This window comes from Cucurbita pepo, chromosome LG04 (assembly GCF_002806865.2).
Source record: "Cucurbita pepo subsp. pepo cultivar mu-cu-16 chromosome LG04, ASM280686v2, whole genome shotgun sequence".
Classification (NCBI taxonomy): Eukaryota; Viridiplantae; Streptophyta; class Magnoliopsida; order Cucurbitales; family Cucurbitaceae; genus Cucurbita; species Cucurbita pepo.
Window position 1 is genome coordinate 2,754,905 of NC_036641.1, and position 55,012 is coordinate 2,809,916.

Genomic DNA, 55,012 nt, shown 5'->3' on the forward strand with positions numbered 1-55,012 from the left:
AAAAATAAAAATAAAATTTACCCACCTCTCTCTAGTAACCTCTCATCCCAACAGCATCCTCCTTCCTCAACCCCACAATATCACTGTTGGTCCAAAAAAAAAAAAAAAAAAAAAAAAGTCAGATAGGATGAAGATTTACTAGAGAGATTTTGGTATATTATTACCCTAAAATCCATTTCCTTTTTTCTTTGTAGTTATGGTTATAAGAAATTAATTTATGATCAAATCTTCTTCCATATTTTACCAGTGATAATTAGATCCCATATTCAATTATTTAGATTTTTTTTGTTAAGCATTGGAAGGTATAGGAAATAAGGTTAGAATCAGTAAAATTTTAGTTGGCAGATTTAAATTTAGCTAAACAATCGATTAAAATTGGCCAATAATATATGTTTACATGAAAATAAATATAGGGTTAGAGATCTTGTTTACATAATTGATAATGGGTACAAAATTGAAAATCTATTTACATAATAAAAATAATTACAAAGAGAGAGGAGGGAAGATTGAGGAAAGATTTGTAGAACGGAGTTAAGAGGCAACACATAAAAAAAAATTAAGGAATTAAAAACAACAAGAGGAAGGTAAATAAAGAGAGTAGTAAAGCCCAAAATAACTTAAATAGTTAATCTATAATTATAGACCTATAATATTTCAAGACTTTTAACCATGGCTATAATTATAGCTATAATTATAGACCTATAGTATTTCAAGACTTTTAACAATGGACCCATGTAAATTAGAGAAATAATTTTGTAGATTCAAACTTGAAACTGATGTCATGGGCTCACATAAGTTGACTCACGGTCTAATTGAGCCGGCCTGCAACCCAAAAAAAAAACTTTCGGCCCAGCCCAATCAGCCGAGACCCAACTGTAGTTTTGGCCCAGTAGCCTCCGCAGCCCGCGACTCGGACCACGACCCGAACCAGACTACGACCCGCGCTTCGACCCGACGCTACCACGCGATGTGGCTCGCTCTGTTGCTGCCACATGTCACATAGCGGCGCAGGCGGTCCCTTAGCTCGGCTCCGCGCAAACGGCTCGGGCTCCCTCCGGCGGCTCCTCCAGCAGCTTCCAGCGGCTGTTCGGCTCGGCTCACCTATTTTCAGCCCGGTTTGCACTGTTTCGACCCTCCTGGATCTGTTTTCGGCCCCGATTAAGGTATCCAAGGCCGTTTTAGAGCCGTATTTCACATTTATTGAATTATAGGTAACTTAATTGTGAAATACTAACGGGAAGTGGTTAATGGTGTGATAGGAAACAAACCCCGGCGACGTAGGAAACAGCTCTCATGGAACGGGAGCTTAAGTTTAGCTATTTAGGAAGTACTCCGGCCAAGGCCAACCATGTAAGTGGCCTTACTATAGGATAGGCTAAATAAATTGTATGAGTTATGATGATGTGTGGATTATGATTCTTGATGATATGTGCAATATATACATAATTTGTTGAATGACGCTTGATATGTTTGATGCACGTTGTGGCATTATGATGAGCATGATGATTGCATGATTTTTACCTTATATGATGGTGTTTTCCATATTGAGCATGCTAGATGATGATGAGTGCCATATTGCATCATGTCGTTAGATCCACATAGGACACAACCCTAAGAGCATGAAAATGATATTAATATAAATATCCACGAGTATGCGTTACCTAGAGTAACAAAGAGATGAGACTAGAGGGTTGTGTCAGAAGAGACATTACGATGGATTTAGAGGGACCTCATGCATTTTGTATGTTCATAAGCATAGGGCTACTTCCCCTAGAGATGATGAGTGCGGACGCGCACCTTATGATGAGCGCGAATGCGCACAGGTGCGAAAGCACACAGATGAGGGTGTTCATGAGGCGCATGACACTATGGGGTTCCGCTGACCTCCGGACGTCGCTACAGATTAGCTTGACCAGAGGGTCCAGGGGGTGTGCGAGCGCCCTGGGGACTCACACTCGCACGTGTGAGTCGTGTGTAGGGAAGTACTACACATCCAATTTGTCCGAGACTGGAGGCCACCCCTAAGATGATTAGAGATAGGTCCCTATTCATGATTGCATGTGTTTGCATTTGCATGGCCCCTATAGTGGGGCCACTTACTGAGTATTCTTTGAAATACTCAGGCCGTGTGCCACATCATTTTTCAGGTAAAGGCAAGGCGCACTTGTACGGAGGACGGCGGCATCGCGAGCAGAGACTGTGGCACGTGCATAGGGTAGACTCATATTTAAATTTCTAGTCTTAAGTTAGAATAGGTTGTTTTGCATTTCATTGTTTTAAATTATTTTGTATTTGTTTTTATTTTCTCTAAATTTCAGTATTTCATATTTAAACACATAAGATCATGGCTGTGTTTTCCAGAGAAGAAGTTGTTTTAAACGTTTTTTTGAAGTTTACGTTATCAATTATGTTCATGTAAGAGTTATATTTCCGCATTATAGATGAGCATGAGACGTTAGTAGCGACTCTGAGTATGTGGAAATTTAGGGTCGTTACATTTTGGGACCTCATGCATTATGTGTGCTCATGCATTTGGGGGATACCCTTATCCCATCACTAGGGTACGGATGCGTATATCCAATGGCAGGACAACGATCGTTATGCTTTGCACAACGTTGTCGTGACGGTTACTAGTTCTAGCGGGTGTTTGGCCTAAGGGGCTCCTAGAGTATGTCCACTGGATAAGGAAAGTGGTCCAGCGGTGTGCGAACTAGCTGGTGAGCCCATAGTCCACGTATGGGCTGTGTGTAGAGTATATGGTACACGTCCAAAATTACCTGTTAGTTCAGCACCATAGGGAAAACGGAATGAAAGATAGGTCCCATCATCTCATTGCATGTGATTGTTGCATTTAACCCCAATAGTGGGGTCACGTACTGAGTATTTAAGTATTTCTTTAAATACTCAAGTCGTGTGCTATTACATTTTTTCAGGTTAAGGCAAGGCATTCATGTACTGCTGACGACAGCATCGCAACTCGAGACCATGGCACATGCATAGGGTAGTGGTATTTATTTTCTTAGACTTAGGCTAGAATAGGATGTTTTTAACTTAAACTCTTATTCATTTTATTTGTCTTTTCTTGTGTCGTTTTAAAGATGTTTTCGAAACACGTAAGTCCATGGCTGTGTTTTAAGATAAAGGTTATGTTTTATGGAATTTAAATGAAGTCTTCTCCATTCAATGTTTATGGTACGTATACAGTAGCGACCTTAAATTAAGTAGAAAATTTTGGGTCGTTACATTCGCTCAATTGCCTTATTCGTTTTGGGGATATACAGTGGAGACTGTTGCATACATTTTGAACATGATTCCTTCTAAGAGTGTTTCATTATGAGTTATGGAGATGGCGTAAAGGTAGTTTACGTCACTTCAGGATTTGGGGATGCCCAACACATGTGTTGGTACAAAACCCCAAGAAATTAGAACATCGTTCAAAATTATGCCTATTTGTAGGATGCCCAAAGAGACGAAAGGTGGTGTGGTTTATGACCCTCAAGAAAACAGAGTATTTGTATCAACAAATGCTACATTCTTAGAGGAAGATCATGTAAGAAATTATCAACCTCGCAGCAAACTAGTATTGAGTGAGATTTCTAAAGAAGCTACTGATAAAACAATAAGAGTTGTTGATCAGGCTGGTTCTTCAACAAGAGTTGTTGATGGAGCTGACACTTCTGGTCAATCCTTCTCAAGATCACACATCTAGAAAAAAAATGCTAATAGCACCTTACGCAGAAGAGATGTTGAAGCACTTTGGGATGATAAGATACCTAAAGAAAAATGGGATACGTTCATGATGTTGTTCTCAAAGAAGAATAATACGAGGTTACAACTTTTAGAGAACGAGCTGTTATCAATCTCACAACGTGATATGACGATTGCTAAATAATTCTACAAGGTCAAGTCGATTTGTTGGGAGATTACTGAACTAGATCTAAAGTGCGTCATCGAAGAAACTCGAATGAAGAGAATCACCATCAACGAATTGCAACTAGAATATAGAAATTTCGTTATTCCTGTACAAGGATGACCCACTCAACCATCACTTGTAAAAGTTGAAAGCTTGCTAGCCAGCCAAGAAGTCATGACTAAACAAATGGGAGACATCATGTTGAAGAGTGAAGAAGAAGCGCTCTACACAAGTAAACGTTAAAGAAAAAATAAGTCGCCCACCAAAGGTAGATACAAAAATGCTGACAAAGAAAGAAGCCACTGAGGAACCGCACAACCTTGGAGAGCTCAAAAGAACACCAATAAGAGTTCTCAAGAAAAGAGATTTGAAGACATTTGCTACAATTGTGGAAAGAAGAGCTACATGTCTGAAGATTGTTGTTCAAGGAAAAATTATGTTAAAAGTAATGTTGTAACCTCCAAAAACGAGATGGAGGATGAATGGGATGCAAAGGTACTAGGTACCTTAGAAGAAGACGAGCTAGCGCTCATGGCAATGATGAGAGATTATATTGATTATGAGAATGACTGGATCATTAATTCAAGATGCTCAAACCACATAACTAACGTCAAAGGAAACTGCATGACAAGAAAGTGTACAAAAAAAGTTGTGGTAGGCACAACTAACAACTCACAATTGCCCATGGCTCAGATTGGTAACACCATGATTATTCTTGAAGATGTGAAAGTTTATGAAGATGTTAAGATATTGGGAAAGCCAACGATGGAAGGGCGAAAAGTGGAGTTTGTTTACCTGCTATCTACAAAGTCTGCTTATGTAGACAAGATGCAGAAGAATGACACAGTGAATCTATGGCACACGGGGTTGGGACATGTTGACTACTACAAGTTGAATGTGATTATGGAGAAATTCATGCTCAAAGGTCAATATCAACTTGAAGTCAAAACAGATAATGTTTGCACTGGATGTAAGTATGGTAAAGCTCATCAATTACCATATAAAGGGTAAAAAAATTTAGAGCAAGAAAGCCACTAGAGTTAATTCACTCTGATGTGTTTAGTCCATTCAAGCAAACATCAATTAGTCGGATACGATAAATGGTGATTTTCATTGACGACTACTAAAGATATGTGTGGATGTTTTTCATGAAAGAAAAGTCCGACACATTCTCCAAATTTCAAGAGTTCAAGACGACGATCAAAGGAGAAGTAGGAATGAAGATTTGTTGCCTACGATCAGACAATGAAGATTTAGATACATCTGAAGATCTAAAGTGACACAGATACTCGTGACTCAACTAAGCGAACCCAATGAAAAGAAAATGACAATTCAACAACTTAGACGACCATAAAGAATTTGAAAGTCAAATCATAAATATACCAGTGCAACTATTATAGAAGACGGATGACTAATATGATACAACGAATGAAGGCTAGTGTTGAGGAGGAATGTTAAAAGAATCGTGGTGGGTGGGTGATTAGGATCTTTATATAATTGTTTAGTATGAAAACGACAGGTGTTTAGTGTAACCATGTGAGAGGAATCCCATTAGATATGATAGTACACAAAGATGACAGTGTTTCTTCCATTACACACCATCTTCATCCTCTTGTTCACATTCAATCTAAGAAATGGTTTACGTGTCAATTTCATACCAATGATATGCAAACAAGAGACATATTACTATATTCTGAATATTCATTGGCCCATGTTAGGGGGCAGTGGAACACAAACCATTCATATAATTATTTAGGTTTAAATTCTTTATCATATGAAATTATTAATGCATTGATTGTGGATAACCTTGAACATATTTTCTTTTCTTTTTTTTTCTTTTTTTTTTTTTGTTTTGAAGGGTTTAAATTAAGATTCGTTATTTTATGAAAGTTCAATCACTAAATTATACTACCAAAAAGGACTATGCAGTATGGCCACTGCAACTTGTAGCTCCACTAAGTCCGGAGGAAGGGATTAGTGGAAATTCCTCATATAGTTCTCTTATGAGAGCTACCGTCGAAGAGAGAACCTGACATCTTATTTTGCAAAATGGTACATGCACTCATTCTCATCTAAAAAAATGGTACATACCCTAATTCTTACACGTCCGTAAATTTATTTAAAAAAATCTAGACCATCTTCCATTATCACAACGCACATGTAAAGTTTTGTAAACAAAATTTTATAAAAATGAGTATTCAAATCGATAGAATTGTAGTTGGGAAAGTAAAGGGTGAATAAAGTATGAACGCACAAAATGGTGTGAAAGAGGTAGTAGGTGGGGAGCTGTCGGCGAGGAGGAGGCAAAGGAGAGGCAACAAACTCCCAAACTTGTATGTCTTCTCGTATATTTAATTCTTCCATCTCTCTCCATGTTCATCATGTTCATGTTCAAATCCAATTTTTCGTATTCATAATTTTAAATTCATTCAATCAATTTTTTTAAAAAATTAAATCCATATAATTTTAAAACTAATGTTTTAGTTTTTATAATCATTAAGATTTATTTTTAAATTTGCATAGACGAAAATATTTCCTTAAATACTCAAAATATGATTTAAGGATGAATTGAGCATGAAAATGGATTAATTAAGCCTCAAATTATGAATTAACTATGGTTTAGCTTGGCTGCATGTTTTTTTAACTTATGTTATGCAAAAGTTGATTCGGATTGATTTTAAATACTTCATTAGGACTGTGGCACAATGTGATTTACCGTACCTTGCTCAATAGGCTTGTATGATGTGAGAAAATGTATGATTTATGACCTTAGAAGCATGTGAAGAGGTTGAAATTTCTATGCATGCCCGATTTACATATGGACTAGATGTATTGCGCCTTAGAGGATACGTATGTCCAATCCGCGAGCTTTAGCATCTCTCTTATCTTTCTTTGATTCTTGAGCCACATTTTGTTGGGAATGAATGCTTCGCTCTTGAAGCATAAGCGTTAGAATCAGGTTTAGTTTTATTTAGAATCAAACAAAACTAAATGTTAGGCAAATTTACATGAAAGAAATATGGAGAAAGTTCTAATGAATACTTAATCTACTTGCTTTAGCTTCTACAACGGTTGAGTCTCTTCTATAAAGTCTTCCTCACTATGACTCGAGCACAAAGTCGATATAACGACCCCCTTTTGACCTATTGAATCACAAACCATAACGCTGACATAAATAAAAATACAGTAAATTTTGTGAATTTAAAACAAGAGATATAAAGACAGTAAATACATTCAAACAAAACAAGTCAAACATATGTGCACACGTACAATTTTAAATATAAAGTTCATTTACAAAAGATGAGGCTTACAAAAGTCATGTACAATAAAAATAAGATACAAGCCGATGAGCCTCTTCGACAGTCGCACAAGCCAACATGTTCCCACAATGATAAGTGCTCTATTTGCCACTTGAAAAATGAAGTGGAGCTAAAATGAGTACTAAAATACTCACTAAGCTACCTACTTGTAGGCTCTAGTCGTACTTGTTTCTTATAATATATTATTAAACTATGTGCTCAGCTATATACTCCTTAGCGAGTATTGTGGCTCTAGTTTGTGCTAGTTTTTTCAGGCTTATACGTAAATAAACCCTATACATTCCTCTTAGCTCTATGTTTTGCGTTTACCTAGGTCCATCATCAACCTTGTACCTTGAGTCACCATGGCCCATGGAAAGAGCTCTAGGGTAAATTCATAAATATGGAGGAGCCCTTTGCTCTTAAATCGGTGACTGTACTCTACACATGTCTGCCTACTGAATTATAACCAAAAGGTCCTCCCTAATAGTATCGAACAAACTCCACAACAATCTATTACTTCTCAATACAATCACGAATAAAGTGGAAGTGAGTGTTGATGTGTTTGTTGTTGTGAAATATTGAGTTATTCATCAACATAACCGTAGATTTGTTGTTGACATATAGAATTACAGGCTTTAGCTCACTTTCAATCATTTCACTCAACAAGTTTTTCAACCACAATCGCTTGGCATGATGCCACAGTTGCTGCAATGAACTTGGCCCCATAGGAAAATAGTATCACAATTCACTGCTTCAGAGATTGTCAAGTAAATAAATTTATGTAGATATAAAATGTCAATCCTCTGGTGCTTTTTCTATCGTTAATGTCTCCAGCTAAATCACTATTGGTAAAATTGACTGGTTCTTCATGTTCTCGCCCTCTTTGATACTTTAGCTTGTACCTTATGGTTCTCTTCACAGAGCAGAGAATGTGCATGACTGCTTGATGATATATCACTTACTCATCATTTCAATAAAATATGAAAGATTAGTACAATTGTAAGTCTAGTACCTTAGACTTTCGATGATATGCCTATACTCGATGAGATTTATCAAGCTTCCTTCATTGTCTTTCCCAAGCTGTAACCTCACTTCTATGAAATACTTGGCCGAGTTGCATTTTCTATCTTAAATTGTTGCAGCACCTTTTTAGCATAGGTCTATTGCTTTAGCATGATGCAATTTTTCTTCTGGTACACCTCAATATCGAGGTAGAAGTGAATAACCCAAGATCGGTTCATCTCAAGTTCCTTCATCATTTTCTATTTGAACTCTTTGATGTCTTTCACACTTTTATAGATGACAATCAAATCGTCAACGTACAAGCTAATAATGAGTACTTTAGCTCGCTGATTTCTTGTATCCACTACTTTCTCTTGCAAGCACTTCATGAAATTGAGATTCTTCAAGCTCTCGTCCAATTGTATGTTCCACGCCCTCCGTACTTGTCGTAAACTGTAGAGGGTCTTTGACAACTTGTACACTTTGGGCTCTATGATTTTGATGGTGAAACCTTCAAGTTGGACAACATATACTTCTTTTTGGAGTCCACCATTTAAGAACGCTGATTTGACATTTTTTTAAGTCATGAACCTCCCATCGTGTTGAGCTACGAGGGCAAGAAGGCCTCCTCAAAATCAACTCCTTGTTGGTGCATGTATCCCTTCACCATGAGTCTTGCCTTGTGCTTAGTGACGTTCTCTTCACTATTCTTTTGCAACTTAAACATCCACTTCAAATTGAGGGCCTTTTGACTGGACAGTAAGTCAGTGGGATCCACATCTGTGCATGGCCTCTTGCCACTCCGTCTCAGTTATTGCCTCACGATAGGTTGTCAGCTCCTCAACAGTGATCAAAACTAGCGTATCTGGATCTAACTCTTTTTCAAGTGTATCTGCATAAATTCCAGTGAGAGAACGAAACTTCTTTGGTCCACCATTTATTGTGGATTCTTTTGTGCTCTTCATTGAGCTTCCTTGCTCTGGAGAACTCGTCACGCCTTTTGATGTCAGCAGTGATGACATGTATAGATTTGTTGGTGTTGGTGTTGGTGTCAGTGTCGATGCATTTTCTAGGTCTGCTACATCGTACTCATCTTCTAGAGTTGTGCACTCCACAATAGTCTTTTTGTTGTCACTAATGCTAAACCAATCTCACTTCTTCTCTTCTTCAAATACAACATCTCCACTAACATGAATTTTTTTATCTTAAGGATCTTAAAGCTTGTGTGCCTTAGTCCCATCCTTTATGTTAAAGTACACCATCTTTTGACTTCTATCATCAAGCTTCTTTATACGTGGTTTTGTAGTCTTGATATATGTTGTACCACCGAAAACTATAAGATGTTCAAAGTGAGGTTTCTTATCAAACTAATCTTCATACGGGTGCAAGTGCCCAATGCCCTTGACGAAAAAAAAGTTTAGAAGACAAACCACATATTGTATTGTCTCGCCACTTTTGAATAAAATTCTTACTATATTCATTACAGTGTGGTTTCTTTGATCAACCACACCGTTTTGTTGTGGGGTATATGTCGCGGTGAGTAGATGCTCGATGCCTTCCTCTTTGCAACACATTAGGAAGTTTTGGGATAATAACATGCTTGTAACGCCCCTAGTTTTCTTGCCTACATCAAAGACGTCATTACATGCATGTCTTTAATAACATGTGTAAAAATCTAAATAAAACATTTCAAATGAAGTCATAGACACATAAGTTTAATATAAAACCATAAATAAAAATAATAACATCATAAAAGTTAAAACCTTAACATAATTTTTTAAGTACGAAAATGAAAAACCACCTATGAAACTACTAATTGAAAACAATGCATACTATTGTCCTATCTTAGCTTCCACGGGCGTTCCAGTCTTAGCTTCCATGGGCGTTCCAGCATTCACCGTCATCCGTTCAAGGGAACTTTACCTTTACCTGAAAAATAAAGGTAGCACGTAGCTTGAGTATTTTAGGAAATACTCAATAAGTTACCCCACCGTTGGGGATGGGTAATGCGAATGCACAAATACATGATGGGATCTATACTTTAAAACAACAAAGCATGACCTTGAGCTCTTTCCCGTCCAGGCAGGGATGTGTTGTACTTCTCCACACACGGTCCGCGCACGTACCCATTGGCCCACCGGGAGGGCTTGGGACATGGGCCATGCACGACAATGCGTTTCTGGGCTATTAGATCCTACACCGATATGTGTTTCTGGTATGTTATGAAAGTGTGTTACATGTGATACATTACATTATGAAATGACATAAAATGATTGTTACATATGAAATGGACGAAGATATATATTTCATCATAAATACATGCTATGGTTTTAAACTATGGAGACCTCATGCGTATTATATGTTCACGTGCATCGGGATACTTCCCTGTTATGACTAGTACGGACGAACACACTATGATGCTACGATACATATTATGCATATCATGATACTATGTGTGCTCCCTTCTCTATGTGGTATACTGGCAGCATGAGTGTACGCTAGTCAAAGGCCAGGTCCAAGGAGTACAAATACGAGCTCACCTAGGGTTCCTGTGTGCGCGCTTGGACCCTTGTAGAGAAGTACTGCACATCCAATTCTATCTAGAATGAAAGTTGAGACCAAAGCCATGAAATGATGGTTTTTGAAATAATAGGTTTCAAACATGATTGTATGTGATTTTTTTCCTGACCCCAATAGTGGAGTCGCTTACTGAATATTTTTTAAATACTCAAACCACGTGATACTCTTACTTTTCACATAAAGCAAAGCATCTTTTTACGAATAACGACATCGTGGTGACGATCATGGGACTGAATGTAGGGTAGATGTATATTCATGTTGTTTGTAGCCCTCAGATTAAATCATAGCATTTTTTATTTCGTATATTGTTTTTATTTAAATTTCACGTGATTTGTTTCAATTGTAATTGTTCAACGATTTTATTATGAACATATAGGTTCATAGCATCATTTTAAAATATTTTTAAAGATCTGTCATGCATGTAGTAGCAACAATAGTAAAAACACGTTACATTCGACTTATCAAGATGGTCTCTTCCAACGATGACTTCATTTCGTGACTAGATCCACATAATATTGATGAAAGATTCTACGTTTATTTATATTTTCATAATTTTTTAATTCCGGGTTTTGAAATTTTAGATTTATTTTGTATTTTCCACCNAAAAAAAAAAAAAAAAAAAAAAAAAAAAAAAAAAAAAACCTTAATTATTGTGTGTTTGGTTGAACTAATCCATCTGATTTGCGACCATGTCTTAGTTCTTAAGTAATCACTTCATTCATCCCTTAATCCACTGAATTACATAATTAATTAAAATAAATATTTTTTAAAAAATTATGAAGAAATAATAATATAAAAATAATAAATAAATTGATGTGATTGAGAAGAGGCCGCGTGGTTGCTTCTGCTTGCTCTTATAATTACCCTCTCGCGGTCCCCCCCTCGCTCTCTCTCTCTCTCTCTCTCAAGCTTCCTCCATTACCACCGCTTCGGAAGCTCTAACCAAATCTCATTTTCACCTCTCTACGACTGTTTTTTTGGTTGATTTGATTTGCAGATTGTTTAATCTCGGATCGTCTGTGTGCTTATTCTCGTATATTTCTGTGATTGAGTTCTTAAGATGGATGTGATTGTCTCTAAACTGGAAGAGCTGAGGAATTCCGATTCCATGGAGCAGCGACCGTGTAAACGCCGAAAAATCGAATCGGAGGATCGAATGGCGGATATTCATGGCGCCGAATCCACGGATTTGAGAACACGGTGGAGAACAGAGTCGGAGAAGTATATTTACTCTTCAAAACTAGTTCAAGCTCTCCATCGAATAAGCCAGAAATCCGCATCACCGCTGGCGAGATCTTCGATTAACGGTCGGAAAGTACGCGATACGGCGGATCGAGTTCTCGCCGTTGCCGCTAAAGGCAAGACGCGGTGGAGCAGAGCGATCTTGTCAAATCGACTGGATCTCAAACTCAAGAAGCAAAAGAAGGTGAAACCGGCCGGAAACGGCAGGTGGACTAAGAAATTGGAAGTATCGAAGACGAGGAAATTACCGGCGGTACAGCGAAAAGTTCGAACTCTCGGCCGCCTAGTTCCCGGCTGCCGGAATATCTCATTCCCGAACCTCCTTGAAGAAGCTACAGATTACATCGCCGCTCTTCAGATGCAGGTCCGCGCCATGACAGCCGTTGCCGAGATTCTCGCCGGTGCTCCGGCCGATCGTCAAAGCTTCAGAACGAATTCGTAGAAGCCAGGTCCAAGGCTTGGANCTCCGATATCTCTTAGTTTTTTCTGTTTTCCAGTTTGGTTTGAATTTGTTGATTGAAAAGTGGTACCTTATTTTGATTCTCTTAATATAATAAGAGAAGAAAAATGAGCACCATGAAATTAGTGAATTAGAGTTGTTTTTATTTCTTTTCTGTTTCTATTCAAAATTGTTCATACTTCATAGTGAAAAAGTGAAACAACAATTTGAAAGTGCTTTTAGGTTATGTTAAGATTTAATCTTGATAAGATCAAGATGAAGCATGAATTTCGAGTATTAAATACAGGGAACGTAAGGAATATGATAATATCAATGGATATTCCTTCTCTCTCACTCTTTTATGCCTTTATGCCTAACTTACTCTCATGGTTACGAGGCATACTCTCATGGTTACTCCCGTTCGTGATTCAACCAGAGGGAATAAGTATGGATTTATAAAAAGTCTAAATGATCATAGTTTATAAACAAAGAAGATTCTCCCCATTAATACGAGGCTTTTTGATAAGTTCATAGCAAAGTCATGCGAGCTTATACAAGTTAAGTCCATAGCAAATTACTAAATTATTCTATAAATATTATTTATTTTTCTATAAATATTATTCATTTTCCTTTTGATTCAATTCAAGTTTAGGCTTAAATTTTATTTATATTTTCTATTTTAAATTGATTAAATCAACTTTATAAATATTTTCTAATTTTATTTATATTTTCTATTTTAAATTAATTAATTCAACTCTAATTAGAAAATATGAATTATCAGAAAATCATTTATGGATGAGCTCTTATTTATTTATTTATTGTTTTTTTTTTTTAAATTAAATTCTCACACACGTGCGCAAATATACTTTCCTTTCATTTTTCACTTTCAACTTTTATGTTATAGCTCTGGGGTTCTTCAAATTTTATTTTTTAATAACTTAATTTAATTTCTCCACTTTTAAAATCTAGAGGTGTCATTAGCGTTGCTTGAAAATGAATCGAGGGTCGTCACTTTAGGTGGGAATCGGATCGACGTGAAGCACCGTCGTGGGTTGTCTCAAAACATCATCTTCAATCACAAATTAGGCTATCTCAAATCTAGCCTTGGATTCTAGATTTTTAGGGGTAGTTTTGGTTATTGTGTTCATTTGAAACTTCTTTAAAGGTAATTGACATGTATAGTTTTAGTATGTAAATTAATGCCTTAGATGATTATTAGAGCCACACTTGGCTGAGTTATTGATGTGAGATGGATCCAAAAAAAAAAAGGTTTAAGTTATAATCCATAAATGATTCATGTATGTACTCCCCACCGAATCGTACCATATAGAGTACACATAGTCTTTGTTGACGAAAAGTACTCCCCACCAAATCGTACCCTATAGAGTACATGAATTCAAAGTAAGCGATAAGGTAGCGAGAAGACATGTCTTATTTGCAAAATGGAAGACCCGTTGATATGATTTTTTATTCATTAGGAGTCACCTCATGAATGAATATAGGACAGATATTTGAGTGCTCATTCGGGTTAGAGGGGAGTTTGCTAGATGCATTATCTTTTCTGAATTATATGAAGTCAATAAGCAAACAGCGAGTCCATAAGTATTTGAACCCGAGTACCCGAAAAAAAGCAGAATATTTGATAGAAGAACGGGAAATCCTTTTGAACAACCTGTTATAATAGGAAAGCCTTATATCTTGAAATTAAGTTCACCATCGCAACTTGATCACCATCAAATCGTATGCATATACATATGTAACCCCAACAAAGAGTTGCTGATTAAATATTAGCAAGGAAGGACAAGGAATAGAGCACATATTATATTAGCATAGAAAGAATTAAAAAAGCAGTAACATGAAGAATCATTCAATTCAATTCAATTCAAACTGAGGTCCAGGGATCAGCCAAATCATTCAATTCACCTCATGAACCCATTGTTAAAACCATCAGGCCTTCACCAAATCAGCTCGGGGCCTCCATAGTCCAAGCCTGTACTTATGTGTGTACTTCAATATCAGCTTCCTCTGCCACATACCACAAGAATGGAAGCATTTTGATAATTGCATACAAAGCCTATGGCTATCATTTGAGCTGTTTTGGCGGTGCAACATGTCTATGTCTTGCTAATCCATATCATTCAAATAATAAGAATAATGTTGAGTTGAGGAAATACTTACATGTTTGCATGGAATTCCAAGTTTTTTTAGCTCAAGTGTGCGAGTAACAAGCAGCTTCTGGAAATCGCCAATCTCTGATTCAAGTTTAGGCACATGTGACTCAACCCCATGTCCAACACCGTTTAAAAACTCTGGTATTCCCACCTTTACTACAACGCAAATGACAACAAATCAAGCACATCTACATCTTATTGATCACACACTCACAAGGAAATAATAATAGCAAACCAATGATGGATGACATACGAAGATATGAACACTTCCTTTACTACACAATCATGCTCTGCCTCTTTGGGTATCAAATTCATTCAATAAAGAGATAACAAATAAGGTATAAGGCTCAATTCCTGGGTCAGATGAGAATTAGTTTTTAAAGAAAATAAGAGTGAAGGAAACACTTACCGACATATGGGGTAGATTTAGAAAAGAATCTAGCAAATAAAGGAGCTGAGTATGGTTGCAGTGTAATCTGCCTCCATGCCATTCTTCTTGCTGTGGACAACAAACCCATCTGATTTGCAACAAACCCATCAGTTTCAAATCAGATGCAATTTTTCTAGGGAGGAAGGTCTTAAGTTTTTAAGTTTAAGTCATGCATGTTTAAGTATGAACTCATTCAAATTGTGAAACTGCAAATGGCTCATTAAATTTGTAACGACCCAAGTCCATCGCTAGCAGATATTATCTTCCTTTGGGCTTTCCCTTTCGGGCTTTCCCTCAAGGCTTTAAAACGCGTCTGCTAGGTGAAGGTTTCCACACCCTTATAAAGGGTGTTTTGTTCTCCTCCCCAACCAATGTGGGACATCACAATCCACCCCCTTTGGGGCCCAACATCCTCGCTGGCACTCTTTCCTTTCTCCAATCGATGTGGGACCCCCGCCAAATCCACCCCCTTTGGGGCCCAGCGTCCCTACTAGCACACCGTCTTGCCATCTCATGTCTACCCCCTTTGGAGAACAACCTCCTCACTGGCACATAGTCTGGTGTCTGGCTCTGATACCATTTGTAACGACCCAGATCCACCGCTAGCAGATATTATCCTCTTTGGGCTTTCCCTCAATGCTTTAAAACGCGTCTGCTAGAGGAAGGTTTCCACACCCTTATAAAGGGTGCTTTGTTCTCCTTCCCAACCAATGTGGGACATCACAAAATCAATTATATGGTATTTGCTACTCGGATAACCATAGTAATTCTAGAGCTAATACGTGAAACAAACCCCGACTTTTGGAAGGGATGCTTTTATTAGATAAAAGGTCGATGCGGGCTTTGCTCTGATGATCCATGATGTCATAAGGAATTACCAAAAAAGAACGTAGACAGCGAATACCATCTAAAAGCTTTACATTTCATGACCTTAAAATGATCCGACCAAGCTGAAGATTTGACTTCAAAGATCCTTTGATATCTTCTTTCCATACAAATATTCAATAGAATGGGCATGGAAGCATTGAATTGATCCATTGCATTCATGGAAATAACAAGATCACCCAAGGACTTTTAAAACTTCCAATATTTTGAATGGAAATCTAGTTCGAACTGATAAGGATTCCAATTAATTCTATACTTCAAAAAATAAAAACTCCACCAAATCTCTTTTAATAAAACAAAATACTCTTCCTACCCTGCCAACACCTAATTCACTTTAAATTCAAACTAATACCACAAAACACAGAACTGTTCAAGCCCTACGGAATATCAGAAGTTCTCCCGGAAGCCAATCTTTCATTTTCTGTTTGGACTCCTAGATTTGGGAGGAACGAGAAATCATCTACCTCCAGTATGATTTAAAAATTGTTTCGAACCAAAAATAAAAATTAAAAATCAGTCCAGGATATGAACAGGTCAAATTTTGGAGGATTACAAACTCACAATCGAAGTCTTTACAAATGTAGGCTATTTGGAAATCGATTGAATCAGAAAAAAGAGAGAAACAAGAAAGAAAAGAAAGAAAAGAAAGAAAAGACCTCAACGGCGAGCGTAGAAGAGTTGAAGGCACTGCGGACGACGACGGAGGTTGGCGTGGCGGCGTGAGATTGCAGCAGAAGACGGTGGACTGGGTTCCGTCGATCGGCGAAGATACGAGAGGTAGAGAGAGAAAAAAGAAAAAGAAAGACGGANTTTTTTTTTTTTTTTTTTTTTTTTTTTTTTTTTTTTTTATTTTATTGTAACGATTTACTCTCGATATTAAATTTAAAATAACAAAAATAATTTTTAAAACCATTTGATATTCTAATAAAATAGTCTCTTAACTTTTCACACCAACCCCAATTCGCTCTTAAATTCTCGTACGGACTCAACCTCAACTTCGAAACTAGACCAATGACGGGTAGGATCAAACGAATATAGAAAAGAGAGGAAACAGGTCTAGAATTAACTTCAGATCGAACATGATATGAATCCAGCCACTAATCTATTATAGGTGCCCGAATCAACAATTAGAAGAAGCAAGAAAAATAAACTAAGAAATCTTTACATTACCTTCTCAAAGGCTAGTCATTTTTTAACCCAAATATCTTTATAATATTAGTATATTAAATAAAAAAGAGAATGATATGAATCAAAAAAAAAAAAAATGCTAGGAGTTACGAGGTGGAGTAGGTAGTGGCAATAAACATCACTCGACTTCGGAGAGGGCTTAGAAAGACTTTTTGTTAATAAATTGAACTACACTGTTACGTTCTTAGTAGTTGAACTATTGATGTTTTATTTTCTTCGATTTTTATTTAATAACTTTTAATTTAAAGTGGTTGGTACTCCAACTACCAAAATATTCCGTTTAATTATCATTTTGAATACAAAACTTTGTGTTTTATGAAACCTTATATGTTATCTTTATGTAATGCAATTTAACCTAAGATCGCTACCTTAACATCTAATGGGAACTAACTTTCTTGAATCCTTATCATAACTTCAATATTAAATTTTGTATGCTTCATTTATTACCTTGGAATAAAATCAATACAAATAAAAAAATCAATAGAAAGAAAATAAACAAAGGAAAATAATGCCGGATGAAACATCCAATACTAACCTATATACTATTTAAATGGAAATACAATTCAACTTATATTAACTTATACTACTAATGGAATCCAGATTTGACCTATCGGGCTTCGTCTTCTTCCACCGAAGTTCTACAATTTTCTTCGGTGACTTTCTCTCTCTTTTGTAACGTCGTTTCGGCATTTATTTTCCCCTGTTTTCTTTTGGTTTCGCGCCATCTCTACCCTCACTTCCCCTTTCTCGTGTTTGTTTGGCTCATAAAGGTCTAAACACTTAGATCTAAGAAGGTCCCAAAAACCCGAAACCATATCTTCTTCTTCCAATGATGTACGACGTGAATGGGGCGCCGAAACTTGCCTCTTGTGTGTGTACAGACCTCGGTGGTTCTTTTCGAGGCAAAAACTTGGAGGTTTCGACGTTGGTTCTTCTTCGTTCACGCTCGCCGACAAAAGTTACGTAACTTTCTTTTCCTCTCTCTCTCTCTCGCTCTCTCTCTCTCGTTCTCTCATTGTGCAGGTGTTCTGAGGCATGGCTGAAGACTGAGATGGGGAATGGAGATCCGTGGGCATCGGCGAGGCGCGTCGCGGGGTGTTGAAACGAAAACTCTAGCACTGGCCGGAGTTTTAGGTCTCGCCGAAGACCTCAGTAATTTCTGATTTTTTTTTTCCATACATTACACTTTCTTTTTTAAATCTTGCTTAACTAATTAGTCTGATCAAACTAATTCTAGAGTGAGTCATCTTGGGATCTAAGAGTGAACATCATAAATTCAAAGTTCGATTTAAGAGTTATTCATCCTTCTAACTAACTCTGGTTGGAATCATTTGTTAAAAGTCAGTTTTATTTGTGGAAGTTTTCAATGATCCTAAAGGAACTCTAGCTTTGCAAATCCAGCATTGTTAGTGCTTTTCATTCTTGACGAACCTCTACTTCAAACCGAAACTACTAACTGAACCTCAACTTAGGAAACCAAAACTCGACAAGCAGAATCAAACGAACATAACTCAAAAAATTTACTGACTTCAGCTTATGCCAACAAAGTAGGTGGATTTATTGTTAAAACGCTTTCGATCTTGATTGAATGACTTGAGTATGAATGACACTTATCCTATGGCCTATGGCATATCGATACAATTGATCTATCGCTAAACTTCAGGTTTCCAATGAGCTTCTCATCAAGCTTTTTAAACGTTGTTCGATCTTCGATCATGTGTTGCTTGCTCCATTGTCTAGGTACCACATGCTGTTTCCACTCGGTCTTCTCCTTTTGTGAGAAGGTTTGCCATAATCATCTCTTCATTGAGAATCAACAAATTAGCCATCTTCTCGCCCAACATCATTGTAGAATCTTGATCATGTGTGAATGTGAGGTTTGTCTCCTCATCCGCTTCTTCTTGTGGCAGTCATGTCTACTCGTACCTGAAAAAGGAAGAATCAGTCGCATCTTCCCTTTTCGTCTGTGCGAGCCACTCCTTATGTGTCAGTAAGAGATGTTTCTCCTCCTCTCTATCGTCGTAGTTATGAAGTCTCTCCTATAGACCTTGAGACGACCAACGATCTCCTCAACTGACATGTTATTAAGGTCGACGAACTACTCAATGGAGGTAACATATGCATGAATCTCAAGAGGGACAACTCGAAGAAACTTCATGACGATAAACATCTCCTCTACCTAGCCGCCTAATGAACGAATGTTGTGACGATCATCGTCAACTTCACGGCAAAGTCGTTTATTGACTCACCGTCCTTCTTGTGGATAGCCACGAACTCACTCTTCAAGGTATGCACCTTTGCTTCCTTGATACGTAACCCACATGCACTGTTAGTAGCATCTTCCATGCTGCCTTTGCTTAGTCCTTCTCTGCCAACATGAGAAGTACGTCTTCTAGGACTTCTTAGTAGATGGCAGCAAGAGTCATCCTATCTTTACCCTCCTCAACGTCACCATGCTCAATGGCGTCCCACTTGCCTTGTGCGTGTAAGTTAACGCGCATATTCATTAACCATGTTGCCTAATTACTCTTCATGAATACCGAGTGCTAAAGTGTTACACTCCCCTTCTTTCTGCTATTTATCGTCGTCATATCTCCCTCAGTGACTTTGTGTATTGACGACACTTGTTTCGACATCCTAGTTCTTATACCAAATATTCGACGTGCTCCATGATCATAATATGCCCAAACAAACCAAATGAATCACAAAAAACAACTTGAAGAGAGAGTTCCTTGGAACAAAAAAATTTCAATACTTTTAATATGGAAAGAACTAAACTTATTCAATCTTTATCTTCCTAAGTAGGAACTAAACTTGGTCCTCAAGTTTATTGGCTCAAGTTTAGTCCTCAAGTTTATTGGCTCACAAACAACATCTACACCACCAACGTTTCTCTAATACATTTCTCGAAAGATTATGTTAATAGATCGAATCTCCAAATTAAAATACATTTAAACATGATTCAAACCATCGAGATTTAAGGGCGTCTCGGGTAAATAATCATTTGATTTTAAGTAGTTTTATTTTTTCAAGTTTGTAAACAACACGTGGCTTTATACTTTTATACTATTGAAATGCCTTAGTCCCAGATTGGAAAAGATCCAACCCAAATTGGAAAAGATGCCTGTTGGATGGAGACGATGAAAGTCCCACATTGGCTAATTTACGGAATGATCATGGGTTTATAATCAAGGAATACTCTCTCCATTGAAATGAGTCATTTTGGGAAAGCCCGAAGCAAAGTCACAAGACCTTATGCTCAAAGTGAACAATATCATACCATTGTGGAGAGTCGTGTTCGTCTAACATGGTATCATGCCCTAAACTTAGTCGTGCCAATAGATTGGTATATCCCCAAATGTCGAACAAAAAACTCCAAAAGAAAAGGAGACGAGCCTCAATTAAGGAGAAGCAATACTTTGTTCGAGGAGAGGTATTGGATCGATTAAGGAGAGCTAAGTGACAATATCATACCATTGTGGAGAGTCGTGTTCGTCTATCAATGTCAATGCCAATGTGTTATGAATGAAATTAGAATGTTGTATTTATGAAAGTATAAAGGTTAAATGCGAGTAATCTATGATTGAAAGCTTGAAAACAATACCTGTGGTGGTTCTTCAAGATCAACGTATATTTACAGACATAGAACTAAAGAACAGAAGGATACTACAACTACACAAAATATGATCTTGAATTTCCTAATAATAATCTCCCTTCTTGATTTTCCTAGAACTATCCTTTTGAAAACAAACCCAATTCCTACTATTTTGGGTTTCTTCCATCTCATTAATTTAGAGATTCATCCAAAAGAAAGTGACAAACAAGCACAGGAAATGAGGTGCTGCTGTTGTTGGTGTAATTAGTATTTGTTAGAACTCTTCTACTTCTATACCTTCTTCCTCCTCCTCTTCCTCAGGCGAACACAGAACCACAAGACAGCGCCATTAACAGCACCGCCGCCTGCTCCTCCTCCCCAAGCTTCCCCTGTTTCTGAACCGATGACACATTCTGCACCACCACCACCTCCTCCCTGAATGGCATCATCACCCTCATCCTCAATGACCTACATTCCCCCAAATCCTCCTCCCCATCTCCACTACCGCCACCGCTGGTGGTGGTGGTGGTGGTATTGATGGCCGTTGTGCCAGTGGAAGAAGAAGAAGTGGTGGCTGACACTGCGGCCATCGCGGTGGAGCTATGAGGTCTCTCCTTCTTCCTCACATATCCTCTGTTTGTGGATATTCTCCTCTTTCTAAACCTGATCCCACATGCGTTACACAGTGACTGCAAAAATCCCATATAGGGGGGAACAGCGGGTTTTCTTTTAGAGTTTTTCATTCTTTAGAAGCTAAATACGAGGGATAAGTAGAAAAAAACTAGAGAGAACTATGAATGTATTGATGAGAAAATAGATGAACATTAAGAACAGTTGTGGAAATGGGTAGATAGGTTTGATAGATAGTGGAGAAACCCAATACAAATAGAACCAAAAAGGAACATGAATCCATATCAGAAGCTAAAAATAAAAATAAAAAAACAAAAAACAAACCATGAATCTGAAACAGAGCAGAAATGCTGGAAGAAGAACAGGTACATGAACAGAGTAGAAACCCAGTTTCAAGAATTAAGAAGAACATAACCAGAAACAGAACAGAAAGCTAAAACGATATTGGATACGAAAAAAACCCAGAAGAAATGAATAATCAGAAAGAAACCATGAATCTGACATACTAAGAAGAAGCTGAAGATGAAACAGAAGATGAAAACAGAGGGAAAAAGAAGAAAAATGCGATGAGAGAAACCTTAGGACCAGCAGGGCCTCCACGCCACAAAGGAGTCTTGGTAGTGTTGCAATCAACACAGCATTTGTTGGTCTGGTCCTGGAGTTGGGTCCTCGGCAACAGCCCCTGAAGAACAGAAGTGGAATTAATGTAATGATTCCTCCATCAGTTGGGGAAAACAAAGAAGAGGGGATTAGATTAGTATGAAGCGGTGTGAAACCGACCTTTTGTGTGACATCCATCATACCCATTTGGAGGTTTTGTGAAGAAAAGTGAAGATGATCATTAGTGAGTGGAAAAAGAGAAGAGGAAGAGGGAGAGGAACCGACAGAGGAAGAGAGGGAGAGAGAAGGGATAAGAAAAGGGATAAGAAAAGGGAGGAAAAACCCTAGACGGCATTGCCAAAACCCTAAACCCAGAAATAAACGCCCAAACAAATGGGGTTTAAGGAACAGCAGGAGCTGAACCCTTTTCCTTTGCTGACACGATACCTCCCTCTCTATTTTTCACTCTCTCCACGTCTCTCTCTCTCTCGTACGTATCTTCTAGATTAGCCCTGCATGCTCACACTTCTCAAAACAAAAGAAGATATACGTATGAAGTCTCATGGTTCAATGAGATGAGATGATACACATAATACTTCAATGAGATGAGATGATACACATAATACTTCTTTACACATGGACGTACATATTCGTGGTATTTCATTCATTCATGCTTATCATACATGACATTATAAAGGTTACCCTAGGTTATCATACATCTCTACCTATCTAGGTTACTCTACCTAGGACAAAGTTGTATTCTATAAAGTGTTTTGTAATCTCTTCTCGATTGGTGTTAATAAAGAGTGGAAGTAAGTATTTTCCACGCAGAATTGTGTTCAACAATTATAAACATGCCACAAATTACACATTATTCTACGACCTAACATAGTAGAAAAAATGCGAATGAAAGATGTAAAATTCGACATCGATTGAAGAGGAGAACGAAACACTCTTTAAAGGGGCGTGAAAACTTCTTCGTAACACAAGCTTTTAAGTGCAAGAGTGCACACAAGCTTAAGTGTATAAGAAGCTAGCTTTTAGGTGAGTATGTTAGATGAGAAGTGCATGGAGAAATAGAAATAAAGGGAACTCATCTTGTAAGATAATCTTTTATACTAAAGATAAACAACAGCTCAATCAATCAAACAAATTTAAGAGAAGAATACAATAATTTCATCCATTCATTCATAAGGACCAAACCAAACTGTGGATCGAACATCAAAAAGAGCCACAGCCACATTTCATAACAACCTATTCATCATCATCATCTTCTTCTTCTTCCCTTCTCAACTTTTTCTTCTTTTTCTTCTTACCATCTTCTACATGATCCACCACCACCGCCTTTTCCTCCTTGCTCTTCTTTTTCTTCTTCTTCTTCCCTGCTTCTTCCTCTCCCTTTACTCCATTTATGTCTTCTGAACCCTCCTCCTCTGTTTTCCTATCCAACTTTCGCTTCTCCTTCTTTTTCTTCTTTTCCGATTTCACATCCTCCCCAACATCACCGTTCTCACCCGCTACCTCACCGTTCGCATTGCCTTTCGATTTCTTTTTCTTGTTCTTTTTCCCTGACGCTTCACTTGGCACTTCTTCTATATCCATATCAGTTGCTGCCACAATATTTTTCATCAGTGTCAAGTGCTCAAAACATCAACCATACCCAAAACATACAAACATAGGTACCATCAACTGTTAGTCACATCGTTAGCACATAAAAAATAACGAAGGATCCATTTTAAAAACAAGTGGAATTCACCAATGTTAATGAATTAGTATAAAAGAAAAGGTTATAGTGTGAACAAGGTAGTACTAAGCATGAAAAACTATGGTTGCAGAGCCACACTATCTCAAACAAATATTGACCATTCTTAAGGTGAACAGTCACAATCATAGCATTATATATACCTTTGTTATCTGCACTTTCAATTGCATCCTTCATAACATCTATGTTTTTACGAGGTGCGATTCCCTTGTCATAAAAGTCCAGGCGCTCTTCAACTTGCTCACGAAGTTTTTCCCCAAAGGTTGTGGTACTCTTCTCTAAATGGCAATACAAGATTATAAATCAGACCCAGCAACTGGTAGCCATAACTTATTATAGAAAATAGTCCATTGTATTATGCAGAAAACTACACAACAAAGGTTGGCTACACAATAATTACCTGCAAAGCAATCAATCCGTGATGCAATTGAACATTTGTTAGCAAGATAACGAGCCATTCGGCCTTTGTTCCGTGCAGACGCTCGACCAATGAAAGAAGAATGGAAGATCAGACCATATTTAGGGGTGTTTCCCTTTGTTTTCAAAGCCCTGAATAGAAAAAAATGAATTTATTGGACCAGCATTTTATTAAACAAATCTCAACTAGTAATAATACTTTACTTTCATGGCATGAATATACTTAAACATTAAGTGGCTACATTTCTATAGTTTTACGAATAAGATATTTCAAAATTAGAACCCATGGCATTATGATCTCAAAGAGGAAATGATGCTTACTATTTCAAAACAGAGGAAGACACAGACCTGAAGAGTGCTTTCTCTGCACCAAGAATCTGAAGGGTGGAAGAAGGGCACTTGGCCAAATTCGTGAGACTACCGGCATGTGAAATCAAACGGGCCCCAACAACTTCACCAATCAAAGAGGCCAAATTGGGAGCAATATCATTCATTTTAGAAACTAGGTAATCAAATAGCTTCTTCCTATATTCAGATAGATCCATCACCCTCTGTGCAAATTGCTGAACATTGATCAAGTCAATTGGAGACAAATCTTGGCCTGCAGTATATAGACGATTACCAAATCAAGTATCGGAAAAATAACAAAAATTGAAGGAAAATGAAATTAAGCCAGAGATATACCCATGGAGGCTTTGGCTGCTTCAACAATCTCCTTTGCTTTATCTTCATCACCAATAATGTCAATCAAACCAGGGATTTTATCTTCTGCCAACTTCGATTTGTCCTCAATAAATTTAGAAACTTTGGCATAAAGATAATTGTCGCTCACAATCTTCACCAACTCAGGGAAATGCCATGAATACCACTCTCTGCACCATAAAAGTAAACATTTAGTAATTGATGACGAAGACTCGTGATGTCCCAGAGAAACAAAGATCGTTAAAATAGCATCCAAAATCACCATCTTGAAAGAGAGAAACAAAAGTAAGCTTTTCTCCAGATTTTAAAGCTTCCTCAAAAACTGATGCTGCTAGTTTATTAAAATACCTGACTCTCATGGAGAAGGAATTAATGTCCTTGTCTAGAGTGTCAAGAAGGAAGATTGCTTGAATCACCATGTTATCAACACGGTTAACATTGAACTTGACCTTTGCTCGACTGTAACTGTGTCCGAGACCAAGCTGGGCCTTCTCCAAATCTGCTGACTGTAGATACAAATAAACGGTTAGAGGAAAAAAAAGTAATTCGACTGTAGATACCAATCAATACTGCAAGAAGTGAAAGTGAAATAGTAGGAGCAACCGAGCAGGCAAACCTTGAGGTCCTTTATGAATTTGTCGAAGTGTAGACGCACACCCCGAAGCAGCTCCAAAACAAACTCATTACTTTGACACGGGATTTTAGTTTCTTCAAAGATGTTCGACCCAATTTTGGGTTCAGCTAGTCCCAAAACGAACTTGGCCTTCTTAGCTTCCTTAACTTTCGGAAGATTAATTTCCAGAAAACTCCTCAACTCATCAGTCATAAGCCCTGCCATTTATCAATACATTATTTGCAACAGAAACTGAAAAGATTCAACGTGGTATACGAAACAATTGATTCGAGGAAACGATTAAAACCGAAAGTCAAACGACTGCATGGTAGATTGAGTCGATGAGGGAGTTAGTTACCTTCGGAGACCGAGTTGCATTGCTTGAGCGCATCGAGGGCGGACTCGAAGGGGTGGAATGCGGCAAGTTTGACGACCTTGCCGAAGCGGTTGAGGTCGGAGACGGAGCTCCGAACAGCTTCAGTGTTCTGGCCAATTTCGTCGAGGCCATGGGCATGAAAGAGAGCATAACCAGAAGCAGATTCATATAGAAGATACGTGGACGCCATGGGAAGAAAACCAGAGGTACACTAAAGAAGTTGTCTGAAGGCGTTAGCTGCCGGAGTTGAGATGAGATGAGATGAGAGAAAGCGAAGGTGTAGGGTTTAGGGTTTAGGGTTTGGGGTTTAGGGTTTAGGGTTTGTGGGATGGGGATGAAAGCTTTTTACTGAATTCTAATCGGAGTTCATTTTGTTGGGCTGGGCTTCGAGACCAAATGGGCCTGCGAATGGGCCTGAATTAGGGTTTAGGGTTTGTGCTTGACCTTGACATTGGCTGCTCTACGTGTGTGGGCGAATTGAGTCTTGGAGTTCAAGGCGTGCATTGTGGGCTGACATGTGTGTGTTAAGGCTTGGGCCTAAGCTCACATGGGCTGCTCCAACTTCTGGGTTTGGGATTTGGATGGGATGTGAATTGGATTCAACCCAAAACCATCACTTATGTTGTGACCTTCACATAGCGACAAGCAAAACGACGTCCCTCAAGTGACATCCATCGGCCACATAATCGTCAAGATAGAAGAGTGTCATGATGTGACCGACGAGAATGGTATATCATCTAACATACCAAATGGATGTGCATCGAAGTCAAGCGAGACATGGAGGCATTGATATCGACATGAGGGATAAAAATAGACTTGATAAAGGGTCGCGTAAGGTCTAAGCCTTATCCTTGAAATTCAAAGTTTAGAAAGGAATTTGGGCATGCACTCTAGAGTTAAGTCTGTCTATATAAAAGATGGAAGCTCACCAAAATTGGGTGGAGGCTCCACCACAATGTATGATCATTCGCCAAAATGATGTTTACACCTGCCAGATTGGAAATGTCTCATAATATACCTTAGAGAGCCTCATGACGATAAATGTGTCACAATCCCATGGTGTCACATGCCTCTCCCCCTGATTGTGAGCGGTGATCAAATATATAGACTTGTGTGCACCCAAAGAGTGGATTAATTCAAGGAGTAGGTCCTAGACATCCTGGAAACAAGAGACAAGTTTTAAATCACCTAGAGGATTAAGAACCTAGTAGACTCTACGTCATACAAGAAAGACAAAGGTTGCCTATATGTTGCTAAGAGTATGTACGGACGGTATCATCAGGGTCTCCACCACCATATCCACTCTAGTACCAGTACTGTAATGGCCCAAGCCCATCGTTAACAGATATTTATTCGCTTCGGCCCGTTAGTCTCACGATTTTAAAACACGTTTACGAGGGAGAGGCTTCCACATCCTTATAAATAATGTTTCGTTCCCCTCTCCGACTGATGTAGGATCTCACAATTCACCCCCCTTCGAGGCTCAGCATCCTAGCTAGCACTCGTTCTCCTCTCCAATCGATGTGGGATCTCACAATCCACCCCCTTTCGGGACTCAGCATCCTCGTTGGACTCGTTCCCTCTCTCCAATCGATGTGGGATCTCACAATACACCTCCCTTCGGGGCTCATCATCCTCGCTGGCATATCGCTTGGTAACTAGCTCTGATACCATTTGTAATGGTCCAAGCCCACCGCTAGCAGATACTGTCTGCTTCAGCTCGTTAGCCTCACAATTTTAAAATGTGTTTGTTAGGGCTCGTTAACCTCATAGTTTTAAAATGCGTCTATTAGGGAGAAGTTTTGACACTCTTATAAAGAATGCTTCATTCTCCTCTCCAACTGATGTGGGATCTCATAAGTATTGTGCAGATAGGTATAGGCGTGTTAGGGAAGTGCGTCAAAGGGACTAGGCAACTAATTTTGTGGAAGAACAGCAACCGTAAATCCACCATGATACGGAGGATTGGGGCTACACAAGTTTGAGTGTCTATATGGTCCTGTGGGAAGGGTTCTCTAGCTAACCTTCTATAGAAGACGAGCAGACTAGCACACACCATACTATCCCCACTAGAGAGACAGAGTTCTATGAGGTAGCACCTTGACCTAGGACATTGGGTTCACATTGCATAGACAAAGCAAGCTACCTAAGTCTAAGAACAGAAAAGTAAGTTGACCATAGAGATTAGATTTGTCACCTAGAAGACCTGTGTGCCAGAAATTAGTGAACCACCTCCTTCATGCCCAAAGTGGATCCATGAGCAGCCAAAGTATCCACAAGCCAACCTGAGTTCTTTTAGCATGCTTTGTTCTCACTCACATACATCTTAGAAAAATTCCTAAGAGGTCACCCAACATAGCATTGCTCCAAGTAAAACACACTTAGTCATGAAGTACATATGCTTGAGTCACCGAAAAGGAAGGTGCACCCTGTTGGTATAAATATTATCCACTTTCGTTAAACATTTCTTAATTATCCTATATAGGTGTGTTTAGACTACACTACTCATTGGAACGATGGATTTCAAATTCAAGATCAACTCGACTCGATTTTAAACCCGCAAATCTCTTCTTCTTTACTCAATCCATTGCAACTTTTATAATCATCTCTCTCCAAATTTTCATCTTGCTCCTTCTCCTTCTTCGAGGTGGTCACACACCACTCGCTCTAGTACACCCCCGCTCAAACCACTCGTGGGGTCTAGATGGTGAGATCCCTACACACAACAATGACCATGAGATCGAAACAATAAAATACTCGTACTCTCTTCCTTGAAAATTCCAATCGACAACACACCGAAGGATAAAAGGGGCAAAGACATGGCTTACCTACTCGTGAAAAAAAAAAAAACACTCGTGAAATAATATATAAAATGTAAAAATATTTCAACCATTTCAATTACAAAAACTTTGAAATAGTTTAAAAATGAGCTCAAATATTGTTTTAAAAGTGATATATAATTTAATTTTAAAATAAAATAATATTTTTAGATATTGAATTTAATCTCAAATATTGTTGTAAATTCTTAGGAACAAATCAAAACCAAATGATTCCATACTGAGAAGTTGTTTTTTTAATATTTATTTTTTAATTTTTTTGGTTTTTTGATAACAAAAATGAAATTAAAAATATTAAAAAAAAAAAAAAAGAAAAGTAAATTGAATTATTATTTCAGTAATAAAAAAAGAGAATTAAAAGAGCATCATATAAATATAGAGTTGCATTTAATTTCTTAGTTTCTCTTTCTTCCATTTTGGTTGGTGAAATTCAGCTTCGACAAAACCAATTTTTGATTTTCAGTTTGCAGTTTTCTCTCTCTCTCTCTCTCTCTCTCTCTCTCTCTCTCTCTCTCTCTCTCTCCTCAAAACCCTTCAATCTTCTTCGCTTTTCTTCCCCCCCTTAATTCTCCCTCTCCAATTTCTCTTTCTAGGGTTTCTCCCCCTTTCTCTTCTTCTCTCCGGGATCGCAACCTTCTTCAACTTGCTTCAATCCTCCCTCCACCCATGGATGCTGATCCCTGGACTTCTCGCCTTTCTTCTGCTTCTAAGCGCTACCAATCTTCTCTTCTATCACGATCTGGTATACTTCCCGCTCCTTCATTTCCATTTCTCATTTTCACTGCCTTTCCACTCATTTCCAACTCACTGCCTTTCTAATTGCTTTTCTGTCCATTACCTTTTTTCTTTTTTTCATACACTGTTGTGTTTTTTGTTACCTTGATTTTATTTGATTTTCCTTGATAATGTTGCCGTCTGTGGATACATCGAAGAACTGATGACAATAAATCGAAACTACTGTGACTATTGTAATTCTGCTTTTGTTTGATATTGTTTATTCCAGTGTGGTGAAGATGATGGAATAATGTTCGATTGTGCTTTGTTTTTATGAATTTCGATTGTGCTTTCTGATTTTTTTTTTTTTTTTTTTTTTTTTAATTTTTAATTTTTAACCATGGATTATCGGTAGGATGCTTATGTGTGCTTGCTTAGACGAGAAATTGAGAATATAGTAGATGCATTAGTCCAAGAAGTACTTTGTAGTGTCTGTATTGTGTGTCTTGAAAAATAAGGCCATAGTATGTGAAAAATAAAAAGGATCACCTTATGAACTAATAAGCAAGCATGCTAATCTAGATTCTTGGGGATTCTTGGGCTGACTTCTGAAAATGGCGATTAAGAAGATTACAACATGTGTCACTTAATGTTTTGTTATTAAGACGAAGTGCATCTACCTTTCTGCTGTCACTCATGATATTGCCTTCTGCTTCAATTTGTTTTAGATCATCATTTATACGGGTCAATGCTTTTATGTGTCCCTCTACTCTTTTTTTATTTTATTTTTTTTATTGTCTATATCCTTTTGCCTTTACCTTCAGTTTTAGACTTATTCTGTAGTACCTCAATATGCAGGTATGTTCATGGGGTTTGAAGAACTTGAAGGGGATGATGATATAAGAGAAGAGTTTCCCTGCCCGTTTTGCGCAGAATATTTTGACATAGTTGGATTGTGCTGTCACATTGATGAAGAACATCCTATCGAGGCAAAGACTGGGGTATGAATCCCTGCAAAACAATTTATTTGAATTGCGTATTTCCGTTCGAAAAGTAGTTAATTTTGATTGAGCTTTTGATTTATGATCATTGTCTGGCTTAAATACATATCTAATAATGTTTTTGAAAAAAAAAAAAAAAATCCTGATATCTGTCTTTTTCACTTTGTTTTAACTTAGAAGACGGCCCCTATATGTATATATATATTTTTTTTTTCATATAGTCTCATTTTCTGTAGCGTATGGTGATGACTTTGTCTATCTGGAAATGTTTAGAGCCCTCCGAGGAGAAGTAAAGAAAAATATTTACCTAATGAAAGCCTTAATTTCCCCAACTACCATCGAGATATGAAGATTTGGGGTGTACAAATTGAGGAACTGTACATGTAAATCGGTATTCATGGCACCATTACAGGAAACACAATTTGTCTAAAAATCTCATCAAAGTTTTATGGACGGAGAAAATAGGGAATTGTTTGAGGAGAGTCAAGTTTTTTCTTTTTTTCCTCTTCCATGGATTGCAGCTTTGGGATGTGTTATCGCATGTGATGGAATTCATAAGCAAACCCCCTTTGTTCTACAAATTAGCATTTTCAATTTAAACAAACTACAGAAGATGTAGATCACCTACTCATGCATTGTCTATTTATTCCCTTGCTGGCGGCTCCTCTTCAAGTATTTGGAATCTCTTGAGGAATAAAGCAAGAGTATTACAGGGGAATGCACCTTAAGCTATTCTTTGGAAGTTGGTTGGGAAATTTTCTAGGGGATTGAGAAAGAATGGGACAAAGTGTATCTTGTAGCTTCCACTTGAGAGTTATATATCAAGCATATTCCGACTACTCTACTTGTACTTTTGTAATCTCCAGAGCTGATGATAAATGGGAAGAGCTCTTGTCCTACCTCCTCACACTTATACTATTGCAAGCTCTGTTTTTTAACAAAATAAATGAAGCCTCAAATTCAATGTATCTCAGGTTGAATCATTGCAAGATACTATTCATTCATCTCAATATCATTTTTTTCTTTTGGATAGCTAAGAGTGTCGTTCTCATCATACAGTGCCAACCAGTTGTTGCTGTACAATTTTCTAATTCTTGTGGATTCTTATTCTTTAAATTTGCTAATGTCCCTTTTTACAAAATAAATTCTAATTTTGTTTTCTACATTTGATATAGAAAACATATGTATTAACAGAATCTATGTCAATATCTAGGATATTTCTTGGCTCAATCACATAAATACATTTTTTCAACTCGGGATGCTAGTAATCACAAGTGCAATAAAGCGGGATATTTAATTTGATATCAGTGATGTTACTTCTCCTTGTTCATTACACCATTTTAGTCCATTATGAATTCTTTGTGTTCAAAGTGCAGTGCATAATGGCTATTCATAGTTTAAAAAAGGATAGCTTCATTAATTAAAGAGCTAAACATTATTATTAATCTGCAGGTTTGTCCAGTCTGTGATACGAGGGTGGGAGTTGACATGGTTGCGCATATAACCCTGCAGCATGCAAATATTTTCAAGATATCCTTTTATTTATCATGTTAAAATTAGTTCTATCATTTCTGTTTTCCACTATCTTATTTGCCTCGTCGAGAATGCTTCACATTCACGATTTTGGTGTAGCTGTATTCTATAAAAATCAGCTCAGTGTCCGCCTAGCAGTATTCTCAATGATCTCTTTTGCATCTATCAGATCTCTCTCATGTTCCTGGGAGGAGTAAGGAATGTGACCCTTTCTTCTATTATGCTCCCATTTGCCTCTAAGCTACTGGAACCTTTTACCAGAATAGAATATCTATAAGACCTTGATATAAATTGGCATCGAAAATTATGCATTTGACTTTTTCTCAGAAGGGAGGGAAAAGGAAAGTTAAGGTTTTGTCCGTTTCTATTCTTTTACTTTTCTTATTGGATCACATCATTTGAAATTTGACCTGCTACTGTTTTCTGCTCGAACTCTATATGAAATTTAAACTGGAAGATTAATCCCATGCTTAGTTCCTTAACCAGTGGTTACATGCAGCGTAAGAGGAAATCTCGTAAAGGTGGTTCACACTCAACTCTCTCTTTGTTGAGGAAAGAGCTTCAAGAAGGAAATTTGCAATCTCTTTTTGGGGGTTCTTCGTATTTAGTTACCTCCAATTCAGTGCCTGATCCACTGCTCTCATCGTTTATTCTACCTTTGTCTGATGACTATGGCAATGTTCAACCTCGCTTGTCGGCTGAATCAAGCTCTGTGAAGAGTAATTCACAAGTCAAACTATCAGAACGGTAAGTTCTATATATTCCTAAGTTCCGTTGGGTGGAGTTACAAAGTGTTCTAGGAATGACTCTAAAGTATGTGTAGGCTGCATCGCGAATAGATGTTTTCTCTTTGGCTATCTTGTCTTTTGAGTTCAGTTGATATTATTGTCGTCAAGGATGTTTTAACTAGGATAGAATATGAGGGTCTGAGTATGTATGTTGAAATGAACGCATGCTGCGAGCTAGTGCAAGGACCAGTTTCGGTAGAAGATATGGGGAAACAGAATATTTTAAGTACATGTACCAAAATCTTGGCAATCGTTATAGATACTTTTCTCTTAATGTCTATATTATCACATTGATTTTGAATTCCTGGATCTAAAATCTTGGTTTCATGTGACAGAAGCGTCCCGTCGTCGTCGCCTCTGTCCATGCAGGACAAGGAAGAGAAAGCGAAACGAAGCGGGTTTGTGCAAGGGCTGTTAATGTCGACCATCCTTGGTGATAATTTATGAAGAGACAGTTGTGTTGTTGCACAAATCAAAGTTGGCTGCTGCAATAGGCCCTCCTTGGTTTTCAAGCTCTCAAATTACTAGTATTATGCTTCAATGAGTGTCAAAATAAGGTGTAGTGTAATTTATTTTGCTTGTAAAACACCAATTCTTAGGCCTGACAACACTTTTATTTTCTGTTTAAATTTATGTTCNTGGGAAAAAAAAAAAAAAAAAAAAGAAAGAAAATGAAAAAAGCTTAAATTTGACAAAAGTAACTTCTTTAATAGCTTCATTTCTTCAATAATGAGAAATCACATGTGGCTGTGTAGCAATAAAACTATGATTTAAATGTCCTATGGACAAGCCAACAACCTAAAGGGTGGTAAAATGCAGCCTGCTTTTGCAAACAATCCCCCTATAGCGTAAGATCTAACCACGATGCATCGTCCGTAAACTTCTTCACTACATCCCGAACATACGAGTCGAAGCAAGCCGAGCAGAGGCCCTTTATAAGGCTTCTTTGCTCCTCTCCCAATGACAATTCAATGTGAGAGCATTGGGATGGTGGTGTTGCTCTACAAGCTTCGTTTATTGAGTTTTTGAACCCACATGCTGCTAAGATCGTACCAGCTGCTTTCGTCGCGATCTCGTTTGCTGTGCTCTGACCTGCTGTAACCAGAAGAACATCAAATAAATTATGAGTTAGCAACAAAAACTAAAAGCTGCTAAGAGAGTAAAAAAGGAATCAATGTTAAGAACATACCTAGATCAACATCTATGGATAAATAATTCTTCAAATGACTTTCAATCATGGGTTGTAGATGCTCTCTTGCTGCGCAATAATCTTTCTCGTCTCCGACCCGAGTGGGGCGTGAACTGCTATCAGAGCCTGTATTCAATATATTGCTGTATTCATGAATCGTCTCGCAGTTCGATAGCAAATTCACTCCTGCAAACTCATGCCACAATGTCCCATTCAAATTTCGATCAACAGTCGTCGAATTTTCACCTTGGAATCCTCCTCTCAAAGTGTTGAAAATTGTTCCATTGCTGCTGGTTGTTCTATCTATAGACATCATGCTAAGGTGAGGATCTTGTATTACTTGCATAGACATACTTGTTGTTTCGGAGTGAAGAAAAACTCCATGTTGCATCAATGGAGATGGATTGTCATGTAATAAGCTCTCCCCAAACAAACTTTGACTTGCCATTGTCGTTTCTTGACCCATTATGGTAGCTCCACCACAAGAACTAGCAGCAGCAGCAGCAGAAACACCCTCAGTCCTGTTGTTTACTAACCCCATTTGATTTGAAGAGCGCATGTGATTGATGTGTAGTCGAAGAATTCGTCTTCGTACAAGAGTCGGCGCAACTGCTTGAGACATGGGAGAGGTTGATTGCACCTCCACAGGTATTCTAGGAGATGGGATGCTTCCAAATCCTTGAGTCATTGGCGTACGAGGTGAAGATAGAGAATTCAAGTCTAAACCATCCCGATTCGCAACAGGGAAACTTCGGTTAAACAAATTGTTGGTTGTTCTTCGATCAGACAGTCGGTTTTGAGGAGGCTGTGGACTTGATAATCCCTGAGCAAGGATTGTACAATCAACACAGTACCAATTCCCTTCTGGTACTTCTCTACCAAGACCGACGCAATACGTGTGCGCTGGTGAGTCACATAGATCACACAGTAACATTAGATTATCATCGCCACCTTCGTGACACTCCGTACAGATTACGTTCTCATATGGATCCAGATAACTCCTCAATTCTTCCTCGGATGGTTGATAGACCTGAAGNCATCTATAATGCGGAAATATAACTCTTACATGAACATAGTTGATAACGTAAACTTAAAAAAAAAAACTATATAGAAGGACCAAAAAGGAAAACAAGAACAACGTACAAACTACGAGCATACCTGATCACGCTCGGGAACCTGTATGACGACTTCTCTTAGGTCAATTCCAGCAGCAGATCTTGCAGGCTTACTAATTGTCTGAAACCTCTGCTTGCACAAGGGGCATCGTGATTCAACCTTTGCCCACTCCATAATACAAGAGAAACAAAAAAAGTGAGAACAACAGTTAAGCGTTCCCCGAACTCTCCTCTTATCCTCTTCCGATAGGCATATCCCGCATACTTGCTTTATCACCTCAGCCTTGACTTCCTCCATTTTCTCTTTCCCTTTCCTAACAGGAGGTCGAGGTTTTCTCGGTTGGCGTGGTTCAGATTCCTCAATCCTTGAGGGTGAAGGTACCGTCCTTGCTCGATTTCTCAAATTACCACACAACTTCTCCGCTTCTCTCACCTGCTCTCTCTCTTCTTCAGAGATGGTATATTCATAATCCGATGACCCGGAAACGAAAGTATCTAAATCTGATTGACCAACATGATTCTTCCGCTTTGAAACACTCCTTTTCTTTCTCGTATTCTTTACTACAGCGTTGTTCTCCGAAAAATCATCATCATCATCATCTGAGCTTCTAACCGTTTCACTCTTCTTTCTTCGTTTGTTCCTTGCAGGCTTCTTTGCAGCCTTTGGTTTCCTCTTTTTGCAAACCTTGCCAACTGTATTTTTCCGCACCCCTTGTCGACCCCGTTTCCTATTGGTTGCTTTCTTTCTAACGAGCGGTTCTTCCTCATCGGAAAAATCCTCTTCTTCCATCATAAACTCCTCATCCTCATCTTCAATCCCAACCTCAACTTCTTCTTCCTCTTCTTCTTCTTCTTCTTCTTCTTCTTCCTCCTCCTCCTCCTCCTCATAATCGTTATCGTTATCTATACTATAATCCTCATCGTCCTCGTCCCCGTCATCTTCTTCTTCTTCTTGATAACTAAATCTTCGCCTCTTTCGTCCGTTTTTCTTCCTTCCTTTACCTGAACCCAAAGCGTTTGCGACCTTTGGTTTGACTCCTTTCCTCGCCTTATTCAGTTGTTGCTCCTCCACCTCCACCTCCTCCTCCTCCTCCACAACAAAGTTATCCTCTCCCGACGCATTAGCGTCTAAATAGGAGCAATTATCTTCATCAGAAAACTCAGAAACTCCATTTTCATCATTGGAAACAACATAATCCTCGTCAGAATCATCGGAACCCTTATCTTTCGGTCGAAATTTCTTCTTGAAATTCTTCCTACTACCAACCTTCCCTCCCCTTACCATCTGTTCCTCGCACATAAAAACAAATTCGCCAAAAAAACGGAATCACACAAATTCAGTCCACAAAAACACGATCAGAATTCCTCAACCAAACCAACTCCTATTCGTCAAATCTAATCAAATCGAAGAGACAAACATAAATTGAAAATTTCTGGATAATTCCAACATAAATGTCCATACAACCAATTTTGCATACGAAATTTTAAAAAACCCCACTAACTACAAACGATTCCCCATTCTCGATCTGCTTCATTCCTGAAAAACAACATTGAAACCAAAACAAAACAAAACAACAAGATTCATTCTCACTGTGAACTGCAATAAACAGCCTTAACATCAAACACCTATTTCTCCCAAAAATCAACTACAGGGTATGATTCCATTGACATATTTACAACAGAAAAAAGCACACAGAAATACCAAAATTGAATAGAAATTCAAGGATTAAAAACGCCCAGGAACATCCTAAACATACCCAGAAACGAGTTAAGATTTGAATTCATACCTAGAGAGAGAAAAATCGGGAGAGAGAGAGAGAGAGAGAGATAGAGAGAAAGGGAGAGGGTACCTGAGAGGAGGAATAAAGCACCAGGAAACACCACGGACAATTGGAAAACGTCTTCCGATTTCCCAAAAATATTTTCTTTCCTTTCCTTTTCCCTTTTCCTTTCGGGAAAAATATATATTTATTTTTTTTTTTAATTTATTAAATCATACACTCAGAGTAGGCGTTGGGGGCTCTTCTTATTATGCGATGCGATGTAGGAAATTACCAAATTACCCTCCCATTCTCTTTCCTCCTCCTTTTCACAAATTGCCATTTTTGGAATTAATTTACTTCACCCCAATAAAAATAAAAATAATAATCTTAATTATTTCAAATTTTGTAATATTACCTCTTTACCCTTTATTAACCTTTCAAATTCATCCTTCAACATATAAATCTCCAATAGAAAATAGACGTGAAAGTAGCTTAGAACGACATTGTACTCACTAATACGCTCATTCGGATTAAGTTATTTCTTCGACTTCCGTGCAACAACACTGTAACAATTTTCTACTTCAACAATATCCGCGAAACGTTTCTAAAAAGATAAAGGTAATTTGCAATTTTGGAAAGAGTTTGCGTTTTTTTTAAGCACGAAATTATTTATAATTTTCGGGAAAACGACGGAGAAGAATTAACAAAGTTGCTTATTTTTTACTCATTTAGAACTGAATTTGGTACTTACCAAAATATGTACTTAAAATAATATTACCAATAGTCGGTTTTTTTCTCATTTTGCGGGGGGAATAATGTCGATTTTGGTAAGTGAATTTGTCGTGTTCGTATATTGAAGCATCAAATTAAGTGTAAAGACAAAGAGGTTGAAGGAAATGCTGAAATTGTTGCAACCGTTTGTTCTTTTTCGAATTTTGTGTATTTCATGTCTCATCCGTAGTAATTTAATTTAAGCTTGTTTAATCGTAGTTTATACGTATTCGGTGAAGATTAGTGAATATGATATTGGGATTTGGTCCCTGATTACCCTTGCATGTCTTGTGACTCGACCACGCCATTGTTATTTAGTGTCACGAGTTTCTCTCGAGTTTTCTTTTTCAGGGTGTCACGAGTTTCTCTCGAGTTTTCTTTTTCAGGGTGTCACGAGTTTCTCTCGAGATTTCTTTTTCTGGATTGAACGTTAGAGAATATGATATTGGGATTTGGTACCTTTATTACCCTTGCATGTCTTGTGACTCGAACACGCCATTGTTATTTAGTGTCACGAGTTTCTCTCGAGATTTCTTTTTCAGGGTGTCACGAGTTTCTCTCGAGATTTCTTTTTTCTGGATTGAACGTTATCCCTTAAAATAATAGAATTCGTTTCAATATGCTTTATGCTTTTAATATATTTTGGAAAGTTGTTCGAGTAAAAATATTATTTTAAGTCATCAATTTTTGTAGTGAATATTTGTCGTAAAAGGAAAATACATCTATTGTTTATAATTAACCTTTAACATGTTGAACTCTAGAGGTGTATAAGAGTAGAGTTGGGTTGAGTTGAAGGAATTTTTTGGACCAACCCAAAAGTTCGGGTTGGTTGGATTGATAACCCAACTCAACCTGAAATAGTGTAAGATCCCATATCGGTTGGGGGAGGAGAACGAAACACCCTTTGTAAGCGTGTGAAAACCTTTCTTTACAAGACTGTATTTTAAAAACTTTGAGGTGAAGTCCAAAAAGAAAACCTCAAAGAGGATAATATCTGTTAACGGTGGGCCTCGGTAATTACAAATTGTTTCCCAACCCAACCCTCTATTTTGAGGGAAAGCTCGAAAGGAAATCTAAAGAGAACCATATAGGCTAGCGGTGGGTCTGGGTAATTACAAATTGTTTCACAACCCAACCCTCTATTTTTGGACAACCCAACCCAACCCAACCCAACCCAACCCAACCCAACCCAACCGTCTATTTTTGGGTGGATTTCGGTTGAAATAAAGTTAATTTTTTATAAAAAAATATACATTAATATTAGAAGTTCACAAACAAACCCAAATCAATTAACAAGTGAAGGGGGTTCTGTTCTCCTCCCATACCAATGTGGGACATCAAATAATCATTCAAACAAACAAATTCTTCATCAATATAGTCACAACAAGCGAAAATTGTAACATTATAACATAGTTAAATATTGACACTGAACTAAAAATAAATAAATACCGGCACAATTTTTTATTTAAAGTAAAAAAAAAATATAATAATCCATTTTAAAATTGAAAAACAATAATTAAACACTAAAAACTACTCTAAAAATATTTTATTAATAATAATATTATTTGTTAATATTAGAATTATGCTTAGGTAGAGTAGTTTAGCTGTAGCTTTGATTCTAGCTTTATCAAAATAAATGCCTACCCATCTTGAAAACGGTGCAACCTTTTAAACATGAATCTCAGCCGTCCAAAATCACAAATCATATTAGAAGTCAATCTCAAAAACACGTGGACGGTGGTGGAATGAACTCAGGCAAGGCGCGTGAAAGCATGTGGCGACCACCCAAAACCATGGGCCGGGTTAAACGTTGAACCCGGTTTTGGGCATGGAAGGCAATTGAAACAATGCCATAACTCGTCCAACGCTTTGCATAACAACGTATTGGTTGGTTCAATTTTTATGACATTTAAATGTATTTAATATATTTTAATCCAAGAAATTTCAGAAAAGGAAGGAGTAGGAAGAGAAAAAAATAATAATAATAATAATTAATTAGAGAATCAATACCGGTAAAAGTTAATAAAAAAACGATGTGCGTCTCCTGTAATAATAAACGATTGAAGACGTGATCATCCGCAATATACGAATGGTAACTTCACACCATATTTTAAAAACAATGAATTCAGTGTAATCACATGGAACCCATACTTTTAAATTTTTATCCAATGAATGATTAGGATTTGACTCATTTAGTCAATCCCTCGAACGGTTAGCCGAAAAGCCTATTTGGTTAAACCTTTAAAGGGCCGGTTAAGAAACGTATTTAGCCAATCTCTCAAGGAGTTGTCTTGGTTTGTTCGTTCACGCCCATAAGGTTGACTAAGGCTTTAATCAATTCCTCCGAAGTTAATTTGGAGACTCTTGAAAAACCTTAGAACTAGACCGACCTTACAGATGAGAGAAAAGGTTAAGGGTTAGCTAGTAGTAAGCACATCCTTGACACTCGTAACTGTTTATAATTTTAGAGTCTCATTAACCCAACAAAAATTCTATAGAAATTTGGGATACTCGAATATACTTTATATGTGTATATAAATTATGAATTATGACAAGATTTCAAGTTAAACAATCAATACTTACTTTCTACGGTCTAAGCTTTCTTATAAACCCGATTCTTAGTTTTAACTTGAGCGATTTTAATATCACACCCATGATCTTATAATCCAAATTTTAATATCAACAATTAACGTCATCCGTGAAGACGAGTCTTTGTCCTTTACCAAAGAACTGAACAACATGAGCCACAACATCTAAGTGATGGAAGAGAATGAATCAGACAATGATTGAAATAGACAATGATTGAAATAGGAGATGGGTGTCCACTCGAGGACATGGTGTTTGGAATGTGGAGATCAATCAACAAGGGTGTAACGATCGTGTTTTCCTACTGAAATAGAGCTGCTATCATATGCATGGTGTGACCGTTTTCTGCAAAAACATTCATTTTAAACAGTTCATTATCGATACCATGGACTTACACATTAAAAATAAAATGCTTAAATCAACCCAAATATATATAAGAAACGAGAATAGACAATATGTCCAAAAACTAATAAAATATATGAAATGCAACTATTCTAACACCAGTTCCATAGTCTTCAGAGGTGTCTTGCCTTTACCTTGAATGTAAGAGTAGCATATAACTTAGAGTATTTTAAGAAATACTCAATAAGTGACACAACTTTTGGGGTCGTGAAATGCAAATACACAACATGGTGGTACCCATCATTCAAAACTCATTTCATTCTCTTAAGTGACTTTCCAGTTTGGGCTAAATTAGATGGGTAGTACTTCTATACACACGACACACGTGCGAATGTTGATCCACCAGGCGGGCTCACACACCCCTTGGGCCTGCTAGTCAGACTAGTAATTGCTGACTGACTATTGCTAGACATTTGAAGGGAATAAAGACCATTGTATCATCATGGTGAACATGATGTTCATAACTAGTCTCATAGTGTACGCATCCATACTCATCATAATGAGGAAGTATCTTGATGCACGTGAACACACAATTATGTATGAGGTCCCCTTACTTTCCATCATGACATAATAGATGCGGGACAATCTCCATTCTTTCATAGCATATTAAATCGGGTAATTATGCGTACATAATTCTTATACATCATTTCATACATAACATAGCTTCCAAGACATGACATACGAAGGTTATTCATCATAGATTTCCTTATTTCAAAACATATCATGACATGTTATAGTATATCATAGTATATCATAGTATAACATAGCATATCATAGCATATCATGACATGTCATAACATAACATAGCTTATCGTTACATAACATGTCATTTCATTTATACCATAATATTATTTGGCATATCTTATAACGTAATATAATACAACATCACATATCAAAGTATATCACACATATGAGACACATGTAGGGGCCATTGGACACGTGTCATCATACATAAACAATTCTTCCAACCAATCTGACAGTGGAGCACTTACTTCATTGGCCTAGGCTGAAGTTACTATTTATTTTTTGTACTAGCCTAAATATATTTCTCGAGATCCAAATCAACTTCAGATCCATCTTCTTCATGATATCAATTAAAACAAAATGATGGCAAATATCAGCCACTTTGTAGTCCAATTATTAAGGATAAAGAAATTCTCGACATATGTACCCTATATCATTTTTTTTCTTCCAAATTAAATCTTTTGTTGTTGAAAAAGATTTAGTTGTGTGTTATCCGTTTAAGGGAGAGAATGTTGAAAAAGATTTAATTGTTATTTTTATGTCTTAGTCACTCAATATCATATCAGTTATATGATCTTATGCGGGTTCATAGATATGATCTTATAACAGATTCTTTATTTTGGCCTGATATTCTGTTTCGATTAGGATTTTATTTTTATCTTCTATTAAAGCATTGCACTGGCTATAAATATAGTCATTTTTCACCTAGTGATTTTTCTTCCTTCTGCTTATCTTTATTAAATTTATCATTTGGTATCAAAGCCTTGTCTCTGTCAGCCACAGCTAAAAATGACTACCAGTTTTGTTCAACCAGCCATACCAAAATTTGTTGGTCACTATGATCATTGGAGCATGTTAATGGAGAACTTCGCTCCAGAGAATATTGACAAGTAGTTGAGTGAGATTTGTTAAAATAAAACTCACTAATTTATGAAGTAATCTCACACACACTAACGATAGAACGCTTCGATACTGCTTTATGAAAATACTACTCGCATATTTGTGAAGAAGATGTCGAGAGGAGAGACAAGGAGATAAATAACACTAATTCTACCAAAAACCTTTTCTATTGCTCTTGTATTTCTTTGCTCTCTCTTTTTTGCTTTGACTTTACCGAAAAAAGATCACATATTTATACCTTTTCAGGGTGAGAGAAACTCTCATAAACCCTACCATTATTCTCTAAAAAGGCTCTCGCCTTTTCTTCCACCAACTTTTCCAAATTAACTTTCTTAACAAATTTATAAAGTTAACATTAAGTTTATTTTAACAAAACTAACCTTTAGCATTTTAAGTTTATTCCAACAAAACTCCCCCATAAACTTCAATGCTATATTCAACGATTTCACTTGAGCCGTTTTTGTTTTTTCGAGTTCAGTTGTGGTTTCTTCAATTTCCTCTCCTTGTCCTCGAGCAACAAACTTGATGGTGTTAATATAACACATGCGGAAGCAATTTGGATCTTAGGCACTCTAAGTACATCAATTATAGTAAATTAGCTAGCATGTTCAAAAGTATTAAAACTCAATGAGTTTGAATACTAACCTTTTGTCGCTCAAGTTTCTTTTTCCTCACGAACCGGTTTCGAACCACCACTAGTGTCTTCTCCACTATTCTCTGGCCTTAGAACGGGATTGTGGAATTCGGTGAGTGACTAAACTTGGGAGGGATTTAGTATATATGAACGAGAGATTTTGTGAGAGGTTTTTCTCAAGTTTTTTTCCAAAAAAAAGGAAGACCTTCCATGTACCATGATCACTCTATTTATAGAGTCATGTTTGCATGTTCATGCAAATTTGAGATCACCAAATGTTGACACTCAAAATTCCACTCAAATTTGTGGGGTTTATTGGGTAAGCATGCAAGTTTGGTCAAACCAAAATTTGACACCTCAAAATTTCACTAATATGAATTTTTCAATTAAAGGAAGTCAACATTTTGACTTTCTTCATTTTAATTCAACAATTAATTTGAATAATTAATTTCAAATTAAAGTAATATTAAATAATTAATTAAACTATTTAATTAATATTTAATATTAATCAAATGCCAATCCCAATCAATTCCGACACATATTTGAATAAAATATTTAAATATTATTTAAATATCTCAGATTATCTCTTTTTGTTTAATTTGTAAATAAAACAAAAATGCGGTTAAATATATCGTATATATGTAACGCATATTCCCTAATTTGAATTCGAACACTTCGAACTCACTCGTCACACTGTTCTATGGTTTAGTCCGATATGAGCTAGCAGAGGGACCTAATGGACCTATAGATCATGGGCTCCAACGATTCAAGATTAACCGATTAAACTCATTAACCTGGTTAACCAACATTCGTTAACTACTAGGACACTCCACTATAGCCTAGTAGTTGCACTCCCCTCACTATAGATATATTTCTGTCCATCTGATATAACCATGATTAGTAAGTCGATCCTTCACAGGTTGTTCGTAACTAGAGCTGGGTCAATTTACCGTTTTACCCCTGAAGTTACTTCTTGTTCCTTATGTCTCACTGATCCTCTAATAAACAATTGGTTTGTGGTCCAACCAGTAAACCGAATCCCTCTCAGGCCAATGAGAGGGTGGGGCCCCTTGTTCAAGACCTGGAGTCAGTGCTTAAGGGAACTACCTTTCTTCTATCCCTAAAAGTGGGTAGGAGTGAATTCCGTCTTGCACCCCACGTCCCCAGCCATTCACCCAGTCTTACCCCTGAAATGGGAGGCCTGTTGAGTCGGCGAACTAGAGCCACTCTCACCCATGCAAATCTAAGGATAATTCCGAATAAACAGGAGTTCATGGTTAGCTCAGGATTAAAACCGAGTTACCTAGGTTATCGAATGAAAAGAAAATCAGTCTCAACAGTAAACGACTTTATAAAGTGAGAGTGGTTTTCTTCATGGTCCGATCTTATGCAATACTCATTGCATAGGACGCCCCCACTCACATGTCTCCACATGCACAATTTAGTGATCGCATTGTTTATATCATATACAAAAGTGGGCCGCATCCATAGTGTCCCCAGAATAAGGTACTCAGCCTTATCCTTATACTATAGATCATTTTGACTATATACTTGAACTTGATCCACTCTTATGTCTCTACATATAGTTCAAGTAGTCATACTATAGCCAGAGTGTTCTTAGTTTATTGGATTTAGATTAATGATCGTAAAGTTCACTTTATTCAATAACAATTTTTTCTGAATAAACAACAATAATAACTTTATTGAAAATAGAATATATCTTTGTTTACAAACTATGAGTTTTAGGACATAAAACCCAACAACTCCCACTTGGATTAAAACTCTAGTAGGGTTGTATAACTGTTGAGTAGAGAGAAATACAATAAACTAGGGCATCACATACTCATGCCTTTTCTCCCACTTGCCCTAGATTACATAACTCGTAGTCCTAGACTCACTAGGTGCCCTTCAAACACTTTAGCCGTGAGGGGCTTTGTAAATGGATCAGCAATGTTGTGTTCTGAAGCTATCTGTGTGACGATCACATCTCCTCGTTGCACAATCTCCCTTATGAAATGATATTTGGGCTCAATATGTTTTTCTCGCTTATGGCTTCTTGGTTCTTTTGAATTTGCAACTGCTCCACTGTTATCACAATAAAGAGTGACGGGAAGATGCATATTTGGAACGACTTCCAAATCAGTTAAGAACTTCCTAAGCCATACAGATTCTTTCGCTGCTTCACAAGCAGCAACATACTCAGCCTCCATGGTGGAATCAGCAATGCAACCTTGCTTTATGCTTCTCCATATTATTGCTCCTCCGTCCAGAGTGAAGACAGATCCTGATGTTGATTTCCTCGAATCTACATCGATCTGAAAATCTGAGTCAGTGTACCCTGTAAGGATCAGATCCTTAGCACCGTACATTAGCATATAGTCCCTCGTTCTCCTAAGATACTTGAGGATATTCTTAACGGCAGTCCAATGAGCACGTCCCGGATTGGACTGATATTTGCTGACAATTCCCACAGCATATCATATGTCGGGTCGGGTACATAGCATGGCATACATCAGACTACCGACTGCTGATGCATAGGAATGTGTCTCATATCCTCAACTTCTTGAGGTGTCTTAGGACTTTGTTCCTTGGACAAATGAACTTCATGCCTGAAAAGTAACAATCCTTTCTTGGAGTCCTGCATCTTATATCGAATCAACATTTTGTCAATGTACGATGCTTGAGACAATGCTAGTGTTTTGTTCTTGCGATTCCGAACAATTTGGATTCCAAGAACAAACTGAGCCTCTCCCAAATCTTTCATTTGGAATTGTGTCGCTAGCCAATGCTTAATGTCAGTCAGAAATCCCACATCATTTCCAATGAGTAGGATATTGTCAACGTACAACACCAGGAAAGCTACTGTAGAGTTGACTATCCTTTTATAAACACAAGGTTCGTCAACATTCTATTTAAAGCCATAAGATTTGATCGCAGTATCAAACTTTATGTTCCAGGATCGAGATGCTTGCTTCAACCCATAAATGGATCTTTTAAGCTTGCAAACCCTTTGCTCGTGATCCTGTTCAATGAACCCCTCTGGTTGAGCCATATAGATACTCTCTTCAAGATTGCCGTTTAGAAAGGCTGTCTTAACATCCATTTGCCAAATTTCATAATCATAAAATGTGACAATAGACAAGAGTATTCTAATTGATTTAAGCATAGCAACAGGAGAGAAGGTTTCTTCATAGTCCACCCCCTCTCTTTGGGTATAACCCTTTGCTACAAGTCGAGCTTTAAAGGTCTGTACCTTACCAGTTTGGTCTCGTTTCCTCTTATAGATCCATTGCAACCAATAGGTTTTACCCCATTTGGTTGATCTAAAAGTTCCCAGACTGAATTGAAGTACATTGACTCCATTTCAAGATTCATGGCTTTGATCCATTGATCTCTATCTTCATAATTTATTGCATGTTTATAGGTCAATGGATCCTCAACGCCATCATCAGGTATGATGACTTGAGTTTCTGCCAAACCCAAGTAACGATTAGGTTGAGTTATAACCCTCTCACTACGTCGAGGCATTCTCAACTCTTGAGAAGGATGTGATTGACCAGAAGTGTCAGGTTCATCAACAACTCTTGTTGAAGGACCAGCTTGATCAACAACTCTTGTTGTTTTATCAGTAGCTTCTTTAGAAATCTCACTTAATACTAGTTTGCTGTGAGGTTGATGATTTCTTACGTGGTCTTCCTCTAAGAATGTAGCGTTTGTTGATACAAACACTCTATTTTCTTGAGGGTCATAAAACAAACCACCTTTCGTCTCTTTGGGGTATCCTACGAATAGACATAATTATGAACGACGTTCTAATTTCTTGGGTTTTGCAACAACACATGTGCTGGACATCCCCAAATTCTGAAGTGACGTAAACTACCTTTACGCCCTTTCCATAACTCATAAGGTGTTTCTGAAACACTCTTAGTAGGAACCATGTTCAAAATGTATGTAGCAGTCTCCACTGCATATCCCCAAAACGGATCGGGTAATTGAGCGAAACTCATCATGGACCGAACCATGTCCAATAGAGTTCTATTTCTCCTTTCTGATACACCATTTTGTTGAGGCACACCAGGGGCTGAGAGTTGAGACCTTATTCCATGTTCTATCATATAGTCCTGAAATCTTAAATCCATGTACTCTCCTCCTCGATCTGATCGAAGTGTTTTAATAGTTTTACCTAATAGATTCTCAACCTCAGTCTTATACTCTCTGAATTTTTCAAGAGCTTCCGACTTGTGATGCATTAGGTAAAGATAGCCATACCTTGAATAATCATCAATAAAACTGATGAAATATTCATACCCTCCTCGTGCTTTGACATTCATTGGACCACAGAGATCTGTATGCACGAGTTCTAAGGTTTCTTTGGCTCTATAGCCTTTTTCGCAAAATGATCGTTTAGTCATTTTACCCTCAAGACAAGACTCACATGGAGGTAAAGAATTGTCTTCTAACTTATTTAGAAGTCCTCTTTTAACCAATCTCTCAATCCTATTGAGATTAATGTGGCCTAGTCTTAAGTGCCAAAGATAGGTATTAGGAGAAATCTTTTGTCGCTTATTTTGAGTTTCAGCTGTTTTAAACATCTCAATATTTAAAATAGCTTTTGTTTTGCTCGGTTTTAACATATATAAGTTGTTTTCTAGTTTTGCAGAACAAATATGAATACCTCTTTTGCAAATGAACACTTCATTGATTTCAAAAGATACTTTATACAATTGTTCTAATAAACAAGAGATAGATATTAGATTTCTTTTCATTCCAGGAACAAAAAGTACATTATCTAATATAATGAATCTATCTCCAAAAAACAACTTTATATTTCCTACTGATCTTGCTAAGACAACCTCTCCTGTTCCAACCCTGAGTGTTATCTCGCCGTCCGCAAGCATTCTTCAGGAGCTAGTTTCCTGGTAAAAAGAACAAATATGATTAGTGGCCCCTGAATCTACTATCCAAGTTGAGTTATCATACTCTACTAAACATATTTCTACAACGAGTAAATCATATTTACCTTGTTGTGTCTTTTAGGCTTTCTTCTCTACAAGGTATTTTGGACAGTTTCTCTTCCAGTGCCCGTTTTCGTTGCAATGGAAACATTTTCCTTTATCTGCTTTTTGAACCTTGTGTTGCGGTTAGTAGGAATCTTATATTTCCCTTTACCCTTCTTCTTCATCAAAACACTTTTAGAAGTTGAAAATTCAGACTTATTTTTAGAGGACGATCCTCGTAGTAATTTCTTGGAGATAGCAACATTTGCTTCTCCTGTTTGTCCCTTGTTCGTTAAGAGGGTCTGATAAGTTTGTAGCTCATTGAGAAGAGCAGTCAAGTTATATTTTATTTTGTTCATTATCACATTTGTGCAGAACTGGAAGAAGCTCTTCGGAAGAGACTCCATGATAAAACTAACTTGACTCTTCTCATAAATGACAACTTCATTTTCTTCTGCCACATTGAAATGGACCATCAATGCTAGGACATGTTCTCTAACTGAGGTCCCTTCTTTCATACGACAGTTGTAAATGTATTTTATGGCATCATGTCTAAGGGAGAAGGACGGTTGTCCAAATATCCCTTTCAGAGATTCCATAATCTCTTTACCAGTACCCATAACATCGTGTTTCTTAGCCAAAACATCAGATATGCTCGCTAGAATGTACACTCGGACTTTGTCATTTTCCTTTATCCATCTATCATACGCATCCCGAACTGTTCGATTTGCATTTGAGCTGAGGTTTGGAGGACATTCCTCAGTTAAAACAAACCTTAAATCATCAATTACAAGTATTGTGTTTAGGTTTGATTTCCAAGTTGCGTAATTGTCGTCGTTTAATTTCTCAGAATAACTCTTGTTCCTATAGTGTTTTTAGTTATCGCTATTTTGGTCAAGAATATACTAACTCTTAGTAATTCTTCGTAAGTGTGACCCACCAATTTCAGACCTCAGAGATCGGTCCCAACAACGCTATCGAATGAAAAATCCAAAGTTGGGAACGGACCTAAGAAATCCTATCCATTTCAGGAGTTTGCATTGTTTTGACTCCCATGTTACGACCCTCCGAATGGGTAGCAAGCCAACCACGATATTACGACCCTCCGAATGGGTGGCACATAACGCTACACCCCGCGGGGTGTGGCTAGCAAGCCAACCACGATATTACTCTTCGCAACACCAACTACTATGGAAGCAGAGTTTAGACGGCTTGTTGTTGACTTGCTGGGAAACAAATGTGCTTCAGACAGATATGAAAACTCATGCACACTATCTACGGGTATCCCCCTTCGGGCCTATTTCTATTGTTCGCCCATCTTGGACTCGGCCACCGAGACTTGCAATGTAGACATGACTATTCAGTGTTTGTCGTAGCTGTGGGTGAGGCTGATTCTCTTTGCAGACACTTACCAGACAACTATGGACTTCTAAGGGCACTCTTGCCCCATTCGTGGCCAACTTGGCCTCAATGTGTGTATCCTCTCATTCACACAAACTGGTACACCTCTCGAGGTGGGGCTTGCAAACCCAGCCACGACTCGTTCTCGTTGCGACCACTTCTTCTATTGAGCAAAGTCAAAACTTTTGACACAGTCTCTTCAGTTGTTGGTGCTACCTTTTGGCCAACTCCTTGTATTTTGCCACCTTCATGTGGCTATTGCTGCATTGACACTGCTCTTGGTCTTCTCACAGCTTCACTTCTCTATGTCCCCTTCTAGCTTGATGCTTAGTTCTCGAGCGGATACCGGTCTTGACAATTCTTGTGGAGTCATCCACCTTAGGCACAAGGTGATGGCTCAAGGAATACACGTGTGCTCGCATGTTGGAGCACCTTTTATGGGGTGAGAGACCTATTGATTCGGGCTCTCCCCCACTCGAACTCGGCTGCCTCTTTGTAGCAAGGTCGTCCTCCCATAAGGACTTGCATTGTACTAAACTTTGGCACTTGGCCGACGCTTGTCTTTTTCTTGACTCTCGGCTTCTCTGCTTGCAACCACTGACATTATTCCTCTTATGTGAATAGTTCTTTGGAAGGCACCGACATGGTGCACTTTCTATTTCATCTGTCTTGTCCACTTCAGAACTACAAGCTCTTGTCAAATGAGCTTAGTTTTACTTGACAGGTAGATCTCCCTATATTGAGGTGTCGACACACGACACTAATGAACTTCGGGTAGTCTTGGCTTCAACCCCCATCTGATTCTAATTCTGACTGGCAATTGTCCTGCCCACTCTTGACACACTTGCAAGGTCTTCAATCAACTCTTGGGTTCACTTCTCTTGACTGTCTTGCCCGACTAGACGCACAAAGTGTGGCTCTGATACCAATTTGTTAAAATAAAACTCACTAATTTGTGAAGTAATCTCACACACACTAATGATAGAACGCTCCGATACCGCTTTGTGAAAATACTACTCGCGTATTTGTGAAGGAGATGTCGAGAGAGGAGAGACAAGGAGACAAAAAACACTGATTTGATCAAAAACCTTTTCTATTGGTATGTATTTCTTTGCTCTGACTTTACAGGGAAAAGATTACGTATTTATACCTTTTCTAACACTAATAATAGGGAGAGAGAAACATTCATAAACCGCTGCCATCATGTCCTTAAAAAGGTTTGGGTCTCTTCTTTCACCTGTCTCTTTCAAATTAACTTTCCTAACAAATTTACTAAAGTTAACATTAAACTTATTTTAACAAAACTAACCTTCACATTTTAAGTTTATTCCAACAGGATTCCTGCGGTAGCAGATGATGCTGATTACTCAAATGAATAGAGGAAGGGGGTGACTGATTAGAAATTGAAAGACTTAAGAGCTAAGAATTACCTTTTCCAAGCCATCGATCGCTCAATTATGGAGACTATTTTGGATAATAAACTTTGAAAGAAATTTTGGATTTAATGAAAAAAAAATTCCAAGGAAATATAAGGGTGAAACGAGCACAACTGCAGGCTCTGCGCAAGGACTTTGAGACCCTTCATATGAAGGAAGGTGAGACTATTTATGATTTCTTTTCTCATACTCTCACCATTGCTAATAAAATGCGATTCTATGGTGAAAAGATGAGTGATGTTAGCATTATTGAAAAATTTTTGCGCAACATGACTTCAAAGTTTGATTTCGTGGCTTGCTCCAGTGAAGAATCCAACGATTTGGACATCATGACTATTGATGAATTGCAGAGTAGTCTACTGTTTCATGGACAACGTATGCAAAGACATACTGTGGAAGAGCAGGTATTAAAGATCACTCTTGACAGCAGTATAGGGAGAAAAAAATAGTGGAGGTGGCACAATTCGAGGTAGAGGACGAGGACATGGGAGACTAGGTTTTAACAAAACTCTTGTTGAGTGTTGTTATTGTCACGACCTTGGTCATTTTCAATATAAATGTCCCAAAAAGAATAAGGGAAAGGAATCACAAGCTCATTTTGCTGAAACTTCTGAACCGCTGCTTCTCATGGCATAGGTTGAAGAGATGGTAGAACAAAAGGAGAACTCAACAGGTTGTTCGTTTGAAATTGAAGCTCCAGAAGCTGTAACAACAAAAGAATTGCTTCTTATGGCACATGTTGAAAAAGCAACAGACGAAACCATGCGGTTATATGGAACATCACATCGACAACTTACTGCAGCCTCAACATCACAACAAAACGGAGTGGCAGAACGAAAAAAGCGCTTGGATGAGGAGGACTATGTGGCACAACCTCTTGACTATGTGGCACAACCTCTTGGTTATGTGAAGGGGGAGAAGGGAGAGATTCAGATAAATCAGGTTATGGCAGAGATATTTGGCGATAGAGATGAATTTTTGCCGGAGGTTAGTAACAGACGAGTGGTGGATTCCCAGGCTACGTCAACGCCGATTTCGGCATCGAATCTGATGCCATTGACGATCTCGGGATCTTTTAGGGAGGGGAAAAGCTCGTCGCAGTGACATACGTCGGTCAGGCCGATGGACGTTGACGACTTCTTGAACTTGCTACATGGCTCGGATCCGGTGAAGATGGAGCTCAATCACCTTGAGAATGAAGTACGAGATAAGGATAGAGAGCTTGGAGAAGCTCAGGCAAAGATCAAGGCTCTGGAGTTGTCTAAACGGCTTAGAGAGAAGGCAGTTGAAGAGCTGACTAAAGAACTGTAACGACCCTAAATTTCCACATACTCAGAGTCGCTACTAACGTCTCATGCTCATCTATAATGCGGAAATATAACTCTTACATGAACATCATGATTTATAACGTAAACTTCAAAAAACGTTTAAAACAACTTCTTCTCTGGAAAACACAACCATGGTCTTACGTGTTTAAATATGAAATACTGAAATTTAGAAAAAACAAAAACAAATACAAAATAATTTAAAACAATGAAATGCAAAACAACCTATTCTAACTTAAGACTAGAAATTGAAATATGAATCTACCCTATGCACGTGCCACAGTCTCTGCTCGCGATGCAGCCGTCCTCCGTACAAGTGCGCCTTGCCTTGACCTGAAAAATGATGTGGCACACGGCCTGAGTATTTCAAAGAATACTCAGTAAGTGGCCCTACTATAGGGGGCCATGCAAATGAAAACACATGCAATCATGATTTAGGGACCTATCTCTAATCATCTTAGGGGTGGCCTCCAGTCTTGGACAAATTGGATGTGTAGTACTTCCCTACACACGACTCACACGTGTGAGTGTGAATCCCCAGGGCGCTTGCACACCCCCTGGATCCTCTGGTCAAGCTAATCTGTAGTGACGTCCGGAGGTTAGCGGAACCCCATAGTGTCATGCGCCTCATGAACACCCTCATCTGTGTGCATTCGCACCTGTGCGCATTCGCGCTCATCATATGGTGCGCGTCCGCACTCATCATCTCTAGGGGAAGTAGCTCTATGCTTATGAACATACAATATGCATGAGGTCCCTCTAAATCCATCATAATGTCTCTTCTGACACAACCCTCTAGTCTCATCTCTTTGTTACTCTAGGTAACACATACTCGTGGATATTTATATTAATATCATTTTCACGCTCTTAGGGTTGTGTTCGATGTCGATCTAACGACATGATGAAGTATGGCACTCATCATCATATAGCATGCTCAATATGGAAAACATCATCATATTAAGGTAAACGTCACGCAATCATCATACTCATCATATTGCCACAAAGTGCATCAAACATATCAAGTACATCATTCATCAAAATATATATATATTGCACGCATCATCAAGTATCGTAACTCATACATCATCATAACTCATACATCTTCATAACTCATACATCTTCATAACTCATACATGATCATTACTCATATACTGCATCGTACGACATAGTTCATACATCATCATAACTCATACAATTTTTTAGTCTATCCTATAGTAAGACCACTCACCTGGTTGGCCTTAGCCGAAGTATTCCCTAATTTATTTAACGTAAGCTCCCATTCCTCCAAAACTACACCAAATGTTGCCAAGGTTTACTTCCTATCGCATCGTTCGTCACCTTTTGTTAATATTTCTTATTTTAATTAATAATCCAACTAACCGTGTGAAATACGGCTCTAGACGGTCTCAATAAAAATCGAATTCCATGTTTTCATTGTTTCTAAATTATATAGGATGATAAAACTTAAAACTTAAATTAATAATATGTCAATATTATTAATATTTCAGGTGGCTTGTATCATTCAACCTTTAATGTTATATTCCTATAGATACAAATATAATAATTTCTCATATCTTCCATTTTCCTTCCCTCATTTATTTCTCTTCTATGTTATATTTTAATTCTGTTTACCGTACTTGCCATATGAACAGTACTTCCCATTTTCAAGCCGTTCTAACTTTCTTTTCTTTCCTACAATCTTCTCTCTTAGGAGGGTGGCTAGGACTTTTCAGAGGTGTTCCTGGTGTTCCAAGTCTGTTTTCGAGTACACTAGGATGTCATCAATGAGCACGATCACAAAAGTGTCTAGACAGTTCTTGAACACTCGGTTCATTAACTTCGTTAACATAGCTGGAGCATTGGTGAGGCTAAATGACATACCACGAACTTATAGCGATCATACCTTGTCCTAAATGCTATCTTTGGTGTGTCTTTTTCTTTACTCTTTATTTAATGATAACTTGACCGCAGATCTATCTTAGAAAATATCGTTGCTTCTCTTAGTTGATGGAATAAGTCTTCTATTCTAGGCAGAGGGTATTTGTTCTTTATGGTTCTCTTATTTAACTCTCTGTAATCGATGCACAAACGCATCGATCCATCTTTCTTCTGAACAAACACTAGCGCAGCCCAGGGGATTATGCTAGGTCGAATGAACCATTTATCCCTTAAGTCTTGTAATTGCGCCTTGAGTTCCTTCAACTCTGCTAGCGCCATGCGATAGGGTGCTTTAGAAATAGGCCCAGTTCCCAGCTCGAGTTCGATGATGAAGTCGACCGCTCGGGAAGGGGATATTACAGGTAGGTCATCCGGATACACATTTGGGAACTCATTTACGATGGACACGTTTTCTAGGATCTTTTCTTTTCCTCTTACGTCTACGACACATGCTAATATAGTCCAACCGCCTTGTTGGACTAGTCTCTTTGCTTTCATCATTCGAGACTACCTTTGAGGTAGTCCTGGTACTTGTGCCTTTAAATTTGAAGCTAGGTCACACCAGTGGTGAGAATGTCATTTTTTTTTTGTTTTTTGTTTTTTTTTTTGTTTTGCGACATTCTATAATAGCATGGTTTGTAGCTAGTCAATTCATGCCTAATACTACGTCAAAGTCGGTCATCTTTACTACTATTAGGACTACGCTTAGGGTTTGGTCGGCTACTAGTGCTTGGTCATTCCTTACTCTATCCTTAGTTACTACGTCTACCCCTCTCAAGGCTGCTTGCCGACCATACATACAATAAGGGTTCTAATTCAAATCCTGTCTCTGATCCCTCTCGAGGTGGGCTCTCTTCAGCCTCACCTCGTCCTCTATCTCTAATAGGAGGTCATCCTCTTCCTCGTCTTACTCTTTCGCATGGTCTAGGCAGCATGGTTCTAGAAACCAAGATACCATCTCTTAAGTCTAAGGCTCATTACCTATGAAATTATGCTATGCATCACATCTACTAAGTTCACATCATATTGCAAACAAAATCACTCAGCATGCAACACATCACATCATGCTCTTAAATAAATACGTGAAATAT

At 37.9% G+C, this 55,012-nt stretch overlaps 6 protein-coding genes across 12 annotated transcripts; 2 read left to right on the forward strand and 4 right to left on the reverse strand.

Moving 5' to 3' along the window:
• Positions 1-11,610: 11,610 nt before the first annotated feature.
• LOC111792781 (transcription factor bHLH149-like) lies at positions 11,611-12,496 on the forward strand. The gene has a single exon (XM_023674366.1). It carries the CDS (start codon positions 11,858-11,860, stop codon positions 12,479-12,481), a length of 624 nt encoding a protein of 207 aa, XP_023530134.1. The 5' UTR covers positions 11,611-11,857; the 3' UTR covers positions 12,482-12,496.
• A 1,649-nt stretch (positions 12,497-14,145) lies between these two features.
• LOC111792790 lies at positions 14,146-16,767 on the reverse strand. The gene is made up of 4 exons (XM_023674376.1): positions 16,621-16,767; positions 15,059-15,167; positions 14,657-14,805; positions 14,146-14,503 (listed from the first exon to the last, which is right to left on the reverse strand). The coding sequence occupies exons 2-4, from the start codon at positions 15,165-15,167 to the stop codon at positions 14,426-14,428; spliced, it is 336 nt and encodes a 111-aa protein (XP_023530144.1). The 5' UTR covers positions 16,621-16,767; the 3' UTR covers positions 14,146-14,425.
• A 3,963-nt stretch (positions 16,768-20,730) lies between these two features.
• LOC111792786 (GATA transcription factor 16-like) lies at positions 20,731-22,448 on the reverse strand. The gene is made up of 3 exons (XM_023674372.1): positions 22,158-22,448; positions 21,955-22,059; positions 20,731-21,436 (listed from the first exon to the last, which is right to left on the reverse strand). The coding sequence occupies exons 1-3, from the start codon at positions 22,182-22,184 to the stop codon at positions 21,065-21,067; spliced, it is 504 nt and encodes a 167-aa protein (XP_023530140.1). The 5' UTR covers positions 22,185-22,448; the 3' UTR covers positions 20,731-21,064.
• A 608-nt stretch (positions 22,449-23,056) lies between these two features.
• LOC111792743 (nucleolar protein 56-like) lies at positions 23,057-26,160 on the reverse strand. The gene is made up of 8 exons (XM_023674320.1): positions 25,830-26,160; positions 25,475-25,689; positions 25,207-25,364; positions 24,841-25,028; positions 24,505-24,757; positions 24,140-24,288; positions 23,883-24,017; positions 23,057-23,587 (listed from the first exon to the last, which is right to left on the reverse strand). The coding sequence occupies exons 1-8, from the start codon at positions 26,035-26,037 to the stop codon at positions 23,232-23,234; spliced, it is 1,662 nt and encodes a 553-aa protein (XP_023530088.1). The 5' UTR covers positions 26,038-26,160; the 3' UTR covers positions 23,057-23,231.
• A 2,958-nt stretch (positions 26,161-29,118) lies between these two features.
• On the forward strand, positions 29,119-33,341 carry LOC111792779 (protein DEHYDRATION-INDUCED 19 homolog 3-like). Of its 2 annotated transcripts, none has more exons than XM_023674364.1 (5): positions 29,119-29,426; positions 30,257-30,399; positions 31,852-31,929; positions 32,426-32,679; positions 33,059-33,341. In XM_023674364.1, the coding sequence occupies exons 1-5, from the start codon at positions 29,351-29,353 to the stop codon at positions 33,165-33,167; spliced, it is 660 nt and encodes a 219-aa protein (XP_023530132.1). In that variant the 5' UTR covers positions 29,119-29,350; the 3' UTR covers positions 33,168-33,341. The 2 variants fall into 2 exon arrangements, with proteins under 2 accessions (XP_023530132.1, XP_023530131.1); XM_023674363.1 differs by having other exon boundaries at positions 29,127-29,426; positions 33,056-33,341.
• A 66-nt stretch (positions 33,342-33,407) lies between these two features.
• LOC111792737 lies at positions 33,408-37,021 on the reverse strand. Of its 6 annotated transcripts, none has more exons than XM_023674311.1 (4): positions 36,875-37,021; positions 35,068-36,309; positions 33,910-34,939; positions 33,408-33,815 (listed from the first exon to the last, which is right to left on the reverse strand). In XM_023674311.1, the coding sequence occupies exons 2-4, from the start codon at positions 36,307-36,309 to the stop codon at positions 33,562-33,564; spliced, it is 2,526 nt and encodes an 841-aa protein (XP_023530079.1). In that variant the 5' UTR covers positions 36,875-37,021; the 3' UTR covers positions 33,408-33,561. The 6 variants fall into 6 exon arrangements, with proteins under 6 accessions (XP_023530079.1, XP_023530078.1, XP_023530075.1 ...); XM_023674310.1 differs by having other exon boundaries at positions 33,408-33,812; positions 35,068-36,561; XM_023674307.1 differs by having other exon boundaries at positions 35,068-36,561.
• Between the last annotated feature and the right edge of the window lie 17,991 nt (positions 37,022-55,012).

What these genes read in the sequence shown, in the direction of transcription:
- LOC111792781 (XM_023674366.1), top strand. Translation starts at nt 11,858, where the DNA reads ATGGATGTGATTGTCTCTAAACTGGAAGAGCTGAGGAATTCCGATTCC.
- LOC111792790 (XM_023674376.1), bottom strand. Translation starts at nt 15,167, where the DNA reads ATGGGTTTGTTGTCCACAGCAAGAAGAATGGCATGGAGGCAGATTACA. An exon ending in TAAATCTACCCCATATGTCG is followed by an intron (nt 14,806 to 15,058) that starts GTAAGTGTTTCC and finishes TTTGCGTTGTAG; the next exon opens with TAAAGGTGGGAATACCAGAG. An exon ending in TTGGAATTCCATGCAAACAT is followed by an intron (nt 14,504 to 14,656) that starts GTAAGTATTTCC and finishes GGTATGTGGCAG; the next exon opens with AGGAAGCTGATATTGAAGTA.
- LOC111792786 (XM_023674372.1), bottom strand. Translation starts at nt 22,184, where the DNA reads ATGGGTATGATGGATGTCACACAAAAG. An exon ending in TGATGGATGTCACACAAAAG is followed by an intron (nt 22,060 to 22,157) that starts GTCGGTTTCACA and finishes TCTGTTCTTCAG; the next exon opens with GGGCTGTTGCCGAGGACCCA. An exon ending in GAGGCCCTGCTGGTCCTAAG is followed by an intron (nt 21,437 to 21,954) that starts GTTTCTCTCATC and finishes GGATTTTTGCAG; the next exon opens with TCACTGTGTAACGCATGTGG.
- LOC111792743 (XM_023674320.1), bottom strand. Translation starts at nt 26,037, where the DNA reads ATGGCGTCCACGTATCTTCTATATGAATCTGCTTCTGGTTATGCTCTC. An exon ending in TCCTTCTCCATGAGAGTCAG is followed by an intron (nt 25,029 to 25,206) that starts GTATTTTAATAA and finishes TTTATGGTGCAG; the next exon opens with AGAGTGGTATTCATGGCATT. An exon ending in AGCAGCCAAAGCCTCCATGG is followed by an intron (nt 24,758 to 24,840) that starts GTATATCTCTGG and finishes TATATACTGCAG; the next exon opens with GCCAAGATTTGTCTCCAATT.
- LOC111792779 (XM_023674363.1), top strand. Translation starts at nt 29,351, where the DNA reads ATGGATGCTGATCCCTGGACTTCTCGCCTTTCTTCTGCTTCTAAGCGC. An exon ending in TTCTCTTCTATCACGATCTG is followed by an intron (nt 29,427 to 30,256) that starts GTATACTTCCCG and finishes CTCAATATGCAG; the next exon opens with GTATGTTCATGGGGTTTGAA. An exon ending in CAAGTCAAACTATCAGAACG is followed by an intron (nt 32,680 to 33,055) that starts GTAAGTTCTATA and finishes TTCATGTGACAG; the next exon opens with AAGCGTCCCGTCGTCGTCGC.
- LOC111792737 (XM_023674307.1), bottom strand. Translation starts at nt 36,324, where the DNA reads ATGTGCGAGGAACAGATGGTAAGGGGAGGGAAGGTTGGTAGTAGGAAG. An exon ending in ATCCATAGATGTTGATCTAG is followed by an intron (nt 33,816 to 33,909) that starts GTATGTTCTTAA and finishes TTCTGGTTACAG; the next exon opens with CAGGTCAGAGCACAGCAAAC.